Here is a 72,089-nt window from a genome sequence, read left to right as displayed (position 1 = left end):
AAACAAACAAAGAATGGGTGGTGCCTGTGTAAAAGCAGAGAAAATTATCCACCATTATTGATGTGTAGGAATAAATTGAGCGGGGCCTTTGATTTTTGACTTGTGATACAAGCAAGGAGCAAATGCCACAGTTGCTTCCTTGTGCAAGGCTTTGGTGCCGATGGATTGGTTCGTTGCCATTATCGTATAGCGCATGTACATATAGCATACTGGTTGAGAAGGAAACAGATTTGTCACCACCTCTTATGTGCAATAGCTGATTGGTAAGGCCCTTAGAGGGAAAGCACCAAAGGTGTGAAGATCATGACCTAGTGTTTAGCAGCCTCATTCTGAACTATAGTAGATTGTTGGAGTTAGGTCTAGTGATTCGCTCAGTCGATAGGAGAGAGACAAGGAATGGTGGAGGTTGTTCCCGTGATACATCTGTACAACCTACCACAAAACTTACATTTTGGATCTAACGGTAAGTCCATTTAATGATCTATATTAATATCTAATTTTATCTAAATGTATCTAATTTTCAACGAAATCGAGCTTTGATTAAGGATACTGTTGACATGCTGTGAATTAATGCAAAATTTGTTTATATTTTATGGTCCGTAATGTTTTATGCCATCAATTTGTCCCAGGGCACAAATTAACTTTGACATCGGCTGAAACTCGTTTATATGACTGTCTAGGTTCGCGGATCTTCCGAATACAGCCTCGCCAGCAACGCTGATTAAAAATGTCACACAGCACAAATGACATGGACAACAAATTGCATTCTTCAGTGATGTAGACGGCAATCTCACTGTGAGGAGTAAAAAGGACTCCGAAATTTGGGGTCGAAGAAAACAGAGACGTCACCAGGAATGCCAGCTAATCATATAATCAAAATGTTTAGTGGGGTGGGAGCAGAGCATTTTTGGGATGGGACGAAAGCTACTCTCAGAACTACTCTCACAACCAAATAAGGGCGACGGTCCAGGGACGCAAAGTCCAGAATCTTAGTTTAGCTATTTTAGATACCAAGTTACGCGTTTGAGGTGATTTTTGGTAACTAAAATTGTGACAGGAAGCCGGGGTAAACTACATGTTTTATTCGTTCTTTCTTTATTTGTCTTAATCAGTCATATTCATAGCGATTGTTGGTTGTAGTAGTTGAGTTACTATGCCAGTCAATAGGCGAGATTTCAAGGGTTCCGTGAGCTTACGGCCTTTCATATAAGATGAAAGGCGTATTTTGGCGACTTCTGGTGTAACAGCACTCTCTTTTCCTTTTTTTCTCTTCTTTGTCTTTTATTTATGTATTTTTTGGTATCTTCCACCCTAAAAATAGGGAGGAGGACGTTAGCACCTGATTACACCCCTACCACTGGCGCCTAACCTTGTATTACCTATATACTGTGAGGAGTATGCAACTGTAGTTTGTCTGAAAATTGCAATTGTTGAAACCTGGAAAGAAGAAAAAAGGCAAGCCAAGAATGTCAGGTACAAAGTTGGCGGGAAAAGTCGTTCACATGTAAACGAATCATTTTTGATTCGTGAGTACATGTACACGTCTGACTCAAACACCTGGGGCGTATTCCTCAGAACGAAAAAAATGAAAGGTGTCATATACGAAAATCGCAGCTGCAGCCAGTGACATATTTCTAGTGGTGCTGATTTACCCGATCACGACACTGCTTGACAGCTCATCACCTCATTTACGATCTCTCTGTACAGCTGGTCAGAACGAGATATTGCACAGGTTGTGTTGTTTTGATGGCCATGTTAGAGCGATTTCCCGCGCGCTTTTTGGCCATGGGAACTTTCAAGTCATTAAATATTTAAATTTAGATGTTTTTAAACTTGTAGCCCACAAATTAATGAAAGTAATTGGTTGATCATGGTGATCAAAGAATTCTATGAAAACAGAAAAAAATATAGCGCCTCTTTCTCTTTATAATCCTTTCTGAGCGAACCTTTGAAGGACATGACTTGACGCCTCTCCGGTATTCTTTGTATGAGAATCAAACGGCCATGTAAAATATCACCGTTGCCGACCCAACGAAGGTGTAAGGATAGATTCAGTTTTAGAGTACTAATTATCAATGCCCGGCCTTCATAACAACATATAATGGTTCACAAACGTATTATACCAGGTCATAGGCAACGCCAGGTTGTGTCAGCAGTGAGAGATTCGCTGTCTTTTAAATGGTTAAAAGTCAATCGACACGTATTCTGACTGACACATGGCCATGATGGGTAAATTCCGTTGAACCTTCACTTGTATATAATCAAATACCGGTAATCTCTGGCCAGTTTTAAGTGCCATGTGCTATCTCCTCTCGATCAATTTCGCGGGATTTCCTGTGTGGATCAATAACCCACAATTGTGGGAACTGCTATTAGACTTTAGACAGCAGGTATGCTTTGAAATGTCGTCTGTGGAAAATGATCTAAAGTTTAGTCCAAAAAGAATGAATATTAAGAGGCCAACAACTGTCATAAAATATTGCTTTTATATTGCTGGAAGTTATCCTTCCAAATAAACCTCAAAACACCCATGTAAGACCAATAGATCTTCGAGAATCAGGGAAATCGTGCAACTTAACCAAGGGCGAACTTTTGTTTCATTTACCGTGGATAGGTCCTACTGTGTACGTTTCCATGTGCCAAGCCAGTCATAGGGCATTTGCATTCACAATTGCTTTATACCACAACGCAATGCCACACACAGAAAGGCATGTTCCCCAACACACAACAGGCATGTCACCCAGACACACAACAGGCATGTCGTCCAAACACAGAGCTGGCATGTCACCCCAACACACAAGAGACATGTCAGGCCAACACACAACAGGCATGTCCTCCCAACACACAACTGGCATGTCATCCCAACACACAACAGGCATGTCGTCCAAACACAGAGCTGGCATGTCACCCCAACACACAAGAGACATGTCGTCCCAACACACAACAGGAATGTCCCCCAACACGCAAAAGACATGTCCCCCCCAACACACAACAGACATGTCACCCCAACACACAACCGGCATGTCACCCAACACACAACAGGCAAGTCACCCCAACACACAACCGGCATGTCACCCAACACACAACAGGCATGTCGTCCCAACATACAACTTCTATGTCACCCCAACACACAACAGGCATGTCACCCCTACACACAACAGGCATGTCACCCCAACACACAACAGGCATGCCCCCCGATCACACAACAGACATGTCACTCCAACACACAACAAAAATGTCCCCCCAACACACAACAAAAATGTCACCCTAACACACAACAGGCATGTCGCCCCAACACACAAGAGGCATGTCGTCCCAACACAAAACTGGCATTGCGCCCTAACACACAACACACAACAAGCATGTCACTCCAACACACAACAGACATGTCACCCCAACACACAACAGGGATGTTACCCCAAACGTCGGTGTGACAACACACAACAGGCATGTCAGGCCAAACGTCGATGTGAGGTTTATGTAGGACGATGCCTTCATGTTGTATGATATACTCACACGTCTGTCCAATTCTGCAATGAATATGGTCTTGTCTTTTGAGGCTCTGAAGCTATCGCCTCATCAGCTGAGAAGCGGTTTACTTACACTATATTTATTGATTTCATTGGGGTTTTATGTCGTACTCGACAATATTCCACTTATCCCAATCTGGCTCTGACACTATAAGCCAAGAGCATTTTCGAGGGTGTTGCAGCTCTTTCTTAAATGTATTGTCAAGGAAGTTATGCCAAGCGCAATTTGCGACATCTACAGGCCTACGCATCCCGACCGTCGCAATTTAACTCAGGCAAACCTTTGATGTGGACAGCTTTTATTCTGTGTTCAGAATTCAACAACGGCACAAGTTTTAAGGATTGTAATTTTCGGCCGTATTTCCGCACATTTTACACTGGGGCTGCCGTCGATATAGCTAACCATTGTAACTTATTTTTCCTATCCATCTATCAGCCACTGCAATTATTTTCAGTCACACTTAATCCCATGCATCCCACAGAGCTCATATAGCAGAAAAATTGCCGACATGACCTCAAATCGTAATCCTTCATAACTGTGTTCAATAATACACAGGCAAATAGTATATCCACGCAGTTTTATTGTAATCAAAGAAAACGTTACTTGGAGGTGCTTTAAGTTCTCATCACACATATGGCTAACCACAAGTGCAAATTTCGGACATTGGCTTTTGAAGGTGGATTAATTGTATAATAGAAACCAATCAGTGGGGATGCCATCTACATTTCTGGTGAACGCCACTTGTTAAAATCACAGCACAGTAAAAGCCACCATTTAATCAACGGATCATCGCAATGCTCGACATGGTAAAATTAGCGTCCTACAAACTGAATTTATCACGAAATTGCGAAACTATAGGATTATTTGACATATAAGTTAAATGCATCCAGATCTATTGTGACGTGTAGCTGGACTAAAACTGTATCCTTCATATCCGGCATGAATAGTGTTTCCTTCAATGCACAGCCTACAAGACTGACGCCAGGAAACATTTCCATGCAGGATGCAATTTCTTTAAGCATCTTTTTATCCAACGTTACATATACATGGACACCGATTTTTTGCTAATTTTTTTGTCCATTTTTGTGTTCGTTGTATGTAGACATCATCATGTCATGACCAACAAACTGGATTATTCTCTGTGTGAGTTCTATAAAGCTCTTGACACCAAAATGGTGCATAAGGATATAATATCACGAAATACAAGAGGGAAAAGGCGAGAAGAATAAAAGTATATAATAAAAGACACACCATAGAGAGCAAAACCAGAGCAGCGAGGAGAGTGGGGTAATTGGCAAATGATCACACTTAACCTGTGTCAATTTACCTGTTAGGTTTATCTTTTAAAACTGTTCATTTAAATACTTAAATAGTAGTAATTTACACATTCTCCACGATAGCTTAAACAAAACTAGGTAAAAAAAGCGTGATGTTTATTGCAAATTACTTGACGTTACTTGTCTAGTATTACTCAAAATGAGGTACATCTGATGCCACGACGTCTGATATGCAAACACATTGAAGCCATACAAAGGGACCAGGCCAAAATCTGATAACAACAGAAAAGCCAACAAACAAACAGAGAATGGGTGGTGCCTATGCAAAAGCAGAGAAAATTATCCACCATTATTTATGTGTAGGAATAAATTGAGCGAGGCCTTTGATTTTTGACTTGTGACACAAGCAAGGAGCAAATGCCACAGTTGCTTCCTTGTGCAAGGCTTTAGCGCACATGGATTGGTTCGTTGCCATTATCGTGCGGTATATGCGCATATAGCATGCTGGTTGAGTTTTCGCTCTATATATAGATAAGTGTGAACATCCATTGTAGGACATTGGTGAGCACTGACTGAGAAAGAAACAGATTTGTCACCACCGCTCATGGGTAATAGCTGATTGGTAAGGCCCAAGAGGGAAAGCACCAAAGGTGAAGATCAATACTTTGTATTTAGCAGCCTCATTCTGAACTATAGTAGATTGTTGGAGTTAGGTCCAGTGATTCGCTCAGTCGATAGGAGAGGAATGGTGGAGGTTGTTCCGTGATACATCTGTACAACCTACCACAAAACTTATATTTTGGAACTAACGGTAAGTCCATTTAATGATCTATATTAATATCTAATTTTATCTAAATGTATCTAATTTTCAGCGAAATCGAGCTTTGATTAAGGATACTGTTGACATGTGAATTCATGCTGAATTTGTGTTTATACGTCACTCCGCGCGCTGCATGAGTGGGCTAAACATCATCGACGCCTAGTCTCTGCACTGTTTTCGTGTTCAGCAAGGGCACTATTATCTATTACCGAAATAAGTTTTCATATAATGTCTGTTACATTTGATCACAAAACAGCATTTTGAGATATCCTGGACGTCTTCACTAAATCGCATTTAATATCACTGCGGTAGCTTTACATAATTCTACCTACGCTATCATGCTCGGGTTAGGGAAGAGTGTAAGTACCATTTAAGGTTTTACAATCAGTATAAAAATCCTAACTGAGGTAAACTGACATTTCTCAGGAGCCATCCCTATTCACTGTTGTTATTCTTCACTGCGAATTATCCTGTCGTTATGTAATTTTGCCACTTACAACTGGATTAGTATTTGATGGTATTTTTGGTTACATGATCAAAGTATGGCATTGGACAAAGTGATTTAAAATACTATGCAGAAACTATTTACATAATTTTGACTTAAATTTACCACTTTTAGCGCTGTTAATTAGCATAAATATCATATAAATATCATATCCGTCACGAAATTGATAAGCATATAACTGTCATCTGCATGTTCTTTATTTATGCTTCGGATTTGTTTGAAATTCGGTCATTTTTGTTTTCCCATGAAAGTGTGGAGATCCATTTTGACGTGCAAAATTTAAATGCCTGTCAAAAAATTGAGTGATAACCACACTAACAAAATAATAACAAACTATGAAATAATCCACTTTGCTACCGGTTATCACCCCAGAAATGTGCAATACTTTTTGGGCCAATATTATTTATTTTTAACAAAATATAGCAATTAAAAACTCTTACAGGGTCCAGTTGTGTGTTAACGGTAGTATAAAACTTTGTGATTTAGAAATAATAATAAAAATAAAGAGCAAATTAAGGTGTAAAGAAATGGAAATAAGCGTTTGATATTTTTGATGTAACAGATAATAGTTCATTTGCTTTCAACTTTGTGACGTGGTAATCTAATGGCCCTCCGCTTATACCGGACGCCGGCCAGTAAAAAACAGCATGTTGGAAACCTGTGCATGTAACAAGGGCGACAATTAGGCCTATATGCGACGAGTAAGGATGTCAGGCTTCATTCACTATGTTTATGGAGTCTTCAGGCTATTGGCTTTCTATCCCGCCGTCCCGTTTCCTAATTTGAGCCTATTAAGATTGGAATGGAAGGAAACTACAGACTCTCCAAATGGTCATGCCGACAGGAAATTGTCCTGACTCGGGTAGCAATATAGTGTGCACATATCTCTCAGATCATGTGTGCATGCGACGATTGCAACGAATATCATCAAATATCAGGTTACTGTTACAAAACCTCTTGTGTCAAGGTTATTCCATTTATTCCAAGTTTTACAATGAATAAATAAATGTGTCCTCCCGTAGAACACGCAAATCCGCACCCAGATGGTGTATTTTACATAGATTTCTTTAAATTATAAAACGGTTTTCTTCGCAAGTCATTTATGTTATAGTAAGAGTAGTTTTAATTTGGACATTTTTAATTATCCTTAAATACTTGGATATTAATTTACCGAAGGGTTTTGCTTATGCATGAACATATCTCGCTTTTTAACATTTTCCAGATTCTGTTTCTTGTAGGCGTATGACGATTTCAATCAAATATTAATGAGTATAGCATGGTGAGTAAAACCACAGAAAACGACAGTTTGACATTTGGAAAATTGTCACGCATAACCAGTGAAACCCGGCATCTTGTCAGTTAACCTCAGGTTTGGTTTGTTGAGCTTCCAAGCCAAAAGCTGGAAGGCTATTGTTCTTGCTTCTTTTTGGAATTTGCTTTTCGTCATTTTTCTAGAAAACTGCAAATTCACAGTTGTTATTCCCTTACTCAGTTCATTAACAAATTCCCTGGGCTACGAACCAGTACGTAAAGCTATAACACATTGCTGCACGGTTCATATCAGTGAACTCATCCAAATGTCGTTATTTAATCTGACAGCAGTTACACGGTTGTGTTTCTTAAAATACCAGCACCACTTCACTTATTCACGACTGTTACAATCATGGTTATATCCCTATACTGATCTGTACTGCATAAGGCAGAAGCCGAAAGCCATGCGTGAAGGCTGTATAGAAGCTGTGAACTGCAGATAGTTCTAGTTTTAATATTCATGTAAATGCTTGAACAATAGCAGCTTATCTACCCCCTGGTATTATGCATGGGTCAGAATTTGCTAAACGAAAAAAGTAATGTTAATCAGACGTCAATTATTCAACATGCTGTATTTTCGCCTCATTTTATAAGCAATCTCATGAAAACGGTATTAAAGTGCATAAATCTGTGGTCAATATAAACAAGGATGGTGTATCCAGGAACTAGTTCCGATTCTCTTTTCTAATTCCAACTAATGAGGGAATTTTTGTATTCATGGATGTGCTGCGTTAAATCATGTCGCGAAGGATATATGAACAAAAGCAATCAAAGCCCAAATGATACATTGCATTTTGATTAACACCCGTCCTGTCATTGCTCCACGATTGGAATGTGGATTACGTTTACAAGCTTAGAACATCCCTCGCGTCTTTCCGTCATCATTGGGAATTGATGATTCCTTATCTTTGGGCCTACATGACTCCGTCCTATATATAGTTTCTAATGTACTTTATTAGTTCTTCAATTTGTCTTGACTGTTGTTTTGGACATTGTCTGTGTAGTCTATTGACGATAGCTTGACGATTGTCTTTTACAAAGCCTAGATTTGTAGATGATTCTTCGTGTTTTTCTAAGCATTATAAATTTATAAAATAGTAAAGTAAGAGACGTTATAGCGCAGGAAAATTAACTTAGTATATTCTGTTTTCTTTCCAGACATGGCTGATATTTTGGAATCGACTGTCCAGGACAACAGTTTGCGCCTGCGTGATTCCGCTGATTATTGGTGTTTACATCTGCAATCTCCGACATCTGTTACAAATGATTTTCAAGAATCGATACAATAACCTCCACCATTCAGTGGCATCCGAGAGCAAACCTGAATAGATTTGCCATTCATTTATGCCAGAGAACAACATTACTCTGCCTGGCGTCCACTGACATCAGAGAGCAACATGAATGTGTTTTACGTGCACTAATATCTTGAACCTGTGGTAGAGTATCCTTGACAAACATGAACAATTCGGTAATGGTTCTTAACTCTCCCTCTGCGGAATTCACAACAACAACGGCAACAACAACAAGTAAAAACACGACCACTGCAACCCCGGAAAGACTCGCTGAAGCCGCCTTTCTCTGCTTGATTCTCATCGTTGCTATCATCGGTAATTTCGCTCTGTGGATAGTGGTCTGTTTATCACCCGCGCTGAGGACGTTGTCAAACGCTTTGCTGTTGTGCCTATCAACGGCCGATATCTTGGTGTCTCTCGTCAGTATGCCCGTGACGATCTTTACCATTGTTGTAGGGGGTTGGCGATTTTCGGACACGGCCTGCATTGTCTTAGGATTCACTAACATGGTCTCGTTTATCGCCAGCGTCATGTCTCTAGCTGCTATAAGCTGGAATCGGTATGCCGCCGTTTGTAAACCAACAACATTTAAGATGTACTTTTCACGACAAAATACCGCCATTGTTATTACAGGTGAGTTATCACCCCCCCCCCCCCTCCTCCTCCCTGCCTCATTTCCAAAAAATCACGCCATTCCGTAAGACGACCTGGAAGGTAGAGACCACGTGATCTCCTAAATAACAGATGGCGTGGGCGAATAAAATTGTCAGGCAAATGTTATAGCACAGGAAAATATAGGTACTTTTGAATCGCTGTTAGCAATAGTGTATTCGTTCCATTTCTATGACCTTAAGCTTTCTATATAGTTTGAGTATTTCTGTAGGCTTTCTTTATGTTTTTCTTTAACAAGCAGGTCTGCTTGTCAGTGATGGAGTGGCACACATGGACTTTTCCCTCTATGCTGTAACATGGGGTGGCCATCTTATTTCCGGCGATCACGTGATCTCTAACTTCCCGGTCGTCTTACAGAAGAGCCAATCGCTTCGATCTTGACCAGATGATGTAGTAGGCTTAAACTCAGTTCTCAATAGTTCAAATGAGGTCTTACGTCAGGTTTGCCAGGGACCTGTTGAAAGAGCGGTGGTTTACTCCGGCACACTTATTTCCTGGAATCTTCAACCTATCCGATGACGAGTAAGTGAAATGATCTTGAATACCCCGTTTAAAGGAAAGGGCAACACTAGACTAAATGAATATAGGCCCTATGCACCGATAAAGTAGCCCACGTGTAGTTTACAAAGCATATCTTTTCATCTTTCGTCTTGCATAACCGAGTGCAAAGTAATCAGAATCGTACACATTAAGAAAATCGGATGCGCCGCAAGATAGTGCGGCTAAAAAAGACTGAAGAAGAATCACATTCATTGTCTAAAAAATCAAGATCCTCTAGTCTGGACACAGCCGTTAGTGTCACACATAACTGATACGACAATATATTTGTTTTCTATCACGTGAACTCCAGCACGGCACAATGACCAGTGCAGTTGCAAAGAGTTCAAGTCCAGCTCTTGCTGGCTTCCTCTCCGGCCGTACGTGGAAAAGCGTTTCAGCAACTTTCGGATGTTCGCCGGTTTCCTCCCACCATGGTGCTGGCCGTCGTCGCATAAGAAAAACATTCTTCAGTACGGCGTAGAACACCAATCAAATCAACAAATAAACAAATATGACCTCAACTATCCATAACTTGAAATTATCGTCCTATGGGGTTGACATCTGAACATATCGCTGTGCCTTTAGATAGATACATATATACAACTTACCCTATTTTGTCCCCAACATTCCGGACTCCGTACAACAAGATAATGCTTGTTACCACAATATCGTCCAATTTCTGTCTCGTCAACAGTATTTATTTCTTTATTTGATCGGTGTTTTACGTCGTATTCCCATGTCTCATGACACGAGAGGGTTGTTCCATCGCTGACATCGATGTGTATCAAAATCACAGTTTCAAGTACATGTACTTCATGTATATTTAACTGAAGTTTTGCATTTATTGGTCTCCTATAAGCGAGGCCTTTGATAGCCCTGCTACCAGATTTAACTACACTCAAAAATTAATGTTAACTTTAACAGAAAGTGACACAATCTTGTGTCACAAACAACAACTTCCTGTTCATCTAATAGAATTCATATGTTGAATTAATAGAATATGTGTGTTATAGTTAACAGAATAATCTGCTGCATTAGCGGAAAAGCCTGCGTTCCAGCATCACTCAGATACCAAACTTTGTGTCAAATTTAACAGATTATACGGAGATTCTGACTTTCTCACTTCATTCCATGGTTGAAAATCAAATCTTGCTAAGTTATTTATCCAACTTTTATCTAAAGCAGACTTAACAAACTTAACACGAAATAAACGGAAATATATTTATGTTTTGTCCAATCTCTGGGGTCAGATGGCCTGTACACATGTTGCATAATTCATAAAGCCAACTACATAATTCAAGCCTATATCCTATATTCGTCATTTCAATGCTTTACATCAGCTTTAATCCATTCTACTTGATCTGTTTTATATCACATCAATCTTATCTGTAATTACCCAATCAAAATGGTTTGACAAATCAAAAATGTATGTGAAAAAGCAAGTATTCTTATTTCTAAAGCAGTCAGTTTCGAGATAATCACAGCAAATTAAATCTTTAGGTATTTGTTACCAATGCACTGCGCTGCGAAGCAGGCTTTCCAGATTAGATCGTTATGTAGGGAACTACAGCAGCATGGAGCAGAAAGTTCACATTTGATGTTTTTGACTCAGGGCCATTGGCCACATGTAGCTAATACCCTGCGCAAGCCTACTTAGGTATGCATGCTATCAGAAAATAAGCGACTCCATACTCAACCAAAGGCAGATTTCAGATACGTTTGCTCTTTGATATTCACATATCTACAACTCTATCTGTATTCCGCTCTCCACATGCTATTAGATAGGCACCTTGTCATCACAACCCTCAAAGGCTATGAAAGACTAAAGCCATACATCCCCTTAGATCAAAGCTAGATGTTTTAAAGTCTTTATTAATGACCCCGGAGATCGGTTTCCGATTTTCCCATGAATCAACAACGCCTTTGACTCGCTTTAGTGACGTAGTATAATGCTCGTTAAGTTCATTGGTACATTCATTTCAGTGATGTTTTGATTATGGTGGTTTGCCACAAAACTGCGTCCATACACGATTCGTATGCATGTAGGCTACAGATATACGGTGTAAACGTTTTAGCAGTAAATCTCAAGATATACACAATTATATAAGTTTAGTCGATCGATATAATGTTGGTAACCTATAGACTATATTTATATAGTTTACAATAATGAACAGAAAACAGAACCCCTCCGCTCCACACTAAACGAAGTGTTTTGTTTATAGACACATTTGCGTTACACTTTATGAACGCGTAATGATGTTTGTTCGTAAAGAGTATGTTTAGTAATGTGTGTGTTGCGATTATATGTTAAATATGTTTTGCGTAATTCTAGACAAGTGACGTCCAATATATTGCAATTAACATCACTGAATATTTTTGTTTACGTACTTCTGCTTTAGATATGGTGCTAGGGGGCATGTAATTTGCTGCCATCTAAGCATTTACATGAACAGCTAGAATAAAACCGTAGCCGAGGTAAATTGGCAAGAGACCGTATTTCACCGATTACGTATGACCATTTGCCAATTATCACACTGTCGTGGCAGCTCTGGTTTTAATCTCTATATTGTAAGTCTTTTATTATATCATAGTACCATAAACATCTGAAATGTCTACATGGTAATGAGGTGGGTATATTCAGTAAGCACAAATAGTCCGATAAGGATGACTGTTTGTGTTATTGAGTGTAAAAATTAGATGAACATGTAAACATAGTAAACATGTGTCAGGTTTACATTGTAATTGTACCCAAATGTGCCTGAATACAAAACAGAAGCTCGTAACTTCAGCTGGAATTCAACGATGTATATAAAGTGCGGTGGTTTTTTTTTTCTACAACCAGTATATTTATATATGTGTATACACAAACCAGTCTTTTGTCGTTTGCCAGCTATATTCTGATTAAGAACACAGTTGTACTAAGTGTCAAGACTCTTCTACTTTCAGTTGTATGGTCTGTGTCCTTAGCCTTGGCCAGTCCTCCATTGCTCGGTTGGGGTGTGTATGGATATCTTCCCAGGCAATCTTTTTGCTTCTGCAAATGGACGTCTTCCGTTTCGTACACTTTCTTCATGGTCTTCACCTGCTTCGGAATTCCATTTGCGTCCATGACCGTCTGTTACATCCTCATTCTAAAGGAAGTACGGGATAGTAGACGACGCATCGGTCATTTTGACGATAGTCCAATATCGATCAGCGGGCGAGCGAAAGAGATAGCTCCAGCCAATGATGTAGGGAACTCTGGAAAAGTTCTGAATTCCCCAACTTCCACGTTAGTGCATCCGGAAACTATGCATATAAAGATATCTATATCGTCTGCTGGAAAATCACCCCTTGGTGATCCCAAGAACAGACTCAGGGTGACTGCTCAGGCAGATTTATCTGGCACTACGCGCGTATCAACTTACAAGCAAAAGCAGGCACAAAAGCGCATGCGTGAACAAATCCGCCTGACGGCTTCGTTGCTCGTCGTTGTTCTTATCTTCATTGTTGCCTGGCTACCATTTTGTGTGACTATGTTTTGGAGCGTCTTTGGTGGATCCAACCCACCACCACGCACATTGGACATGTTTACTTTGTTACTGGGCTACGCCAATAGCTGCTGCAACCCCATTGTGTACGGGCTAATAAACAAACGCTTCAACGATGCCTTCAGGAAACTGTTCAAATGTCAGTACACGAGAATGTCGCAAATTGTACCCACTGACTTCGCCACCCATTTTCAGTAAACAAAAATGGGCAAGAGCAACTTGATTTCTTCCTTGCTTCTTCACGACAAATCGACTGACGATTTTAAAATGCTACTGCTGACTATTGCCCCCATATTTTGTTTCAAAAGCAAATCTGCAAAGCTCTGGGGCAGGTCGCATGAAGCACACTTAGTGCTAATAGCCCTTAGCTAAGGGCATGCTATTTAAGGACAAACTTAGCTAAGTGAGCTTCATGAAACCGGCCCCAAGAGTGTATGACAGCCATATTATTGATACAATGTATATAATATTTATTTTTACTGATATTCATACAGTCTTATAAATTTCTCGCGTTCTGGGCCGCTTCGGTGGCCTAATAGTTAAAGCGTGCGCCTCGGGGCACACCGAAGATTTTAAAAATGGCACTTGTTGCTGATCCTTTGGCGCTCAGGGCTGAGAGGTTAGAGCAAGGAAAAGGGATTTGTTGATCCGGTGCCAGTATAATATGACAGGTTGAGGTGTCATGTCTTGTGTCTTTGGCATGATACTTCAGTGGTGCCAGCATTTTGGTTGCATGGACTCGCCCTTCCACAAGACGACACGATATATGTACACACACCTAATGACTCGCCGTCATATGACTGAAAAGTTTCAAGTACGACGTTAAACTCCAATCATTCATTCATTCCTTCATTCCCACGATTGGGTCTGATCATACATATCTATTCTCTTAAATAAATCAGAATCACCGAAGAGCCTCTCGCCAGTGTGGTCGCTGTGAGTTCAAGTCCAGCTCATGCTAGGTTCCTCTCCGGCCCTACGTGGGAAGGTCTTCTAGCAACCTGTCGGTGGTCGTGGGTTTCCCCCGGGATCTGCACTGTTTTTTCCTACCCTAATGCCGGCCGCCTTCGAATAAGTGAAATATTGCGTAAATTGCGTAATTGCACTGCGTAAATCGCAAAGAAAGAAATAGAGCAAAATAGATTATTATAGATATATTGTACACATTGTACTCTTTTGCTTCATCGGTTGAAAAATAAAATAATATTCGGTAAACATGAATGAGCTTTTCTTAAAATTTACCTGGCTTGTGATCATCGCTAACTACGCATGTCATTAAGTGCAAGAGATTTAAGCAACAACAACATTATTCTCAATACCGTTTATGTCACGTCGTTTTGCTGAAAAGCAAATGCGTCCATTTGTCCTGTGGACAAAGAAATATATGAAGACAAAATGTCATATTGACAATGACATATTCTAACATACCTCCAAAAACTTTAACATTAAACGCAAAGCAAAGTGTGCTCAAATTGACAATCTATACACAGTTGCCGTCCTCGTCATGGACGCTGGGGCGGTTCCATTTCGCTAATAAAATAGGTGATGGAGGAGGGGGCTGTGTTGTGCTGTCAGAACGTCTGTTTTCCCCAAAATTTGATAGCTCACATTGCCGTCTCAATCGTCGATCCTTTTAGTCCCAAATCTGCAGGACAAGGGTCCAGATGAAAAGTTGTTTGCTTCCATAAATGTTCTTATCACCCGAGCCGTATGGGACGCGATTGTCCTGCTGAAATGTGATCCCGGGGCCGTGTCGCTGCAGGAATGGGACGACAACGGGCGAGAAGGGTTTGGTTTCGGTGACTGACACTCCATGGGGTGGCTGACCTGGCCAACAGGTGTCGACTGTGTCTATAGCTGCTGGAATCCGCGCTGTTGTCATGAGTCGTTACATAAAAAAAAAATAAAAGGTCTACATTGTTAAATTGTCTGTAAATTTTTATTCTGTAATATTTGCACTTCACAATTACCCTTCCCACCGTCAGTTTGCCACCACAGCTCCAGGAATAATACAATGAGAGAACGTCGCTTTTTCATCGCCACCTCCATTTCAGTGAAACAACAACAACATCCAAAGTTTACGACAATGAATATTAAGGCTACACGTATGTAGAGCATATGATTAAATGGATTTGCTAAATTATTTTTAGAGGCTGGAACATAGTGATTTTATACATCGAATATATAAGCAAGCAGGGCACACGTAAATAACTTAGCGGCAGCCGTTTAACGAAGTGTTTATCATTCAAGGGAAGTAACTCGTATATTTCAATGTCACATTAAATATGCGTCTATTTTCTTTCAATTTTGCCTAACAGAATCCAAAACAATTATGCCTTGAACTTTTGCATACCATTAGAGAAATATTTAAACATTATGAAATGATCAGTTGATAAGGAGAATAATTAAGCAGATAATAGCTCTGGAAATTTTCTAGCCACTTTTAAAAATAGGACTAAATTTTCTGTCGATACATCAAACAAGGTAGGCCTACTCACAGAAGTTCTCTTTCCAGTGGACAAATTTCTGGCAGGCTGATTTGCACCATCTTGTGTACATTTGTTAAAATACAAAGCCCAAGAAAATTAAAAAATTTTTGGTTATCATGGTAACTGCCAATGTGAACAATGTGTGTCAGTCAGGTTTGTCTCATATTATACTACAAAGTTACGAGGCAAGCTTTATACAAGTAAGAGGCGATTTTGTAATATGACCACAACGCTGTGCTTGAGCTGCTGAAAACAGCATTTGTTACCATCAATAACTATAAAAGGAGCATGGTGGCGAAATGTGAAGGTTTACCACACCATAACTGACCCGCCGCCACAACGGTTACTCTCGGCCACACAGGCATTAAAGCTGGGATTAAAGACAGATGTCTCTTAATCCCAGTTGAAATTAACGCTCATCACGACGATGATACACCTGCGCAAGATCGGTGGATTCGTTTAACAAATTTTAGAAACAGACGTCAAACAGCCGTAGAAACCGCACGAATCATTCCAGTCCACCGTCGCTTAAACCCACAAACCGTGTGAGTTCGTCTGCGGGTGGTTGGGTTGCGCGAACGCCATACTGCGATACGTCCGTCGTTGACGCCACAATATCGTCAAGCAAGGTTGCAATGATGTAGACAGCACTGCAGACGAACTGCACACTAGTGGCGAAATGTACGCGTTACGGATGAGTCACGTTTCCACCTTCCCATTCAGATAGGCGTCAAAGCGACGTCCAGAGAGTGGACGATCGATTGTGTCCTGAAAAGTTCTCTGGCGTCGGCCGAGCGCTTCTATGGTGTTTGTGTGCCAATGCATCCGCCTCGCAACCTCCTCTTGTGTTAGTCCGGCAGAAAGCATACCGACGGCCTGATTATGCTCGTTTAACGTCAGTCTTGGCACGACGTCGTTATGCCTTCTAGACTGAATGGGTGACTATCCAATGGCACACAAAATTAACAAATCAGAGCACCCAGAGTCGTTAAATACTCACCACGTGACAACGGTGTCACGCGGCCCGTGTGTTTGATATAACGTCTAATTTATTCTGTGAATGCGTTTTCTGTGATCCCCTATAGCGGAAATTAATGTAACTTTTTTGACCGAGTATATATTACAAATTACTTATCCATTAGACTCAGACAGAGGTGCCCCTAACGTTACGTGACAACAGGAATCATTACAACATCTCACTAAACACTCGCCATGCCCACGTGATTGTGTTCTGATACACCTAGCAGAGAGGGCATGTCAAGTTACTCTACCGTTCGCTCATTAAAAACTACTGTTGGTGGAAATAACCCAAGAAAGTCGATCAGCCATTTCCTCTGTCCAAAATAGGTCCGATCTGAAGCTTTGATACAGAGATGACGTAGCATGTATTGGCACTGGGATACAGGAGGGCAGATAGCATGACAATGGCGTGGGCGACGGTTAAGCTTTCTGGGAGGACGTGGGGGGTAGCCTCCACGAAGAATTGAACTCTCTTATTGATTTATTGACTGGTAGCAGACTAATGAGGGTGACGGTGGGTTTGGTGGGGGTTGTGTGGATAGAGAAGCTTATCTCACAGAGAAATCTTATATAGGTTCAGCAGAATCTCTGGTGGGTTGTAATGCTGACTTATTAGGCCAGTTATTGTCTTAGGGCAATCGATAATGCCTTAGCCTACAGTTATGTCGACGTTTGTAATTATAAGAGACATAATACATGAAGTGAGTACACAGACTTACACTGCGGATTCTCATTACGTAAACCTGTCATTAAAGGGCCGACCGTAGTGAGCCAACAATAGATTAGTCCCACGTGACGGAGGTCCTTAGCAGTTATGTAACTAGGGGTTATAACACAATATTATATATCGGATCGTGGCCAAATGAGTACGATGTCAGCCGCTCAGTGAGACTCCAGTCTTACAATGGTTAGGCATTTTTCAAAACCTCTCCTTGTTCTCAGCTCGAGAGGCTTTAAAAGATACTTGAAATGGTGCTATGAACGAAGATTATATGGTTTAAGGAACATGACTAAAAATACTTTTTTTTTTTCTCATTTTTATGGTATATTTTATATTTCCTAATCACTCCCCTATTTTATGCATGTTTTTCGTCAGTGGTCGAAAATATTGGGAAATGACGTCACCGATGAACAAACAAGAAGAGCGAGATCAGCTTAGCTACCTCAATTTGTCCCCCCCTTATCACCACCACCAAAACCACCACCTCACACACAAACACAAACTTAGCTGGTGTCGCCGTTGACGTCACCAAAACAGGCTACTTAATTTCCGAAATAACCATTCCGGCCTTACGAAAACTATAGTTTAAAGCCATTTTTATACCCCCAGGAGAAAGCTAATAAGCCTTTTGTAGTCATAGGCAACATAGGCTGGAGAAAGGTAGAAATTTGACTCTTCAGAAACTTTGTGAGATAGCCAGATCCATGGAAATGTCAGAAATTCAGGCTAAAGACATTGAAGGGACAACAGCATAAAATGCTAAAGTATATGTCAAAAAGGAGAACCCTCCAAAATAATGAGACACTAACTCCAAGTCACATTCAAATTCCCACAGGAAAAAGCCTAACCAAACCATAAACAAAAATATCAGGTGCTTTGCTTGTGGATATTTAGGTCATACATACAGAGACCAGAAATGTCCTCGTGGCAAATGATGCGATCGGTGTCATTTCAAGGGTCATTTCAAAAGTTGTACAACTAAACTGAAGGAAAGCACTGGAAAAGTTCATCATGTAGACACTTCACAAAGCAAATCTCACAGTGGTGACGAGTTCGTATTTACCTTAAATGAGACATCTAGCAGTTCAGAGAAAGCCAACCTGACGTTTCCGGGGGGGGGGAGGGCGGGGGGGTAAAACTTCAGCTGATAATCGATTCTGGTAATGTCATTGACAAACAACTATGGCAGAAACTGAAACTACAGAAAATTAAATGTCAGCCCAAGAAATGTGAGAAAATCCTGTATGGATATGGGAACAAAACCACTGAAAACAGTAGGAGCTTTTGTAGCGGACATCTGTGTAGAGGACCGTCAAATAGCAGCAGAGTTTGTTGTGACTGAAGGTCAAGGTCAGCCATTGCTGGGTAAAGATTCAGCAGAACAACTTGGTGTTTTAAGGTTAGGACATGAAGTAAACACTGTGCAAACACAATCAGACAGCAACATAGTGGAGGAATTTAGAGACTGTTTCACAGGATTTGGGAAGCTAAGAGATTTTCAGCTGAGAATTCACATTGATCAAACCGTCCGACCTGTAGCACAGGAAGTAAGACGTGTACCCTTCCATCTAAGAGACAATCTCGAAAACAAACTAAATGTGCTAGAAAAACTGGACATCATTGAGCGAGTAGAGGGGCCAACACCCTGGGTATCCCCAGTTGTAGTAATACCAAAGAAAAATGGAGATATCCGACTTTGTGTCGACATGAGACAGGCTAACACTGCAGTATTACGTGAGAGACACCCTATACCTACTGTAGACGAACAACTAGAGGACCGTAAGGTCAGTAAAGTATTTAGCAAACTGGACATTAGATGGGCATATCACCAAATTGAATTAAGTCCTGAATCCAGAGAGATCACGACATTTGTAACACATAAAGGACTGTATCGTTACAAAAGGGGTATATTTGGTATGAGTTTTTCTCCTGAAATGTACCAGAGAGTAATCAACAAGTTCTTCAAGGCTGTGAAGGCATTAGAAATTTACAGGACATAGCAACATTGCCGACTCATTGTCACGACTTCTCTGTGAAAATACAAACTACTGGAGCCCAGTTATGCGGAGGAACACATTTATTTTGTTGCTGAGAATGGGTCACCAGTCAATATTCCGACTGGCACAATTCAGACAGAGTCAGCAGTGGATCAAGAACTTACTAATATGAGACATTGTATACACACAGGCAATTAGGATATTTCACCAACAGGATATAAAGCGATTCGGACTGAACTTTCAATATTAGGACAGTTAGTACTTCGTGGACACAGAATAGTAATTCCCAAAGCTTTAAGGACGCAAGTTGTGAACCTTGCTCATGAGGGCCATCAGAGAATCGTGAAAAAAAAAAAACAGATATTGCGCACTAAAGTATGGTGGCCAGATGCAGATAAAGACATGGAAAATAAGTGTAAATCATGTCATGTATGCCAATACCGTACCAGAACCAATTCAATCAACTCCATTACTGTCCGGCCCATGGAAAATAGTAGCAGGAGACATAATGGGACCACTTCCTGATGGTAACCATATTCTTGTAGTAGTAGATTACTACAGCCGTTTCTTTGAGGTTGACATGATAAAGACAACAGATTCAGGAATACTGATTAAGAGCATGGAGAAAATGTTCTGTACGCTTGGTTACCCAGAGTCTTTATAGGCAGACAACGAAGCAAATTTCGTTTCATCGGAGTTAAAGTCGTATTTGAAAAGTTATGGCACTGACCACAGGCTCACTACACCATTGTGGCCAAAAGCTAATGGCGAAGTGGAAAGGCAGAACAGGACACTACTGAAATGTATGAAGATCGCCCAGGCTGAAGGGAAGAATTGGAAGAAGGAACTGCATCATTTCTAATTGGCCTACAGATCAACTCAACACAGTACAACAGGTGACGCTCCTTCTGAATCGATGTACGGACGAAACATTCGAACCAAGATCCCTCAACCGATAGCTAAATCAGAAAACTGTATATGACACGCCTGTTCGTGATACCGATCGTGAACGGAAACAGAAAAGTGAGGACAGCGTAGACCAAAACGACATGCCCAGCCAAGTGACGTTTTACCTGGAGATACTATCGTGTTACAAAAGAGACGGTGGAACAAATTATCAACCAGATATGCTGACGTGTCTTATGAAGTTGTAAACAAATTTGGAAACCAGTTAACGCTGAAGTCAACAGGTGTCCACTACATGCGAAACTCATCACATATACACAAATATCAGGACGACCCAGCAGAACCTCTAAATAGTCGCTTCCGTGCAAGTGAGTCAGCAGTTAAGCAGAGCGGGGTTATGGATGACAACAGTTCTTGTGACGAGACTGAAAATGTGTGTGAACCATCAAGTGTGAGATCTCGTCCTGACAGACGATCTCCCAAATATCTTCAGGACTATGTGGCGTAGACTAGTTACATTCTGTTAGTGACTTATGGGGCAGAATAATCCCCGTCACCACAGAGAGGCTCTGAAGCAGTCTACTTCATCCTCCTAATTTTCCTTAAGTTTATCACAGGTGATTTTAGTTAATTTAAAGGTTAAGACATTTTTCAAAGTGATTACATTTAGTGGAAACATTATTGAAATGAATCATCCGTAACATTGTGAAAGAAGTTGACCCTGTTTTTCTTTAGTATGTCTTCCAGAAGATTTACGAAAAAAAAAAGAGAAAAAGAAAAGGATAAATGCAAATTGTTTTTAAAAAGGGAGAGATGTAATGTACTGTAACACACATGCAAAGTCCGTATCTGAGGACAAGTATAGTTTTTGAAGCTCCCGAGGGGGTTGTACGTCCGTGCAATGGCGGAATACAGTTTGAGTGTGTTAGATCATCTTGTTATTTAATGATGGTTAAATCCGGGTATCTATTTCCCCAAACATAACAGCTTACTTACATACGCACTGAGCTCGTTCTGAAGGGTGAAAATCTGAATGTGAATTGTGAGACAGTTCATCGGTAACTTGTCAAAGGTGGTCGCCCCGTTTCCTCCACCTATAAAAACTGACAGCCGTCATTAAGTGGGTTTTCTTGGCTGAGGTGGTTAGCGTTCCAACACGACGCAATGACTCAAGAGCCTCTCAGCAATGCGGTGGTGTGAGTTCAAGTCTAGCTTATGCTGGCTTCCCCTCCGGCCTTACCTGGGGAAGGTCTTGCAGCAACTTGCGGATGGTCGTGTGTCTCCAATGGGCTCTGTCCGTTTTCCTCCCACCTTAATGCTGGCCGTCGTCGTATGAATGAAATAGTCTCGAGTGCGGCGTAAAACATCAATCAAATAAATAAGTAATTAAGTCAGTAATTGTTAAAATGATACGACAGGATTACTGCGGAAGACAACACCTACACTTGTTAATTTAACATAAGAAGGTGTTAGATTATATTATTTTCTATATCATTTGGTAAAGTGTTAAAGTTGTCTTTAAATCGGTCAATAAAAGACTTCGCTGAGCGATACAAATCTGAAATTATGAACTTTCTGCGTGGCGTCACCCCTCATGAGGATTACGATTTTAGGAAACAATGGTTGCAAACTTAATACTTTGCTTGCTGTTGTATGGAGACTGACCTCGCAGGTGAAACACAAAGGTTTTCGGATTACTGACCTTGAATTTTAAGATAGTGAAATAAATTAGAGATGACTATTGAACTCTTTCATTACTTTGTATGTGCTGTTTTAAATTCATAGCTGATATAAGACTTATTATGACGACCGACCCAGTTGACTCATTTGGTAGAGCATCCGCTTCGGGGACGCTACCACCTCAGTTACTATGGGTGGAGGAAACTATTCTCGGGGGTGGTAGATCCAGGATCAATCCTCGGTGGGGTCACACCTAAGAACTTAAGGAGGACGTAGCTTCCTCGCTTAGCGTGCAGCATTAAGAGGATAGTGCAACGACTGGTTGACCCATATCAGTATAATGGCTTGAGTGGGGCAGCTAACTTGGCTTCGGTAAGTCGTCTTAATGAAGTAACATTAAATAAAAGAGCCGTGGAAATCCGTCCTGCAACAAGAAGGCACATTTCAGGTATATGCACTTCAAGCACTCTGTCGTCGTCATATGACTGAAAAATTTGCTAAGTAGGCCTACCGCGTTAAACCCTCAGCAATCACTCACTCACTCAATCATTAAGAAAACTGACTAACTTCTTTGCATTTCATCTTTAAACTGGGTTAAAAAGTTTCATCTTTAAAAACGTTTTAGGAGTGATTTGATTTGGTTTGATCAGATTGGAGTTTTACAGCGTACCCAAGAGTATTTGACCAATACGAGGACAGCCAACATTTAGGTTGATAGAAACTGGGCAGCGCTCGGAGGAAACCCACGACCATCTGCAGGTGGCTGGAAGATGTTCCCAGGAAAGAAAGCCAGTATGAGTTGGGCGTGAACTCACAGCGGCCCGATTGGTGAGAGGCCTCTGAGGCATTGTGTTGCGTTAACGCTTATCACTTCGCCACGGAAGCGCCTTGTTTGATTGAGAAACAAACGAAGCATTCAAAATAACTGCACTGAATGTCATTTGTCCGGATCTAGATACAACTTTAAGCTAGCAGCAGTTACGGCCGTTCCATTAGAAGATTCTATAGCATCATTTCAGTTATTGTCACGTGACAAATCAATGTCAATTAATGGCTTTATTGATTAACAATAACCTCGATATTAACATGCCAATGAATAACTGGATACATTGAATGTTATTGGAGAAAATACGGCATGTAAATGTATAAAGCAATGAATTTGTCATGTCAACAATGCAGAGAAAAGGAACATTGTCCAGATCTTCGCCAACATTGACTCCCTGAGAGTCGGTAAAGGTAACATTGTCATCCCAAGGGGAAGTACAATGTCAATCAGGTCCCCTTTGTTGAAGAAGTTGGGCCTGATGACTTGCAGACGCTAATTATAGTCCATGAGTAGGGTCCTTTGAGTAGAATACGTTGGGTTAGCATGATCATAGCTCAAGATATCACCTCTCAAGTTTATGGTTAGTTAATTCAACTTTCCAGATGACTCGTCTAAGATTTATATTGTTAAAAGCTAAATTAAATGTATAATAGAATTAATTTTTATGGAATCCGAAGGTAATTGATAATCCATTAAAGGCAAAGACCACTCTAAAATGACGAATATATCAGACGAAGGACCAGTAAAAACTGCCAGGAAAATAGTTGGTTGTATTTCTTTTGGAATTTTTATAACCGATCAGATTCTACGGTGGTCTGTGGTGACACAGCAGGTATCAGTTACGTCAAATCTATGCTTTTTGACTGAAATAATTGGTTTCAAGGTAAAAATCCGCGAATGCAATCATAGATCTATATGTAAATGCATTTTGAAAGGTGAAGTGTAGCGGTCTAATGTGTGTTAAGTTAGAAAAACATTGTGTGACGTCATTGGTAGCACTGTCATCAGAAAAGTCCACCATAGAATAAAATATTCAAATGCATTTTACTAGGTTAAACAAATGGTAAAAAAATATTTTATCTATTTTTCTGGATAGTTTTTAGTGGCCTTTCATCTGATACATACTCCATTCTAGTACTTTCTTTGTTTTTAACAGATCTAGACCAAGGATGGTTAACAGCAGCCTTTTACTGATGCTAGAGGGAGACTCAGACGCGTCGTATTAACATGAAGATCATATGAACTGTTTCAAGTCTGTGCCTCGGAACTGACATGCACATACCAACCGTCAACTGTAATGGTTTCTCAAAAACACGTATACGGACATAGCATTATTGGACGAGATTCCCCTTTAGCACAGTTATGTTCCAAACCACTCTCTTTGTGTCAGTTAAGATGGCCGTCAGTAGTATCGCTTTATGGGATTCGAACGCATTCAGAATTCCAAATCAGCGGATTCATCACTAGTTGTCGGCGTGCGAAAGGCAGATAAAGCATTGTGACTTGGCATCGATTACAGACGAGTGAACCTGAAAGTACTACATGATCGTTGACCGATCTCGTAAAATTCAGATATCTGTTGTATAAGAGAGTAAACATAGAGCAGCGACAATAGCGTGATATATGGCAAATGATCACACGTAATCATGGAATCCAATCTCTTAACTCAGTTCAACTCAGAGTATCATTCTAAAGATTCACATATATAAATAGTTAAACAGTAGCAACTTACGCGTGCCTGACATTATGGCTAGAGCTGAATTAGGTAATAAAATGTTATTTTCAATTTATTTGAATATAATAAAACACATACATCGTAGAGAGCAAATTCAGAAGAGTGGTGGCGACAAAGTGGCATTTGGCAAATAGTCACATGTGACCGGTAATTTGCCTCAAATAAACTTTATTCTAACTATTCAGGTGCATGCTTAAAACGTAGCAACGTACACTCCCTTGGTTAAGTAGAATTAAACAAAACAAATTGGATTGAGGATAGCTACCTAGTATGAGATTTATTTATTTACTTAATTGATAGGCGTTTATGCGGTATTCAAGATTATTTCACTTATACGACGGCGACCAGCCTTATGGTTGGAGGAAACCACGCAGAGCTGAAGAATTCCTATGTACGACGTTAAACCTCAAGCACTCACTCACTCAATTACTCAAAGTGCTGTGTTGTCCTCACACTTAACATGCAATCACATTCAATAAACAACGCAAATGGACCAGGCCTTGGGGATGTTTATTCCACTGCAGAATCCTGGTCACGACAGTAATAGTTGGCAAATCCCCACACGTATAACCAGTGAAATTCGGCTATTTATCAACTTATCTCAGTTAGAATTTTATCTCAGCTGTTCAGGTACTTGCATTCTTGTGATCATAGTTGTCAGTTACTAGATGTCAGTGCTGTAGAAGTTAGAGAATCTTACCAATGACGTTGAAATAAAAATTAAGCTAATGTCATCTCTTAGGGCATCTGGCAAGAATACGTTAGATGTGGTGGTCAAGAAAGGGTTATTTTGCGATGTCAATTTTAATAGCCGCTGTAAATTCACGTTAGGCTGAAGTTTAGTTTCTGGTTGAATTTAAGTTCCAAAGTGGTTGTGTGAAAATCGGTTTCGTCCTACGGGCATAGTCCTATATTAAACCTACATGGAATTCAGATTGAATAGCGATTTTGCCTGGATACTGTGTGTTTCTCTCTGGTGAAATGGTCAGTGGCTGATTATTAAAGTTGAGTGTCTGGAACATTGTGATACCGGGAATAGGAGGATAACCGACATCTCTGGTCCTCAGCTCGGACATCATCCGGCCATAGCGCAGATCTATGCTCCTCCTCTGCAGTCACCGGGATCTACATTCCAGCGTTGATGATGCACCAGATGGTGGCTTGAATGGTTTCTGTAGCAGTGGTTTCTGGAGTAGTCAATTTCTGAAGTAGTATAATTTCTGAAGTAGTTAATTTCTTTAACAGAGGTTTTATGTAGCAGAAGAATTTTTGTGGTTAATAGTTAATTTGTGTCACTAGTAGTTTTTGACATATTATAAATGTACCTTAGGAAAATGGGAATATAGGCCTAAATGAACTAGTATAGCTACTCCCTCAATTCCGAACGTTTGTGTTGTTTCTAGGGATAAGCAATTACATATATCTGTTACCTCGGGCTGTGCTAGTTACAATACTTAGATACAATGGTTTCATATCCGGTAGTGTGCGATTGGGTAGAAATGACTTCTGACCGAGGTTCATTGAATTTTCGCGTCGTGCTACACTTGGTGCGTTAGACCATCGTCAAATCATTTGAGCCATACACATGTCTAATGTTCCTTGTGACATCTTATGAGATTACATATCTAAACAGCGAAAGGGTTAGTGAAGAATATTTGGCTGCTGTTCTATAAATACAGTCATTACCAGCGCCAGGGGTATTGGCTTTGTCTGTAGTACTTTAAAGGTAAACTGCCAAAGTTTTTAGTTAGAATCTTAATAAAGTTAATGAATCTGTACAGTCAATAATTTGCTCAAAACCCCCTTGTCCATGCGTTTCCCCTGGTCCATTCATCTGAACGTTAACAACATAACCTAGAGTGTCAGGGGCTCTCAGCAGATATCATACATCAATACATGATTTGTCCTCCTAGTCAATTACGTTGTGTTGGTGATTTTCATTTACTGCTCCAGCTACTGCTAAAAGTAGGTAAGTCAATCATTTGCCTTAAATAGTGGCATTGGGCTCTGTTTATGGCTGTATCACTTTGTTCATTCATTTTCGACTCCGCTGCCAACATCATGCGCAGATCCAGATATTACTACTGCCTGACGAGATGAATTACGCGCCTCTACATTCTGTTGTATCAGCGAGAAAAGCAGTTCAAGCGTATGGCATCCAAAAAGCAACAGGTATAAATTTACAAGTATCGGCTCGGTGTCTTTAAGTCAGCTATGAAAATTTTTTGCAGGGAGTTGAATTTTAATATATAATGGAATATATTAATACTGAATCTGAATAGCTCCTGTGTAAACAGAATATGTCCATACGAAAACTGAGCATTGCATAAGCAAAACGCATTGTGCCCTCAACACATTGTAACAGCTGTGTTGTGGGCCTACATGCGACCATGGAGATAGAATAGAAGGAGGCACTACTGGGCCTGGTCACGGTCCACGTACATCGTAACAAACTGGTCACCAAGAACGCTTCTAAAGTTCATTCAGAGTGATCTATGAGCACATGTTTTATGGACAGCTCTATAAGACTTGGTTAGGTTGTTACAGTGATCTGAAAAATGTAGATAACATCTCAAATTATTGACTGCTGAAGTCAGTTGGAACTCGGACGCATTTTTTTCATGGAAATTCAGTGTTAAAAAATCCAAAAAAGGCCTATTTGATTAACATTAGAAAAACTGAGAAAATCAGATTTTTAACTATCTTTGACAGTGTACTGATATACTTTCCGATCAACTTTCACCAAAAAAGGTTACGCAAACTAAAAGAGCAAAATGAAAAGTATATACATAGCATGTTATTTGGGAGTTGGAAGCGCCAATTCCGAGTTCTTGGGAGTAGTGCATTAACTGCTTCTGCAATATTTTCCTCTCATCGCATGCACACAAGAGCTTGGGTCTGCCTGACGCATTGTGTAATGTCGTTCATATATAGTAAGGACGAGGTCTAACACAATATTGCTTTTAGGAAACTCTTCCTGGCGCGCAGTCCTGTTTCTAAACCTCTACACTTGTTATTTTTGAGGTTTAAACATACCAGTTGATAACAGAGGAAATGCAATTGTAGCATGCTTGGGTGGAGTGCTGTATACAAGTAGACTTTCAGGCAAGTTCCTCAGCCGCTGCATGGGTAGGGCAGGTGATTTTGATTAGTTATCTCATTGATCACTATATGGTAGATGCCAAAATGGAGTTAAGAAAATATAGTTGAATCCCAGACCTTCTAATGAAAACATATGTCAGGGATGACAGAATTTCTTGAGCCAAAAATCAATATTCTTTCATAGAATTAAATTGTAAATATTTACCAAAAATTGCTTAAATAATTGCCGTTCAAAAATTGAATGGTTTCTGTAAATGCACCGGCAAGACTCGGGTTGTTCTGAAGTAAGAGCAAAATATGATTAAATTATCGCTGCATGGCTGACTTTTTTTTATTCAACAATCTCTGGTATAGCCTTTTGGAGTAAAAATTAACATAACTCTTCTTGTCCAACAGAGCTTGCGTTGCAAAAGGATTTGTTGCAAAGTTTGCAAAATCCATTTCTCTCAGTGTTGAATTCAAAGATCTTCATAATGGATCAAACTAAATGAAATAATGACCTCGAGTTTGTTCCAAACTGAACTAGATAAACCAGTAGGAATGCATCAAACACAACACAAACATGTAAATGATCAGATTTTACCCGAATCTTATACAGTAAGCTGATAAATCCATGAAATTCAGTAACTGTAGATCAACATTTGTAACAATATAGACCCTATAATCCCTGGAAATTTCATTTGTTTAGGGCAGAGAGGATGCTAATTAAAGAACCATCAACAACTCACTTGATTTTCATAGAAACTTCAATATTACACATGTACATGTATGTATATTTTCTGCTTTGTTTGTGGGATTCCAAGATCAAGACGCCAGCGAGTCATTTCTTTGTCTTCTTATTCACTAATATACAACTGACTTCAATGTTCAAAACATTTTTTTATGTTAATAACACGTGTCTTGGCTGTTTGCCTGTGACAGCCTCGAGAGTGTTTGCGCCCAGGCCTGACCAAGCCAGACATCTCTACTCTCCTGTCACAACAGAGGAAAGCCCCCCCACAGTGTCGGTGACATAAATTGAACACTGTGAAGCCTGTTAGTTGTGCCTGCATCTATTCTTCCTCCATGGTGTGACATAACACATATCATAACGTACATGAGTTATGTCACATGGTTAAATTGGGGATGATCATGTGGCCTGATTGATACAACAGTTCTTTGGCTCAAAGATTTCTTGGCGGCTGTTGAAAGGACTAGGTTGCTGTTTGCTGGTAGGGGACTTGTCAAACACCCGGCATTTTATTGATGTCTGGAGACCATTTAATTCCACTTGCTCCTCGGCGGCCTCTGGAGACCGTAGTGGCCACATACATGTTGTTCCATTGGCCACTGGAGGAGACCATTGGAGCCACTGACACTACCGCGACTTAGGTTGGTCGAGCCGGTGGCATGTATTGTAGTGTCTTAACTCACACGATTTGGTGCGACTTCGGGAGCATTGGGACACTATGTCACAGTGTGTGGCCACTGAATCTGCCACCACTGGCAGTCAGATCTACAAATAGAACGCACCCTAAACTTTCGTTTCCCAGCGGATCATTATGACGTCACAGTATGGACAGAACGACATTACAGTAGAAACTAATGATTTGTAACATTGTAGACGTTACACGACAGTCGTTTCTTGATGTAATGAATAGATTGAGGTCCTACTTCACACAGATGCCACCTCACAGAATTAAAAGATATGCCACCTTCTCATTCAGTTTCAAATGAACATCAGAGACGTGGGCCGTCGATCATTAAAGGCAACAAACTTTTCTTAACAACTGCCAGTATTCATTATGAAAAACAGTTTCTTCAATAAATTGACACCACTCTACCAGGTAACACTATCTGATTCTTTACCATTCTCGTAAAAAGAGCTTAATATGTGTCATGGTCTGGGTTATTAAGAGGAAATTTGAAGGGCTTTGTTGGGTTGTTGTTGACTATCAGTCTCTTGACCAATCAGGTCAGGCTTACATCACTTTATTTTCATCCTCAGAAGCCCTGCTCCAGTGCTGATTCCCACAGAAGAGATGAAGACAAAAAATCAGAAGCTAACATGAGCGACACCAAGTCCCCTCAGGTTTGTAAAAAATTTAATTCCATAGTGAAACACGTAGTACCAGAAAAATTGTTTGAAAATTCAGAATTTTTACGAAGTCTTTATTACATCAACCCAATGTACCTAATTCCTCAACCTTCTCGCGTATGAAAGAGCAACTTTCAGTGCAATTTATTTTTAATTTTATTTTGGAGGCAAAACTTCACCCGATTGGATTTGCAAGCATTAGGGCTTCAGAAAAAGTAAGATTTCATCAGTCAACACAGGATAATGCCTTCTGAATATGCTTGAATAAACAACTTCCAAACATGCGAAAAAGTTGAAGAATTACAGTGATTCATTAAATCTTGTATACTTGTTTAGTCTTTAAGTTCAGGTTTATAAATTATTTATTTATTTGTTTGGGTATTGGGTATGTGAGCTTATGTAGACATTTGGATTAGGAAAAATGTTATGCAGATAGAAAATGGCATCTCAGAAAGCATCGATTAACTGATTAACTTAGTCATAATTGTCTTCTGTATCTTTTTCTTTTTAAAACGAATGGGCCATGGCCATTAAAGTTGTGAGTTCAAATCCAGCCCCAACTGGCTCAGCTTCACTTCTAACTGTTTATGCATTCACTACCTGGCAAAGAGTAGTGGCTTACTGCGAGCACTCTAGTTTTGTCCATCCATAGATCTGACTGCCATTCATTGTGAAACTCTTTAGAGTACTGTATTAAACACCAGTCAGATAAGTGAAGATTAATTACCTGTATTGTTGTTTCTCGTTAATCAGCTCCTACATACCGTACAAGTACAGTGCATCTAATAACAGTTATGGTGCTTAACAGGTGTAAAAGTATGGTGCATAAAATGGAATAGATTCAGGGGCATACACATCATCCAATGTAATTATGTTTGTTCGGCCTCTATGACTTTTTGGTTGTCATGCTAGCACAAGACAATGACCCAGCAGCCTCTCACCAATGCTGTGGCTGTGAGTTCTTGTCCAGCTGATGCAGGCATTATCTCTGGGTGTACATGGAAGGTCTTGCAGTAACCTGTACATGGGTTTCTGCTAGACACAGTCCGGTTTCCTCCCATCCTAAAGTTGGCAACTGCTGCATAAGTGAAATACGCTCGAGTACCACCTCAAACATCAATCAAAAATATAATCATTTAGCTCTACCGTTTGAATTTGTGAAGCAGCACCATCACCTCCAATATCCACTCTCAGTTGTTATATTATACAAAGCCTGGCATTCAAAAATGTAGTGAGTTTTGCCAGACACAAATTCTTCACTTGATTTAGGAGGGATGAGTTGTTTGATGCATAATATGGCATATAAAGAGGCTACTTGTGTATGGAAGATTTTTGGAATAAAATCTGTATTTGCTAATCCAATCAAAGTTCACAGCATTATAAGTTTTATGAAGCTTTACTACCAGTTTTGAATGGTAACAGATGAGGCTGTTATATTGTGAAAGGTTATTATTTGGGCTATTCTAAAATAACAGCCAATATTTGATTGGATTTGCACTAGTAAATGTTTTGACCAGAATCTCTGGTATAGACTCTTGAAGAAACAGTAATATAAAATGATAAGCTGCAGATCATTAAAAGCTAACTTAATCATTTTATTGAATATTCTACCCTTTTTTGCGCCTTTAGCCAACACGTAAGTGTATCCTACAGTACTGTAAGACCAGCAAACGATTATAGAATGTACAGTATTGATTACATGAACATGTGGGTGTTGGTTTTCAGGAGCTGGCAGAACAGTTTGAGAGAGAGTTGTGTTGGTGTATAGAACAGTTAGAGTTAGGACTGTCAACAAAAGCACCTGATTCCAGACAGGGTGAGCATTCTCCTCTTGAACCAGTACAGATGTAATCCACCTTGTACTCACATCCTTATTCTAAAATATTATCAAATGTAGCTGAACATATTTTAATTTTGTGGAGAGGTACATGTATGTCCTTGTTCTAATTCACTTTTGTCCTAAGTGCACCATAGCACATTGGCTACCCTAGTTTACTCTATTCTTACCAAAATACATACACTGTAATGTATTAAGGGAGGGTGGATGTAAGTGTGGGGCAAACGGTGGGAGCCACGGCTGTGTGTGTTTTTACTACCAGTATATTCTAGCCTTATTTCACCAATCTCTTCAAAATGTTCTTTTCCTCTCCAGTCGTACAAGCTGGCTGCAGCTGTATAAGTCAGGTATTCTTGAGGACGGCGTAAAACACCAGTTAATCAAATAAATCAAGTTGTTCTTTATCTTTACTCCCCTGAACATTTGTATGTAACTTCCACTCCCCTGGCTTCACTCAACATTTAGTCCCCTCTCCCCTTGGTCCACTCAACATTCAGTCATCTCTCCCCTTGATCCATTCAACATTCAGTCATCTCTCCTCTGGCTCCACAACATTTAGCCCCCTCTCCTCTTGGTCCACACATCATTTAGTCCCCTCTCCTCTGGCTCCATTCAACATTTAGTTCCCTCTCCTCTGGCTCCACACAACATTTAGTCCCCTGTCCTCTGGCTCCACTCAACATTTAGTCCCCTCTTCTCTGGCTCCACTCAACATTCCCCTATCCTCTTGATCCATTCAACATTCAGTCATCTCTCCTATGGCTCCACAACATTTAGCCCCCTCTCCTCTGGCTCCATTCAACATTTAGCCCCCTCTCCTCTGGCTCCATTCAACATTTAGCCCCCTCTCCTCTGGCTCCACACATCATTTAGTTCTTTCTCCTCTGGCTCCACACAACGTTTAGTCCCCTCTCCTCTTGATCCATTCAACATTCAGTCATCTCTCCTCTGGCTCCACAACATTTAGTCCCCTCTGCCATTGGTTCACATAAGATTTAATCCACTCTCTCCTAGTTCCACTCAACATTTAGTCCCCTCTCCCCCTGGCTGCACACAACACATTAGTTCCCTCTCCCCTTGATCCATTTAACTTTTAATCCTCTCTCCCCTGGCACATCTCATCTTTTAGTCTCCTGTCTCCATCCTTCATTACTTTAGTTGCCTCTCTCCTGGTCCACACAATTTTCATCACCCCCTCCACTGTCCAAACCATTCATTGGGCTAGGGGACCATTTTGTGAAGCGTTCTAAACCTGAGGGGTTTTGCAGAATCTAGCATGCATATGTATATTTATTTTTGTGTTTAGCTCGTGAAGCTGTAAAGGTTTTGAGGGTTTTGAGAAATCCGAAGACATTGTTGGTGAAGAAACGGCAGGTGATGAGAGTAACCTTTGGAGATTACAGGAAAAAGATCGAGGCGGAGGAGAAGAAGCTAGCAGCAAGTAAGCCAGTTATGTTAAGCCAAATGATTACTGACTGGCTAACAGTGGAGATAGAATGAGTGAGTGAGTGAGTGAATGAATGCTTAGGGTTTAACATTGTACTTAACAATTTTTCAGTCATATGACGACAAAGGTGTCCTTCGAGTGCATGTGCGCGAAATTTACCTCCTTGTTGCAGGACGGATCTCCACTGCTCTTTTATTTAGTGCTGCTCCACTGAGATGAGTTACTGAAGACAAGTAAGCCACCCCACCCAAGCCATTAGACTTATACGGGTCAGTCAGTTGTTGCACTATCCCCTTAATGCTGAACGCCAAGGGAGGAAGTTGCAGCTTCCTCTTAAGGTTTTCGGTCCACATGCAGGCTTAACCATGTGTCTACCGCCCCAGAAACAAACACTCTACCAACTGAGCTATAGGGACCGGTGCAGTGGCGATAGAAAACCCAAGCTTAAACCTTAGGTTCACACTTAATCTTACTTGTCTTAGAAATGTGTGCCGAGGTTTGTTTGGAAGGTACACGTGAGTGTGATATCCTACTGGAAAAATGCAAGTTTCAGCACCAAAAGTAATATTTTATGACATTTATTTCCTGAAACTTTTGATCATTTTACCCATCAGTGATACATTCTTGTTAAACCCCAAATAAATATATCAAATGAAATTATTTCAAATTACCTGATATTTTGCTCACCAAAAAGTGCTATTTAAGAGGGAAACAAATGTCACTGGCATTAAAATGTTACTAGTAGTTTGGGTAGAAAGATTTTATCCCCCAAACAAACCTCAAAACAAATTCTAGCCAAATGTTACACTTGCGTTGGCCAGGTAGTTGTCTCAGTGTATTTGAGACACCCTATTCCTATAAAATTAAGATTGGAGAGAGAGGGAAATTAGGAGCAAAATTTGAAATGAGACGCCCTGATTTCAAATTCTAGCTAAATATATACGTACAAGTATGTGTTCTTTATCCGTGTACACATAGCAAGGTGCCGTTTATATTTATTTATTTGATTGGTGTTTTACGCTGTACTCAAGAATATTTCACTTATACGACGGCGGCCAGCATTATGGTGGGTGGAAACCGGGCAGAGCCAGGGGGAAACCCACGACCATCCGCAGGTTGCTGACCGACCTTCCCACGTATGGTCAGAGAGGAAGCCAGCATGAGCTGGACTTGAACTCACAGCGACCACATTGGTGCTGAGCTTTATATTCCATACGTCCAATTTGTCTGAAAACAAACCCTGGGAAACATTTGTCAGTGCAACATTAAATAATGTGCAGATTGTATGAAATGTCACTTTCATTCTTTCTCTTGTTATCATCTTACATATTTTCTTTGCTGCACATGTATATTATCAATGTGGCTGAGTCTTTTTGGGGGCATTTTTACATGTGAAACATTTTAGAACATGGCTTTTCTGTTTCACCAAAACTTTCTCACTCGGCATGATTTTTGTGAACTTGTTTTAATCGCTCTAAGTGTAAGTGAAATGCTCTTAAGTATGGCATAAAACACCATTGAGGTAAGTAAATAAGTAAATAAATCACAGCTTATCATGTGTATCCCATAATGCATTGTACAGTTTATAGTGATTTATTTATTGATTTATTTATTTCATTGTGTTGAACACAATACTTAAGAATTTTTCACTTATATGGCGATGGTCAGTTGTATGGATGGAAAATACTCGGGTGCCAGGGGCATAACCACCCACCTGTGAGAACCTACTGACAGACAATACAGCTACATGTACAAGTATCCATACCATATCGATGAGAGGACAGCTTCACTGGCCTGATGGTTAGACAGTCCGCCTCGAAGTCGAGAGACCAGGGATCAAACCCAGGTCGGGTTATATCAGACTATAAAAATAGTAGTTGTTCCTGCCTGCTTGGCACTCAGCACTGAGAGGTTAGAGCAAAGAACATGACTGGTTGGCCCTGTGTCAGTATAATGTGACTAGGTGAGTGTCATGTATGGTGTCCTCGGCATCGTACTTCAGTGACGGCAGCACTTAGGCAGCATGGACCCAGCTTGCCACAAGGATGAATAAATGATTATGGCTTAATGCCACATCGGCAATATCTCTGCCATATCGTGGTGACCTTGCCACAAGAAGACGCAGTGCATGTTCCCACACCTAATGACTCCTTTGCGTCATGTAACTGAAAAATTCTTAAGTATGACGTTCAACCGCAAGTTGTCTTCAATATTAGACTGTTCAATCAGCTTAACTGAGCATCATTGATTGCCTTTTGCCACCAGTGTTGCACAAATTATTATTTATGTGTTGTGCATTGTTTTGTAAATTTGTTATTTCAGAAGCCAGTAAGATATCCTTAACAACTGAGAAATCCAGCAACCAATCAAAAGTGTATAGGCTCTGTCAAAACAAGCAACCGTCTAAGGTGGATACAAATCAGAAGGTAGATGTGACAACAGAAGACAGACATGCACAGGTGACGAATAGAGCTCCTGGGCTTCACGCGAACGGAGAACTAATTAAAGGTGAACAGCAGTGCTTTCATTCTACACGTCTGTTTCATGTATTGTATAGGATTATGAAAATCATTTTTTTGTGTGTGAAAATGATTCAGCTTTAATATAAATCTTCACAGTTGTCTGTTGTAACAAAAAATTTATGGTGCTTATTTCTCTTCGCTTTTAGAACATTGTGATGTCACTGTTAGAACCCTTCATTCATGTTTCCAAAAAAAACAAAAAAAAAAAAACAAACAAATTAACCTTTTTTGTAACATCGTTGCCCAGGGTCACTTTGACATTTCAAAATCCAAGGGGAACAAATTATGGCGTCTTTGAACAAATGGTGGACTGTGCAGTATTGTGAAGATTATTTCTGACAAGTTATAAGTTACAAATTGCCGACAAAATAACAGAAAACTGAAACACCGTCATCGCCATAATTTACCTTGATAACTTTGAATTTCAGATCAGAAACCTTTGCATTTTCCATGTAAGAATGAGAGTGGATTGGCTAAAAATCAGCAAGTAGACGATTTCAATACAGCAGGGACACCTGTGCAGCCTACAGACCCCTGGGTCACTGGTACATTGGGAGGAGGTAACATGTCAACTCACTGTGAGAGGCCAGAGCTAATCAACACCCAGGACCAGGTGTTCGGTTCTCAAGAGAGTGCGTCCTCGGTTGAAGGTGATAATGACCCCCACCCAATAACACACCAACCAAAAGACACGGCGAGTGACAAGACATTTAAATATGTAAAAAGTGATAATAGTTTCAGATTTTCGTTTGTCAGCAGCTGATGTCAGCATTTGCGCGTCTTCCAAAAAAAAAAAAATTAATAAACAAAACACTTTTATGTACATGTATGTATTACTTTTCAATTTCCTTTTGTGACTTATTCATTCTTTTGTGACTTATTCATTCTTTTGTTACTTATTCATTCATTCTTTTGTTACTTATTCATTCTTTTGTTACTTATCACTCTGTTATCTATCATCACTGTGATACATTTATCATATTGGTTCAGAATTATTCTTACTAATCTTACCTTAAAGGAGTAGGAAACAAAAATATGAAGCAAGGGTTATGGGGAGTACCGTGGAAAACTGCAACTAAAAATTGCACTGATTTTTTTCGATGTATTCTTTACCAGGAACAGTGTACATTCATTGTGAAGATAAATGTTCGCATAATATAAAGGATTATTCTGTTGGGTTTTATTTGGTTTTATGTTCTTGTGCAGGGATTTTTCCAACTCTGCTTTATTGATGTAATCTTGCTGGCTTCCTCTCCGACCATACGTGGGAAGGTCTGCTAGCACTCTGAGCATGGTCGTGGGTTTTCCCCGGGCTGTGTCCGGTTTCCTCCCACCATAATGCTGGCCACCGTTGTATAAGTGAAATATTCTTGAGTACAGAGTAAAACACCAATCAAATGAATAAATTAAATAAATTATTGATTTAATAATAATGCCAACAAAATAACAGACAATGGAGTAGTATTTTTTTTTAACTAATCATTTGAAAGAGCTAATGAATAATATATCCTGAAATATCTGTAGTTTGGGCCTGGAAACTTGAAATTTTTGATGGTGTACGGACCCTGCCTTTTAAGGCAATAAATCAACGAATGCCTGGTAAATATCATAGGGTTATAGAAAGCCTTACTGATGCACGAAACCTTTGTTGTATCAACTCGGCGGTGACTACACCCTAATGTGATAGGGTTAGAGAAAACCCTGTACCAGAAAGACACAACTGCCCATTGCACTGTGGGAATTGAAGTGGGTAGGAGAGACACACTGTACTCAGATGCGTTATACAACTGATAATTGACAACCTTCGTGGGAACAGTTGTAGCCATGTATGTTGTTGTGGGAATAGTGCAGGACATTCTGTGGCAGTGAGTCGAGAAATACAGGATTTCATTGATGGAATGGGATTTAATCCTGACGATAGTTTTGACTTAAATGTACACGTACACTACAAGGTCAAAGTGAAACGATGGGGTGGCATCCCTCATCACATGTACACGTACACTACAAGGTCAAAGTGAAACGATGGGGTGGCATCCCTCATCACATGTACACGTACACTACAAGGTCAAAGTGAAACGATGGGGTGGCATCCCTCATCACATGTACAAGTACACTACAAGGTCAAAGTGAAACGATGGGGTGGCATCCCTCATCACATGTACACGTACACTACAAGGTCAAAGTGAAACGATGGGGTGGCATCCCTCATCACATGTACACGTACACTACAAGGTCAAAGTGAAACGATGGGGTGGCATCCCTCATCACATGTACACGTACACTACAAGGTCAAAGTGAAACGATGGGGTGGCATCCCTCATCACATGTACACGTACACTACAAGGTCAAAGTGAAACGATGGGGTGGCATCCCTCATCACATGTACACGTACACTACAAGGTCAAAGTGAAACGATGGGGTGGCATCCCTCATCACATGTACACGTACACTACAAGGTCAAAGTGAAACGATGGGGTGGCATCCCTCATCACATGTACACGTACACTACAAGGTCAAAGTGAAATGATGGGGTGGCATCCCTCATCACATGTACACGTACACTACAAGGTCAAAGTGAAATGATGGGGTGGCATCCCTCATCACATGTACACGTACACTACAAGGTCAAAGTGAAACGATGGGGTGGCATCCCTTGTCATATGTACATGTACAATACAAGGTCAAACGATGGGGTGGCATGTCTTCTCATATGTACATGTACACTTCAAGGTCAAAGGGTAATTCACGTCATTTCCACAATCAAATTTACTGAATCGGTGCTTTACTAATGGTGACACCAATTTTATGTTTTAAGGGCGAGCCGACACTGAAGATCCATAGATAGAATAAAAATATAACTGAACATCCACCTTCATATTTTCTTCAGTCTTCATATTTGCATGATTTTCCTATGATGGTGTCAAAGCTTTCAAAGGAAAAATTACTGGGACAATCTATATTTTTCTCATGAACTGGAAGATTTTTATATTTTATTTTTATACGGTAAATATTTATATTAACCGGTCTGACCTAAACCACCAATCGTTGCCGAGTTTAGCAAACAAACTTTCGGAATATTTTGCTTGTATTGATAAGACTGAGTCACAAGTCTATCTGATATCCTACAAATCTCACTCTCAGGCAAGATTTGTCTTACATGACTTTTCCCCACATATAACGTCCACATATGCTCACCGTATCAGTGGAAGACAAGTGGTCTTCAAAGAATGTACCACTGTGCAGAGCACAGATTGTTGCCAAAATCCAATGTACGTTTGAGAGCAGGAATCTACAAATTTGTTGTTCAAGCATGTGATTTAACCCACACTTTTTGGGCTCAAGCCATTTAAACACCGGGACGTATTTATCAAATGTTTTAAGAATTAAGTCAAAAATTTGAATGTAGCTACAAATAAAATGTTTTGCTCTAGAAAATTTTAATTTATATGCTGAATCTGTACTGCGGTACAATGTACTAACTACAATTTGAGTTCTTTCCTGTTCTGGGTTTGGCCTTTTAAGCCCATGTAATTTATGACTCAAGTCTTAAATCGCTTGATAAATACAGACTCAGAGTCTTAATAGGCACTCGAGCCGTCACCCGCTCTATGGACAGGATTGGTATGCATGATAATGTGGTGAAAAAGCATTGTATATAACACCAAGAATATACATAGACTATTAACATATTTATTTACATCTTTAATACACAAGATATAAAAGTAGTGACGATAGAATGAAAATGTAAAAAAGCTTATCACAGACTGGTCAGGGACACAAAACTAAATACAAATGTGAATCAGAGCCTGCTGAATCACTCATCAAAGGGCGCTTGCGAGCTTTGGTTTTCTCCTCCAAACTTCGTGGGTTAAGTCCCCTTGGCTGCCAGCTCGGGACATCATCCCCGTAACTTGGAGCCACGTAGTAATGCCGACTGATGCTGTTATTCAGCTCACATAAGTATGTCACTCCATCCACAACATAGGGCTTTACGTCAGTGTTTTGGGGCTCCAACCTCCCAGAATCAATCAAGTTTGCGAACGCCTGGAAACAAAATACAAAGATCAAAAAACACTTTAATAGCAACTGCCTTGAGTCTTCAACTTCTTTAACAATGTCAAGAAGTTTCGAAAACAAAATAGGGTCCCCTTTATACAGTGATTTTATCCGCACTGCAGTGTACCACGAACTGCAATGCTAACAAAAACAATAGAACACATCTTAAAACAAAGACAGGCACAATGCAATATATAAAAAAAACATACTCGGGTAACCCACCAGGGTAAAGCGTCTCATTCTCTATGGTGCATACGCTTTTCTGAACACTCAATTGCTCTACATCACTGCCACCACCAGCAAAGTTCATTTAGAAATCTTGAGCAACAATAAAGTCAAGCTTATATCACATGCTAAATAGTTCAAACTTATGCTTGGATAAAGCCAATTTTCAAACTCATCACAAAATGAATATGCACCCAAAATTTTTATCAAATCTGACAATACTGCAATCAGCTATTGGATGCAAAGCTATAACCAATGAGAATCAAGGATACATGTATGTTTAAATATGCAAAAATATGCATGGATATGGCTGGTTTTCAATCTTGATATAGGGTCCTAAAAAGTGAACCTGGACATACAACTGTATCAAAATCCAATGATATAGGAATAGTTATTGCACAAAAACAAAACGCTGAAAGTCAAAATTAACATCTGTTGCTTTCACAGAAGCATGGGATGAAAAAGACAAGTTGATCCAAGGAAAACCTGGAGATACAACTCAATACTCTACTTTCTACAACCTGTCAAATACTGATTACATGTACGTGCTGTTACTTACAATACAAGCAGACTCCTCCAGTACATTCCCCCATATAAACAGGCTGACCAACGAGCTGTTCACTTTCATGATGTCAGCCAGAGCACATAATCCTTTCCCTCTGATGTTATTGGAGACGACGACAAGTCTGCAAAACAGAAGGGTGATAAGGCTACAAGTCGCAGATATCCAGTCGAGAAGAGGTTTTAGGTACAATTTTCAGTGGTTTTACCAATCCTTTCCTTTTTTTTTTCCCCACAATATCTTTTAGCAGAGTATCAGTCACGGCCATTTTCTGTGTTATACATTGTTTTAGCAAGCATATTCCCACCTTTTGTAAAAAAATAGCACCCATTTAAAATATCAGCTTTGAGTGGTACACATTTTCGCGTAATAATACTGCTTCCAATCAATATAAAATATTAAAAAGTAGGCTACAGTTTAGAGAAATGTATTTTCTGTTAGCCAACTACAACATTTAAAAACTGGTGTCTATTTAGAATCAGACGATAACTTCATCATGGATCAAATTTTAGGCCAAATACTGAAATCAACAGAAGCACATTTTGTTAAAATACAAGCTCATATTCAAGTGGTGTGGATCTCATCATTTGATGTCACCACTACGTGCCACTTGCATGTACGCATTTCTTTTTTGGGTAAAAAAAATTTCAGGCGAATCTCCTCAATATTTCTTGTGAACACTTCACAATTAATTTGGAAATGATTATACTGTAATTCTTCAACCTTTTTGCATGTGTGCAAGATGTTTAATCAAACATATTCTGAACGCATTATTCTGTGCTGACATATAAAATTATACTTCGTGTGAAGCCCTGAAATTGACCAACACAACCGATATAGTTTTGTCTTCAAAATCAAATTAAAATTAAAGCTGTTACCTTCCTTACAGTGATACTGGTGACCAAGCATCAAGGCCCAATTGAATGTCAAATAAGAAAACACTATGACAGTAATGCACTGAACTAATTTGTCGATTGGAAAAATTTATCTTTGGCAAACTTCTGTTCATGAACAGATGCTAACACACATAACGACGAATAGCTCGATTTAACTGCCCAAGTACATAGACAAAGGCCATTCAACAAATTCAACATGCATGTACAAACTGTAACAGTATTTACAATCAGACAACATGGAGAAAAAGCATTGAAAAATGAAAAATATCAAATACAATGCGTCCAGTGCTGAAGACCACCACAGTGTCCTTGTCCGTATTAGGCCTTGGTGATCAACGCACCTGGTTAAGTATGTACATATCAGGTTGCTCAACACATGGTGTGCAATCACCCCACTCTAGTGTCTGGTTTCCCTGGGCCCCTGTCAGTTTTGACAGCGTGCGAGGACAAAGTGCAATGTATGTAGCAGACAGGAAATCTTAGGAGACTATAATGACATGAAATTTTAGTCTAAATAGTAAGAAGGAATATGCGGTGTTGTTTTGTTTAAAAAAGATTCGGCCCAAAGCCATGGTGGACGGTTACTTTTCTGTGCGGCATCACAAATCCCGTCTCTTCCTTACTTCCTCATAAGGTCTAGACCTATAAAGAAACTGGAAATCGTGATATTTCCTGAACAGTTGAATTTGACCAAATAAGAGTTACATTTTCTGGGCTCGTCATGACTCAAGGTACATGTGTGGATAGAAATTGTTGGTATATTTGGCTAGGGCTTAGGACTTTCATTGGTGATAACACAGGGGTATGGGGAAATGCCGTCGGGATTGTTGAGAATTACCTATGATGCATTGTGGACAGGACTGAAAAATGTGCATTGAAAATTGTCTGTTGATAGCTGTGAGAGGAGGGAGAGTTGTTCATTTCTCAGTTTGAGTGACAGGCGGCCAACCTATGTGGCAAGTGACGTGCAGCACATATATAGTAATACACAGTTACCTCTTAAGTCTATGTTAAATGCACAGGCTTACATTTCTATTTTTGAAGTAGGATGGTGGGATGTAAACATTTCTATCAAGAAGACTATTGATCGTAGCTCAAATCCATTGACACTCAGCAGAAACTACATGTCTTGGGCTACGATTTGGTGCAAGTTTCACATTTCTAGCTGCCATATTACTTGTGTTAAAGGTCATTAAAATTACGTGACTGAAAAAAAGTTTTTTGACCTTATCTCAAAAAGTTACAAAGATGTGCAAAATCCGAAAGCAGAGTGCTGGGCCACCTAATTATGCATACATTTCAGTGAAAGTTCCTCTTTGATATGCCAAAGGGATGAGGAATTAGGGTAAATGGAAATACTCCAGCGTCAAATTAAGCCTCTCACGTGTGTAGAGTGGTATTGTAGGTGGTGAGGGCTTCAGCCAGATGAAAGGCGCCGTCATCCTCCAGTCTGTTGTTACCCAAGTCTAACACCTTTAGTGCTGTGTTGTTCTTCAGCACCTTTGCCAGCTGCTTCATACCATCCCTGGTGATTCGGTTACTGAAAAGCAACAGGTGAACTAAAACGTGATTGTTGTTTCATGCATAATGAGACACAAATTAATTTAAAATTTTTATTTTGCAGGCCGAAGAATCTTCTTTTTTTTTTTCAATTTCAAAGGAGCGAATAAAAAAAAACTTGAAAAAATCAACCAATTCTTGGGAAATGTGGATGAGCCAGCTATCCCAGCAATTTGTCCTCTGTTATTTACGTGACCAAAAAGCCTTGAAAAACAAGAAAATTATGACAAAAATGAAGACAGGACAAAATAAAATTCACAACTGTTTTTTTGTGCATTTTTTGTTTTTTTAGTGGTCACTCGCAAACACAAAACAAAACTGATGTCGTTTTACTCAGAAATATTAGCTCAGAAACTAGGCATTTCATGAAAGGCAAGGAAACTATAAACATAAAGTAAACATAAGCAGAAATACTACTGAAAACTATATGAAAATACCACTGCTTACTTTTTAAAGATTTCTTTCAATGAATTAAATAGTCAACTATGTGGATTGTATGGTGGGTAATATGGACCATATTTATGATATGTGTCACAAACAGTGTCACAGCGACTTGGCTCTAGAACTGCTATTTAATATCAGATTTACTTTTTCATTTATAGGCACTCTTGACGACTTTCAACACCGTATGTATTATACCTAAACACAGGCATGTAAAAATGCACTTTCAGAAGCACATTAAGGCCTTAAATTGATACTTTTGATGCCAACACTTATGTTTCTGTGATAAAAAATTAAGCAAACTTTATAAAAAATGTTCAACTAGTCCTTGAAGGTGGATGAATCAATCAAAATCAAGCAAAATGTGTAAGTTAAAAAATAGCCTAATCTTCAGGTGAAATTCAATATACTCAGAATTTGGACATATAAATTTACAAAAACATTAATCAAACTTAATCAAAAACATTTAATCAAGAAAAAATAACTTTGTTTTGGAACTTATAAGGTGGATGAACCCATCAGAATAAAGCAGAATAAGTCACTTGAAGAGAGCTAAAACTTTAGGTGAAATTATTCAGAATTAGACATAAAAGGTTTAAAAAAACCCATTAGTGATGTCCCTGGTGATGTTCACTAACAGTGAATCTTACCAGCTGAGATCAAGATACGTCAGGGTAAAGTTCTCCATGAGATTCTCAGCCAGCCGTGTTGCTCCGAAATCCCTCATGTCATACTTCTGCAAATGGAGTTCTTCCAATGATCGATTCACCTAGTGCAAAAGAAGATCACGGGTACAAATTCCAGTAAAAACCATGAGAAATGTCTTCTCAGGCGTGGTTACAGAGTGATATTTGTTTATCACTCATAAACTGAAGTTTGAAAGATCAAGTTCATCCCAGTCTGCACATCAATATTATAATAATGTACATTTCCTTACTTATTACTTTGATGGGGCTTATTTTATTTATTTATTTATTTATTTGATCAGTGATTACACCGCATCCAAGAATATTTCACTTATATGATGACGGCCAGCATTAGGCTGGGAGGAAAGCGGGCACAACCCGGGAGAAACCCATGACCATCTGCAGGTTGCTGGAAGACCTTCATGTTTATTTTAACATCGATCTCCATTGAACTTCAAGTATGATGACATAAACTGCAAATAAATGCAAGCAATGCTCACAGAAAACCACCACCGAAGCAAAAGAGCAGTGCAGAGAACCTTCAGAATAGAGGGAGATGCGCATTCGAACTCTTTTTATCCTTGAAAATAAAAACAATCCTCCTGTATCATGTGACTTGTGAAAAATGTTAGGCAACACATGTAGACATTACATTCATGATCATTTGTCTCGCTGTGTTCCAGAGGCACAAATGACACCTCTTTCCTGTAGAAACGTCTTAAGTTCATAACGTTTAACTCCGTAATTCTCTCCCTTGTTTGTCCACTCTGAGTAAATTTTTGTGAAACTTTTTTCAGACACCCATGTTAAAGAAAATACCTCCCATCAATAATTGCCTAACATTTTTGACAAGTTGCAAGATACAGGAGGACATTTTTTACCTTAAGCAATTGAAGAGTTCAGACTCGAAACTGGCCTATTTTAGAGGCTTGGACTGAACCCACACCACATGTGTAATATCCATTGAAGGACATAGCCACAATCTGCCCCCATAATATCAAATATCAAACATTATTCACATCACTGATACAGGTGAATTTTACATGAACCTGCCAAGCTTTCTAACTAGCATATATATGAACATACTTTCTAAGAAATGAGTTGATGGAAATCTAATGTTTCTGTAGTTAAAAGGAGACAGATAAACATAATACAACTTTATTTCAGACTTTCCTTGGACAATTAAAGAACTGTATGTAAAACGTTGTGACATTTACCAAGCAGAATAGAATAAATTTGAGAATCACAGTGATAACTGAGTGATAACATTTTGGTGGAAAGAAACCGAGATGGGGAGACCCATGTTCATCCACAGGTTGCTGGCAGACCCAGCATGAGCTGGACTTGAACTCACAGAGACTGCATTGGTGGGAGGCTGGGTCATTGCGCCGAGCTGGCGTGCTAACCTTTTCAGCTCTGGTTACCGGCGAAAAAACTGATGGCTTTATTACTTTACCAAATGGGGATAAACCATTTATAGCAAACACTGAACTTGTGCTGTACTTGTAACTGTAATGCTGTAGACAGCCACATCAGTCATCATACATTACTTTTAAAGCATTGAAAATGTTATGACAGTACTCACACCACAGTACACAGCAATAAATGTTACATCAGTAGGATTGGAATACAGATTTTTTAGAATAAGCCTGAAAAGAAATAATAATACAGAATTCAAATCTTACTTTCAGAAGGTTGGCAAAATGGATGGTGGTTTCCTCTTGATGTGTGAACAGGATAGGTCTGTTCACATTCAGACATTTCAGTGTCTTGTTGTTGTGCAGAACAGTGGACAGGGCTATTATACTCTCAATGGTCTGCGTGTGAGACAGAAAAAGGAATTATTTCCACCAGGCCGGATGAATCTCACCCAAGGGAGTTAAGCCACAATCACACTAATGGGAGATAATCACGTGCCACTCTGGTGTAAAGAGAAGATCTTTTCACATTTAATATATTCTGTCTTTATGTGAATTTGTTAGACTGTATGCCTCATTTATAAAACTTTGTATTTTTTAACCTTGAATAACAAGGATCAAGATATTCTGGGTGGCTTTTTCAAATCAAGATTAATTTGTTTTGATACAGGTTTTGAGTGGCTATTTTGATTGTTTTTTTTATGGAAACAAAATATTTCTCTCATTTCCACTTCTGCCTGACGTGGACAGATTGTATGTCCCACAACAACACATCATCTCCCCCAGCCCTGGAGCATAATCAAAAATAACAAAGTACCAATCATTATTTTAAGATTATTTCAATTGTATCATTGTATTCATTTCATAAATTAGCAAAACACTGCCATCTGGACAGAAACTCAGCACTGCTTTCTGCCGTACAAAGACAAAAAAAATGTATTTTCAACATACTGTGTTGAGGCTTATAAAGCACATAGATGGCTGAACCAGATTAGGCTTACTTTATAACAACTGAGGTTAATTTAAATCATTGTCAAATAACACGAATGAATGTACACGTATGTAACTGAAAATACCCAGGTTGTACAAGAACACAGAGGTGAGCTAAAACATCAAAGCCCTTACCAAGTCAGTTTCGGCTAGGTCCAAGCTCTCTAATGTCGTGTTAACCTGGAGAGCCTGAGCAAAGTACATCCCTCCTTTGTTACCGATCTTGTTTCCATTTAATCGGATGGACAGCAACACTTTATTCTCCTGAAAACCAAAACAAAATCACTGGCTGTTATGACAACTGATAACAGAAAGAAAACATGGATTATGTTGGGGTCTCCATAACTGAGTGGTCAGCATGCTAGCAAAGTAGAATGACCCAGGGGCCTCTCACCAATGGGAATCATGGGAAGGTCAGCTGACAACCTGTGGATGATCTTGAGTTTCTCGAGCCCGGTTTCCTCCCAACATGATCGTGGCTGCTTTTGTATAAGTGAAATTTTCTTCATCATAGCATAAAATACCAATCAAATAAATAAATGGATATATTTATTAGGCTTGGTTATTCACTCTAGGAGTTTTCACTACAAACACTTGAGCCTCTTTAAAGCCTCAGCCAGGCGAACTGTCCCCACCTCCGTCAAATCATTACACATCATGACTATATTACCACAAACATACTTGTGACAACTCTCACCTGTGGAGCCTCAGCCAGGTAAGCTGTCCCCACCTCCGTCAAATCATTACACATCATGACTATATTACCACAAACATACTTGTGACAACTCTCACCTGTAAAGCCTCAGCCAGGCGAACTGTCCCCACCTCCGTCAAATCATTACACATCATGACTATATTACCACAAACATACTTGTGACAACTCTCACCTGTGGAGCCTCAGCCAGGTAAGCTGTCCCCACCTCCGTCAAATCATTACACATCATGACTATATTACCACAAACATACTTGTGACAACTCTCACCTGTAAAGCCTCAGCCAGGCGAACTGTCCCCACCTCCGTCAAATCATTACACATCATGACTATATTACCACAAACATACTTGTGACAACTCTCACCTGTAAAGCCTCAGCCAGGCGAACTGTCCCCACCTCCGTCAAATCATTACACATCATGACTATATTACCACAAACATACTTGTGACAACTCTCACCTGTAAAGCCTCAGCCAGGTAAGCTGTCCCCACCTCCGTCAAATCATTACACATCATGACTATATTACCACAAACATACTTGTGACAACTCTCACCTGTAAAGCCTCAGCCAGGCGAACTGTCCCCACCTCCGTCAAATCATTACACATCATGACTATATTACCACAAACATACTTGTGACAACTCTCACCTGTAGAGCCTCGGCCAGGTAAGCTGTCCCAACCTCTGTCAGATCATCGCACATCATGACTATATTACCACAAACATACTTGTGACAACTCTCACCTGTGGAGCCTCAGCCAGGTAAGCTGTCCCCACCTCTGTCAGATCATTACACATCATGACTATATTACCAGAAACATACTTGTGACAACTCTCACCTGTAAAGCCTCAGCCAGGTAAGCTGTCCCCACCTCTGTCAGATCATCACACATCATGACTATATTACCACAAACATACTTGTGACAACTCTCACCTGTAAAGCCTCAGCCAGGTAAGCTGTCCCCACCTCTGTCAGATCATCACACATCATGACTATATTACCAGAAACATACCTGTGACAACTCTCACCTGTAAAGTCTCAGCCAGGTAAGCTGTCCCCACCTCTGTCAGATCATTACACATCATGACTATATTACCACAAACATACTTGTGACAACTCTCACCCTTAAAGCCTCAGCCAGGTAAGCTGTCCCCACCTCCGTCAAATCATTACACATCATGACTATATTACCAGAAACATACTTGTGACAACTCTCACCTGTAAAGCCTCAGCCAGGTAAGCTGTCCCCACCTCTGTCAGATCATTGCACATCATGACTATATTACCATAGGCACGCTCATTATAACCCTCACCTGTGGAGCCTCAGCCAGGTAAGATGCCCCCACCTCTGTCAGACACTTACACATCATGACCATATTACCAGAGGCACACTCATTATAACCCTCACCTGTAGAGCCTCGGCCAGGTAAGATGCCCCCACCTCTGTCAGACACTTACACATCATGATCATATTACCAGAGGCACACTCATTATAACCCTCACCTGTAGAGCCTCAGCCAGGTAAGATGCCCCCATCTCTGTCAGACACTTACACATCATGATCATATTACCAGAGGCACACTCATTATAACCCTCACCTGTAGAGCCTCAGCCAGGTAAGATGCCCCCATCTCTGTCAGACACTTACACATCATGACTATATTACCAGAGGCACACTCATTATAACCCTCACCTGTAGAGCCTCAGCCAGGTAAGATGCCCCCATCTCTGTCAGACACTTACACATCATGATCATATTACCAGAGGCACACTCATTAAAACCCTCACCTGTAGAGCCTCAGCCAGGTAAGATGCCCCCACCTCTGTCAGATCATTACACATCATGACTATATTACCAGAGGCACACTCATTATAACCCTCACCTGTAGAGCCTCAGCCAGGTAAGATGCCCCCACCTCTGTCAGACACTTACACATCATGACTATATTACCAGAGGCACACTCATTATAACCCTCACCTGTAGAGCCTCAGCCAGGTAAGATGCCCCCATCTCTGTCAGACACTTACACATCATGATCATATTACCAGAGGCACACTCATTAAAACCCTCACCTGTAGAGCCTCAGCCAGGTAAGATGCCCCCACCTCTGTCAGACACTTACACATCATGACTATATTACCAGAGGCACACTCATTATAACCCTCACCTGTAGAGCCTCAGCCAGGTAAGATGCCCCCATCTCTGTCAGACACTTACACATCATGATCATATTACCAGAGGCACACTCATTAAAACCCTCACCTGTAGAGCCTCAGCTAGGTAAGATGCCCCCATCTCTGTCAGACACTTACACATCATGATCATATTACCAGAGGCACACTCATTATAACCCTCACCTGTAGAGCCTCAGCTAGGTAAGATGCCCCCATCTCTGTCAGACACTTACACATCATGATCATATTACCAGAGGCACACTCATTATAACCCTCACTTGTAGAGCCTCAGCCAGGTAAGATGCCCCCATCTCTGTCAGACACTTACACATCATGACCATATTACCAGAGGCACACTCATTATAACCCTCAAGTGTAGAGCCTCAGCCAGGTAAGATGCCCCCACCTCTGTCAGACACTTACACATCATGATCATATTACCAGAGGCACACTCATTAAAACCCTCACCTGTAGAGCCTCAGCTAGGTAAGATGCCCCTACCTCTGTCAGATCATTACACATCAGATTCAGCTCTGTTATTGCCACGTTCTCCTGCAAGTACAGAATAATCAACAAAATGAAGCCAGCCAGGAAAAATCTGGTTTGATCAGTGCTATTTATTCAGCAATGTCGTGGGAAGGTCTGTCAGCAACCTGTGGATGGTCATGGGTTTCCCCTGGGTTCTGCCCAGTTTCCTCCCACCATAATGCTGGCCGCCGGTGTAAAAGTGATATATTCTTGAGTACAGCATATAACACCAATCTAATATAAAATCAAGACATATATAATTTTGAGCATAACATAAATAATCACTTAAATAAGTAGACAAGAAAATAAAAGAAATGATGACCTCATCAGATATTCATGTTTTCTTGAGGTGGTTTGTTTTAAAATGTCACTGGTAAACAAATTTTAAAGTAATATTCTTTTCTGTACTGCAATGCCATATAGGCCTGCATAAAATAGCCTTTCTGTGTTCAAAGAGGCTGAAAGTGAAATGGTGGATGGGTATGGGTTTCCCCTGAACTCTGCCCGCTTTCTTTCCACAATAATGCTGGTCGCTGTTGTATAAGTGAAATATTCTTGAGTACAGTGTAAAACACCGATCAAATAAATAAACAAATGAAAGTGAAAAGTCAGCTGCTTAAGCATGATATAACATTGATGGGTATGCTTTCAAGATTCAGATGTATGTATTATAATATACCTGTGCCCTCAAAGCCTACCCATTCAGAACCATGACAGGGCTGCAGCATCTATAGAAAGGCTTCTCATGCTGAAAGTACCTTGAGGAGGTTAGCGATGTGTTCAGCTCCTTTGTCTGTGATGTTGTTGTAGCGGAGGTCGAGTGTAGAAATGTACAGATTGCTCATCAGAGCCTCACACAACACCTCCACATCCTTATCTCCTAAACGTATATCTGTCAACAGCTTGTTGTTGCCAGCTAGGTACAAATACATGGTCGCTGAAGATTCACTACAAAAGGACATGGACGAAAATATCACTACTGGATACAATGTTACAAAAACAATACTTATGAAATACGTGAACGAAATATTATACATTTACATGGGTACTAATATGACAATCAAATACTGATCCAATGTTAATACACTGACATATTATATATATATTAAATACATAATAAAGCAGCAAAACTGTATTACTGCTTGCCTGCCATTTGAAAGCCTGTAGTTCCACTACAACATGATGTTCGTGGTTTTGAGAATCCAGGTTCCAAACAAGGAGCAGGAGGTGATATATAACATGGGGCTAAATGGGTGAATACTGATTTCTGTAGAATCTAAAGTTTTATATGTAAATGTACTACAGAGCACTGAAGTTATCATATCCACTTGACGGTCAGACATAGTCTGGTTAGTTTTTAAGAAGAGATGCTTACCTATTTTTTATTTGTTTATTTGATGGTGTTTTACGCTGTACTCAAGAATATTTCACTTATACAACGGTGGCCAGCATTATGGTGGGTGGAAACTGGGCAGAGCCTGGGGGAAGCCCACGACCATCCGCAGGTTGCTGCCAGACTGGAGAGGAAGCCAGCATGAGCTGGACTTGAACTCACAGCGATCGCATTGGTGAGAGATTACTGGGTCATCACGCTGCGCTAGCGCGCTAGCCAACTGAGCCACAGAGGCCATGATTCTTACCTAGAAACATCTATAAATTTCATTTATGGTAAAATCTTGCTCAAGGCAAATTTTTTCTCAGTCAACTTTTCTTTGTCTACGACTCCAGTAGTGTGCAGCAATGTCGTCAAAATTATGAACTGACACATTTGAAAATTGACAGAAGAATTCCATGCACAAGTAACTCATCTGACAAAAGCAACAAGTAACTTAAATAAACAGTGAAATTTTTCCCCCCCAAAAAAACAAAAAAAAACATTTTTGTCAACACTGAACACTTACATTCATAAACTGGTATGTGATATTGACTGACTTTTGGTATATATTCTCTTTTTTGAAAATTCACATCGTATTAAAGAAAACATATAACTAAACTGGGAACACATGTACTTTGATACATATTACTTTCTTTAAAATAAAGATAAGACTTACCCTTCTGTGTTTCCTCTGAAAAAATAAAACAAACAATCAGTACATGTGAGCAACTTTATTACCTGTACATGTAAATGATGCCATATACTGGACATAAATTATGAGCAACATTAATAAGAGGTTCAAGATTTAATATAGAGTAGACACCATATTTGAAAGCTATTCTTTATGAATACAAATAGCGGTTCTTTTCACAAAGATGGACTGCTTCTGTGGCCTAATGGTGTGAGCATTAACCTTGAAGTCAAAAGACTCAGGATCAAATACTGTCCAAAGACTTTGAAAATGGTACTTGCTTCTGCCTCGCTTGGGGCTCAGCACTGAGAGGTTAGAACAAGGAAACATGACTTGTTGGCCTGGTATCAGTATAATGTGACTGAGTGGGGTGTCATGTCTGGTGTCTTTGGCATGAATCCCATTAACGGTGCAGTACTGTAGCGGTGCATAGCCTTGTGGAGAGAGTTTTACTGTGTAAACATGTTTTACTAGAAATTTACAATCTTACCCTTTTTCATCTCGCTTTTTCCTCTCCAGCATCTTTTTCACGTAGGTATTTGGCTGTACATCCAACAGTTTGCAGGTAGACTCATAGCGCTCACAGGTGGCGTAGATGTCACTCATTTTGAAGTCAAGGCTGCAAAAAAGACTCACCATCATCAATAGGGGGTTTTGAGTTTTGACTGTTTTATCACTAAAGGTAAAAAGGTTTTATTATATCATGTGTCCTGTCAGAAATGGAAGACATTTATTTTTCATTATATTCACTATAAAATGGACATCTGAAATGAAAGTTTAACAAAAAGATATTTCGAGTGGATGAAGGATGGAGGAAACTGGAAGTTTCCTGAAGGAAATGGGTGTACATGTGGCCCTAAACATGCATGTGTAGGCTAAATGTAGCTTTTAGCCTGTTGTTTCATAAAAAAAAACAAATGTATCCACCAATGAAACCTTAAATCTAGTTAGCGTGAGGCCATTCTACGTAGTTTATGCACGTCTGTAAGCTTTATCGGTTCCAGATATTGAAACAAAACTAGAGTTTGAATCTTATAACGAAATTTGGACAGCCAACAATAGTTCAGACGTCTACCATGCCTGAAAAGCAAACGAATGTTATCAATTCTTGTTTGTATAGAAATAATAGAGTAGACGTACCGGGGATAGTTAACCTCTAAAACTATTAGTTATACTCACATATCAGCTACACAGTATAAAATTTTTTACCAGAACTGCCTTAATTTACCGCCCTCACACTGTTGCTACAACAGCTCTTTTTCTCGCCAAATCTCGCAGATCCACATTCTTACCTCCGATGCGGAAGAGTTCCAATTCCCACTTTTCACAAGCACATGGACGATTAAAGGGCTTGAGACAGTTCTAAAATTAAATGCAAAGTAACCGGACTCAACTTTCCGACAATGGGTAAAAGGTAATGTTAAAACTGTATTGTTGTTTGTAAGACGCAATGTGTACATTATTGGATCCGTCAGTCGTAATTATTTGACAAAACAATGATCCAAAGTTGAGGACTGAGAACAGCTGCTTTACCTGAATAACTTAGGTTAAAGAGGAAGAGACCTATACAACAACAACAACATTAATTGAAGTACACGACTTGGCAGGAATTGACTGTGCAAGTTGACTGTCACATTGGGTTTGGATGCTCGAGTCCAGTCCGTAAGCCTAATATGTACGATATACCAACCTCCTACATATATATAAGAAGTAGGCCTACAGGTATGAAACAACATTTGCCTGGCATTACGTAGTGTCACCTAAATTCCAGAAATAAAGCCTTAAACCTCCAACTTTTCCACTCGTTTCCCTGCTTGGAGTTGTTGTCTGCTCGAATCCGCCATTTGTATTTGAAAATCAATTGTATTTAGCTCCAGTAGGCACTTATATGTGTTGTCTGAGCCCATACGACATCAGTGGTGTCCACAAACCATCTTGATCTGCTGTGTGTTTCAAAGATGTAAAGGGAGTCGGAGATAACCGATAAAGACAAACTGAGTTTCTGGTTTAAGCAAGGCTTTTTTTTTCAGCAGAAAAACTTTTCCTTTCACACATTTTCTTGAACCATGGAACCTGAAAAAGGCCTTAATGAGGTAATAGATGCGTGCTCTTTTGTATTCTGGATATTTCATTTATGGACGTCGCCGTTCCTACTCATTTACCTTAATATATTGTCTTCACCCAGTTCACGGAATCCACAGCCGACCTTTAACCTTGCCAACACTTGACTATACGACAAAGTTACAACAATGCTCAGAACTGCATAGTCACCAGTGGCAATTATGCCTTTATTTTTGTTTGCCAAATTGCAGTTTCACTCGAAAGTGCCAAATTGGTGCCTGGTTATTTCAAGCTCTGATATGTGTTTTACTGTTGTAGAGTGACATAAACAGTCACACAGGCAGGTATTGGTACAGAATTTAGCGTAACTTAGTAGTATGGGTCTGAAACGTTCAGCAGCGTCAGTTATATTTGAAATTATAGTTACTTCATGCCATTGTTTTAATAACCCTAGAGTCGGGTCCAGTATTTCCATTAGCCAGCAGTGACACAGCTGAACTCAGCATTCGGCAATTCTGACATACACAATGGCACTAAACTAACACACCAACTTCAAAGATGATAAAGCTAGATTTACAAGAATGTCTTGACATGTTACATGTCATTAGGCCTATATGTTGCTTCCATGTTTCTTTGTCATGACAAGCCAATTATAACAAGTGTGGTCAGTTTGTCATTAGTTTTTGATATTCTAATTTTTTTGTGTTTGGTCTTAGGGGTAAAGGGAAACGGCAACAGAGCCGTGCCGTGGTACAGTATGACTCAGATGACGAGAAGCGGTATGCTAATGAGGCGACCCCTGACCCCACTGCAGAGGATTTTTTCCATGATGAAGTGGATCAATTTCATCTGGACAAGGAAAAGGTACATAGAGTAAAACCCTGGTTGAAACTGAATGGTAACATTTCACAAAAAAAAAAAGAAACAGTGAGTTGAATCTGTGCCTTGCTATCACACTTTTATGCCTAATGTGCTCCTGAGACAAAGTCTAAGTGTGCTAGTAAGACACACCCGATAAAATCAAAAGTGTGGAGAAAATGAATTTAGGTTGGCTTTTTGCCAGGTGTGTGACAATCAAACACCTGAGGAGACCTTCGTGGCCAAGGGGGTTTGCACACCAGCGAGGCACACTGACCCAGGAGCCTCTCACAAATGAGGTCGCTGTGAGATCAGCTCATGTTGGGATCCTCTCTGGCAGTACGTGGGAAAGACTCAACAACCTGCTGATGGCCATGGGTTTCCCTGGGCTCTGTCCATTTCCTCCACCATAGCACTAACCGCTAAGTGAAATATTCTTGAATGCAGGGTAAAACACCAATCAGATAAATAAAGCAATCATACACCTGCTCAAAAAGGCCTGTAAAACTAAAAACTAATTGTGAGAAAATGCTGTATATTTTTATGAAAATTATAATTTTATATTTAATATATAAATTCAATGCTTTATGGGGTTAATCAGTCATCATTGGTATTTACCAGTATTTCCAAATGTGTTAAGCTTCGTTGTGAAGTGGATGAAACATTTTACAATACTTTTCATATTCAGACTGTCATCAGTAAAGTTTTTGGATATCTTTACCAAGTGTGTAACCTGTCTTCCAGATTCTCTTGGCCAAGGGTGTGAACATGGAGCCAGCAGAACTCAGCTCTGATGATCAGGTACAGCTGTTAATCATTTTTTCCAACAACATTGGTGGGAGGATGAACACTGGATTGTCTAATTTGCCAAGCAAAATAAACGTTCATGCTAGATTTTGGAAATGAAGTGTATTAATAAAAAATGGAAGAAACATTTTACAGCAAAATTGAGGAATTTACTAATTCGTTAGAAATGTGTCATGGTTAATATAATTATTTGTGCTCTCTTGACAATTAAGCTTCAAACCTTTCTGATGTAAAGACAGATCTATTGTAAACAGGATTGGAAGGGGAGGTAACTCTTTGCTACACTTCTCAGGCAGAGGCCCGTAGCCTTCGTCTGCTAACTCAGGTGAAAAAGCTCACGAATCTGATACTAACGGCTAATTAACATAATCCAGAATGGCCGGTGAAAACAGTTGTAACACTATAAACCATAAATATAACTTGTTGCTTTTGTGAAATTACTGTGAATGAGCGAAGTTGGAGGGTGAATACGGGCTTCCTTAGTATCGAGACTATTCATGGTCTACTTTTGAACCTTCAGTGATGGCAGGTATTGCTGAAGTAGGATTTATTTTGTTGGAAATGCAAGGTTTGGTAGTAGACAACCTGCTCCTGTTTAAGTTACGTGAGTATTAATGAAGACACACCTCCACTTCAAACAATGAAAACCTGTCCTTTTTTCCAAGGTATTTTCCCGGTGTTGACCGTTCATTGGCTAACACAGGTGAAGTCACTTTTCACTCATGTCATTAAATCAGGTGTCTTTCGACAGAGCGTTTGGTAGATAGATTCAGTGGTCTGTCATGGAGAGATTAATGATTAATGTAGTATGTCACGTGTATGCGGAGCGTCTGTGAATATGAAATTCACCCCTTGAATGGTGTAGAACTGTTTATGTGTAGTTACCGCCCCTTTTTGGAATATTATGACAGGAGGAAGTTCTCGGCCTGGGACTGGGGGAGGAGTCTGGTGACGATGATGAGGAGATAGCCGGTTACAAGAAGACACTACGTAATCTCAAACATGTGACGTCCAGGAAAGACGAACTGGGCAGTGATATTGAAGAGGACAGGGAAGGTTTGTAAGACTGCAGTGTAGCAGATAGTTTAAACCTAGAGATGAAATGTGTGTAATGTGTTTGTTTGAGGTTGTTAGTAACAAGCGCAATTTTTATATTAATTGTGAATGTGACATTTGTGAGTTGTAGTTTTGTCATTGTTTTGTCTTTGCGACAACGTTGCATTATTGGAAGAAATTCTCGCTATTGTAAACTTATGAATCACTCTATTGCTCCTAAAGCTTTTTGTGTTAAAGTAAACTTTCAGGAGCACATAAAGACCTTAAAATGATACTTTTGCTGCCAACACCCAAATTTTTCTGATAAGAAATTAGTCAAACTTCTCAAAAACATCTTATGTCATCCCCTAAGGTGGATGAACCATTCTGAATCATCAAGCAAATTGAATAAAAATGCTAAACTTTGGGTGAAGTACAGTACTTCCAACCGTATTTGCATTTCACTGTATTTCTTAGTGTGGAATGCAGATTTTCTTAAACTACCTTGTGCAATCTGTGTAAGTTCGGTGACATTTTTGGATAAATATATAACAGTTGTGTGAGACTCACAGGAGATGTGTAAAGAAGATTGGCGTAATTACATTCCGTACTATTCAAATGTAACTGGACGATATGTAAGGAGTATCTATCTCAGGGCTGGAGGGAATTTTCCTTTAATAGTCTAGCGGTAGAGGTGTGGATTCCAAACCCAGAGATCGCTGGTTCAAATCCCTACCTGGTAAGCCCTGTCACACAAATTACATGCACATATAAGTTAATTCCTGATAAATGTGATCACACAAGTACTATGTTCATGATCATATTTTCGTTTTGTTTCAGGTTACGGTGAACGTGTGTGGGGCAACAGGAAATCCAAGTATTACGGAGCTGATGTGGATGATGATGACATAGGTACGAAACATCATTAACGTTCGAAGAGTCGGTTACATTTTTTATTTTTAAATTTAAAAATGGCCTAAATAAGGCTAATTAAGACTTTATCAGTCATGTTGCACACAAGGATGTGTTTATTTTATATAACTATACCTTGAGATATAGCAATCATAAAATACCAATTCTTAAGTTCCAACTATGTGTACAAATCCACTTAATACCAAGTTAAAGATCAATATATTTATAATTGGCTTGTAGAAGTAAACTGCAATCATTTATTCACCTTTAAGCATGGTCCTAGCGTGTGTTACAAACAAATGTGAAAACATAATGTCCAGTATTGTGCGAGTTACTGATCTAATCTGCCTTCGTGTTGTTATTGTAGACATCAGTGGCTCTGAAGGGGAAGAAGGCACTGCGGCTCTGGAGGAAGAGGAAGCCCTGGCTCTGCAGAGGAAAATGGCAGAGCAGCTGGATGACCAGGATTTTGGGCTGGATAGTTTTAAGGTAAATGACCTGTAAGACCTAAACAGCAATTTTTTCCTGATTCTGAGAGTTCTGAGAAAACTCCATAAGTAATACTTTATGCCATTTATTTTGTCTAAAACTGCGCTTTTTGGGCAAAATTTTAGGCCATTTACCATATATAGATTTAACATTGCTACTCACACAGGCATTTGTAAACAAATATTGTCATATTGATTAGCAATGTTTCAAGTTGTACACAGACATGTTTCAGCATTACATGTACTGATGTTGATTGCCCCGAAGAACTTTGTGTATTTGCTCTTGGGGTCCTGCATTTCTAATAAGATTAGTACTCATGTAGTTGGAGATTATTTGATTAATGTAAAAATATAACAAGACTATTGTTCAAAGGAGCTTTATGTAAAAAAAAAATTGCTCTTGGAGTCTTGCATTCCTAATGTGATTAATACCCATTAATCCAGGATTTATTGTGTCATATAAAGCTGTAAGAGGTCTCCCTACCAGTCCTAGTGTATGCAGGATTATCTGATTTGACAATGAGCTGACAATAGATTCTGGTGACTCAGGAAAGAGTTGGATATACGAGTAATTATTGAAGTCTTTGAACTTAATCTGGTACATCCATGAAGTTATTAATGAAAATGACTTGATAGGACATGTGCGGTAAGAATTTTCTTCACAAAACTTCCTTTTCAGATATGAGCTTTTCATTGAATTGAAAGAAATAGCACTCAGTTAAGCCATCAGACACGCTGTTATACATATAAATGCACATGTGCGTGTTTTAGTTCCCAATACCATTTCAGCCAAGTAGTAAGAACCTGTCCAGTAAGACTGAAGGGGAGAAGATCTCCCAGGATTTGTCCAAAGTTTCAAAGAGGGAAAAACTGGAGGTAAGCCCTGGGTATGAACCTGCTTGTCTTGTATTTCTGTGAAGTCTACATTTCACAATGCTGTGGTCATGGTAATAATGTATGAGGTTTTTTTGGTAATGTATCGCATTATTAGATTAATGGGCAAACAGTAGCAAAAGTCATAATTTAGTTTGTTAGTTTGAAACCACTTGTCCACGGTATCTACAATCATTTTACGTGCTGCACCCAGTTTGAATTTGGTGCACCAGATGGCTTGGAAAAACATGCTTGCAAGATTTTTAGGGAGAGACCATGCTTTTCTACATTTGCTTAACAGTTGAGTCCAAGAACGTGAAGAACTGAAAGGGTTAGGTTTGGCGTTTGTTAAGCTTTTCCCCCCAGAGACCTGCCTTACAGTTCGTCAAAATAATGGCGGGAAATATTAACATATTCAGTTGATAGTGAGTGAAAATAATGACAGCATCAGAATATGTTTGCAAGATTTTTTCTGACAGACTATAGTGTTTTCTCAAGTGGAAAATTCCTAAATAAAACAACAATCAAATAAATACATAAGTTATTTTACTGATTTCATTCTGGACTTCATGTATGGATTTTCTGTTTTTCTTGTCTTGCAGCTCTTGGAAAAGCAGTCACCGGAGCTCTTGGAGCTCATTGAAGACTACGTTGTCAAGGTATTTATCATAGACTTAATCATAACCCAGGACCTGTTTAATTAAAGGATTTCACTGTCTGCGATATCCCATTTTATCATATCCGTTTTGTTTTAAACCTTGTCGGGTTTCCTCCCGCCATAATGTGAGTTCAAGTCCAGCTCATGCTAGCTTCCTCTCTGGACGTACGTGGGGAGGTCTGCCAGCAGCGCGTGGTAAAAGTTAAATGTTCTTGAGTATAAAGTTGAACATCAATACAGTAAATAAATAAAACTTATGATTAATCAAATACGATTATGAAAGAAATGAAAGAAAAGATAATGAAAGAAAAACAGATCTAGAAAATAAAGAGAACTGTTGATATTGCCTTTTGTACATGATTGGAGTACATTGCCTAATGATAGCCATTATGAAATTCCTGCAGATGACCACCGTGAAGGATGTCCTGCAGCCACTGCGGCGTCTCATCCAGAGTGGCCAGCTGCCTACCGGCAAAGCAGCCGACTATGTCGACTCCAAGTTCAGTCTGTATCTCAAGTAAGTTCGTCCTGTTTCTCAAGTACATTTAGCCTGTATTTTCAGTAACTCTCAAGGAAGTTCAGCCTGATTCTCAAGTATTTTTACCCTGTTTTTTTAGTTAGTTCAATCTGTATGTCAAGGAAGTACAGCGTTTTTCTCAAGTACATTTAGCCTGTATTTCAAGTAAGTTCAGTCTGTATCTTGAGGAAGTTCAGCCTGTTTCTCAAGTACATTTAGCCTTTATTTGGAGTAAGTTCAGCCTGTATCTCAAGTAAGTTCAACCTGTTTCTCAAGTACATTTAGCCTTTATTTGGAGTAAGTTCAGCCTGTATCTCAAGTAAGTTCAACCTGTTTCTCAAGTACATTTAGCCTTTATTTGGAGTAAGTTCAGCCTGTATCTCATGTAAGTTCAGCCTGTTTCTCAAGTACAGTTAGCCTGTATTTTGAGTAAGTTCAGCTTGTATCTCAGGTAAGTTCAGCCTGTTTCTCAAGTACATTTAGCCTGTTTTTCAAGTAAGTTCAGTCTGTATCTCGAAGATCAGTCTGTATCTCAGCTGAGTTCCTAGTGAGTAATAACTCTTGTTTACTGTTGACTTTGGCTTGAGTTCTCCACTCGAGACGTTGATTTTCTGACCAATCAGAGTCCATGTTCCAGCCTGTTTTACCTTCTGCTGTATACTTTTCTGTTTCAGCTACTCTTCACTACTCTCCAAATGTCAGCTACTGTTCTGTATGTTCCTTTTTTTTCATCTGTTGTTCCATGTTGTTCCATTTCAGCTATTGTGTCAACATAAGTTTCTACATGATGCTGAAGGCCAAATGTACCCCAGTGGAAAACCATCCTGTTGTCAAGCGTCTACTTCAGTATAGAAATGTAAGTCTGTAAATTCCAGAAGGTAATCCTGTTATAGAGGTAGAAAAGTTTGAACGTAAATGGTTTCCTAAGATTTATCTCCTATAGAAACCTTGCAGTCAAAAACTGTGTGATGTTACTTTGTCAACTTCTAAAGGCCTCCTAAAAAGTATAATGTTCTGGTACCGTAGTTATTTATTTGGTCAGTGTTTAATATCTTCTGTCAATTTAATGCTTTCCTTAATTTTTTCTTGTAATTATTTGTTTATTTAATGTTCTGTTTAATGTAATACTTCCTTTTTCTTAGCTAATAAAGCAGATGGAACCGTTAGATAAGCTGCTGAAACCCGAAATGGACGCCATCTTGGAGCGGGTACACAGAGGGGAGGAGCTTATGATACAACCCTCTGCTCCTACAGCTGCCAAAAGCTCACGGTATGTTTGTTCAAGATGAAGCCAGGTCTTTATTGTCAACGCAAATCTGTAAATCCCAATTTTCGTCATGGCTATGGTCACAAAAATAATGCTATTCTGGGGGTGATAGAACTGCACTTTCCCTTAATTACGATATTCACATAAGTATACAGTAAATTAATAAATATTTTAAATAAAGTTTTAAATGAATCTTAAATAAATATGCTTGAGTAATTATTAAATAACTGTTTGATTTTTATGGGAACAGGAAGGCAGATGTGCAGCTGATGAAGGCTGCTCTGGACAGCACAAACCCCAAGAGGCTGTCTGAGCTGATTTCAGACTCGGAGGACGACGATCAATCAGGGGGTGACACTGGTAGAGGAGGGAGGTCAAAGGTGAGTGTAACCATCCAATGAGATCTCTCAATTATTAATAACTGAATTTGAATCTGCATTAAATACAATCACGCATCAATTTTGCAGTGAACAAAATTAGTGTAAAGCGAAATATTCTGTAATTCAGTACATTGTCAGATATTCCTCACGGTGAGAGCATAGAACTCCAAAATAATTAATGTCTAGATATGACATCAATGTGCAGAGTTACACTGATGTTCTTAAACTCCCATCTTGAACAACTCTGTAAAATTTGACCTGTCTTAAGGGCAAGTGCTTTGTAGGAGCTCAGCAGTTTGACAGGTGAAAGGATCATACTTGAGTGGCTAAGATGCTTGCCTTTAAATCGCCAGGTCATGTGAAACTTAATTGGATTCTATACCATTCTGATTTCTCGAGACTGGAAATTGCTTCCATTGTTCTCAGGGCCTTTCTTGGCAATTAGTGGCCAGCAGTCCATGACGTTCTCAGAACATTTCTTGGCAATAAGTGGCCAGCAGTCCATGAAGTTCTGAGAGCATTTCTTGGCTATAATTGGTCAGCAGTCCATGGAGTTCTGGGAGCCTTTCTTGGCAATAAGTGGCCAGCAGTCCATGAAGTTCTGAGAGCCTTTCTTGGCAATAAGTGGTCAGCAGTCCATGAAGTTCTGAGAGCCTTTCTTGGCAATAAGTGGTCAGCAGTCCATGAAGTTCTGAGAGCCTTTCTTGGCAATAAGTGGTCAGCAGTCCATGAAGTTCTGAGAGCCTTTCTTGGCAATAAGTGGTCAGCAGTCCATGAAGTTCTGAGAGCCTTTCTTGGCTATAAGTGGTCAGCAGTCCATGAAGTTCTGAGAGCCTTTCTTGGCAATAAGTGGTCAGCAGTCCATGAAATTCTCAGGGCCTTTCTTGGGTATAAGTGGTCAGCAGTCCATGAAGTTCTGAGAACCTTTCTTGGCTTTAAGTGGTCAGCAGTCCATGAAGTTCTGAGAGCCTTTCTTGGCTATAAGTGGTCAGCAGTCCATGATGTTCTGAGACCCTTTCTTGGCTGTAAGTGGTCAGCAGTCCATGAAGTTCTGAGAGCCTTTCTTGGGTATAAGTGGTCAGCAGTCCATGAAGTTTTGAGAGCCTTTCTTGGCAATAAGTGGTCAGCAGTCCATGAAGTTCTCAGGGCCTTTCTTGGGTATAAGTGGTCAGCAGTCCATGAAGTTCTGAGAGCCTTTCTTGGCTATAAGTGGTCAGCAGTCCATGAAGTTCTGAGAGCCTTTCTTGGCTATAAGTGGTCAGCAGTCCATGAAGTTCTGAGAGCCTTTCTTGGCTATAAGTGGTCACCAGTCCATGAAGTTCTGAGAGCCTTTCTTGGCAATAAGTGGTCAGCAGTCCATGAAGTTCTCAGGGCCTTTCTTGGGTATAAGTGGTCAGCAGTCCATGAAGTTCTGAGAGCCTTTCTTGGCTATAAGTGGTCAGCAGTCCATGAAGTTCTGAGAGCCTTTCTTGGCTATAAGTGGTCAGCAGTCCATGAAGTTCTGAGAGCCTTTCTTGGGTATAAGTGGTCAGCAGTCCATGAAGTTCTGAGAGCCTTTCTTGGCTATAAGTGGTCAGCAGTCCATGAAGTTCTGAGAGCCTTTCTTGGGTATAAGTGGTCAGCAGTCCATGAAGTTCTGAGAGCCTTTCTTGGGTATAAGTGGTCAGCAGTCCATGAAGTTCTGATAGCCTATCTTGGCTGTAAGTGGTCAGCAGTCCATGAAGTTCTGAGAGCCTTTCTTGGGTATAAGTGGTCAGCAGTCCATGAAGTTCTCAGGGCCTTTCTTGGCTATAAGTGGTCAGCAGTCCATGAAATTCTCAGGGCCTTTCTTGGCTATAAGTGGTCACCAGTCCATGAAGTTCTTGGTGCCTTTTTTGGCAAGAAGTGGTCAGCTGTCCATGAAGTTCACTGGAGACTTTTTGAATGAATAAATGGTTATGGTTTTGCAAGGTACCTGTATGCAAACAAACAAGACCAGCAGAAAGTAAAGCATGTGTGATCATATGTGTGATACCATTAGTAACCTCTCTCCACTGTTTTTTTTTTTTTTTTGATTTACAGAAAAAGAAGAAATCAGAGGATGGTCAGTACATGACAAGAGATGAGGCTGCAGCTTTGGAGTACTACGAAATGATGAAAGGTGGCAGGAAGTCTGATCTCATGCCAGAGGATTATGGGTATGAGTTTACTTCAGAATCTGATATACACCAGTAAGAGGTATTCTGACTTGTTATTGCCCTGAGTAAGAGCAGTCAAGATAAAAGGGACAAAATCGAGGTCACTTCATTGTGAGACAGATGATAGGGGAGAGCTTTAGTATGCCTGCACTTTAAGAAGCACTTCTTTGATTTTAAGAAATTTTAATTTCTAGAGCCCATTAGTTAGCTCTATGGCCGTATGGGTGAAAAAGGGGCCAAGGTGGTTGGCATGCCAATGCGGCTCAGTGACACAGGAGCTCCTCACCAATGCGGTTGCCGTGAGTTCAATTCCTCTCCTGCCTTTTGTGGGATGGTGTGGCAGCAACTTACCAATGGTCATAGGTTTCCGACACGCTCTGTCCGCTTTTCTCCCACTATATAGCTGGACGCCATTGCGTAAGTGAAATACGGCTTAAAACACCTATCAGAAAAATAAATATGTAGTAGTTTACTGCATAGAATATTCTTTTTGAGACATGGGCTGATACTTAATTCACTTGTAGGCTTGAAGTAATTCAAATGAAGGACTATGCTTTACTCCTGTCATTCTGGTTGCCGCAGGAACAAAAATAGTCTAGTTCCACGATGTGCTCACATTACCTAGCTGTTGGTTGTGGAAGTTGAAATTTAGAGACATTTGTTTTAAGATAAAATGAGGTGGTTAAAATTCTATTACCAACAACTAAGCGCTAAAATTGTTTCATATTTTGACTTCTCATAAAATGGCTTTGCCAATAGGCACATGACCACTTCCTTATTATTGAAAAGTTCTGAAGTGCAGTTTTGTAAAATATTATTTATCTCAGTGCATTTGAAAAAAGAGCTTTCCATGTTACTTAAGGGGCCTCCGTGGCTCAGTCGGTTAGCGCACTAGCGCAGCGTAATGACCCAGGAGCCCAACTCATGCTTGCTTCCTTTCCGGCCATAAGTGGGAAGGTCCTTCAGCAACCTGAGGATGGTCGTGGGTTTCCCCCGGGCTGTGCCCGGTTACCACCCACCATAATGCAGGTCGCCGTCGTATAAGTGAAATATTCTTGAGTACGGTGGAAAACACCAATCAAATAAATAAAATAAAAAAATTCCATGTTACAGAAGAGTTTGCGAATGGTTTGTTTGCAGTGAGGAGGAGATGGGTGATATTGAAGCAGAAGGGGGAGATAACTGGGGATATTATGGCTGAGGAGGGGGATGGAAAACGTGCTATCACTTACCAGGTATGTTGTCTGTGGCAGAAATGCTGACAAAATGCCCAAATCTATGTCTGAAATGTCTGGATTCTTTTGCCTTCACAAAACTTTGTAAATCAATTTTTGGTAACTTTTCTCATAAATAAAATATGGCACTAACACATGGACAACAACTTTTGTGAAAAAGTTATGACAAATGACTTGCTGAGTTTTGTAAAAGTGGCCTCTGCACTATTAAATATGCTTAGAGATACATATATGTATTGATTGAGACTTTAGTATTTAAGGATATTTCCCTGCAGTATATACCAGGTTTGAAATGAAGGGTGCATGGATGGGTATACAAGTGTGCCCCCATCTTTCAGCCAGGCCAGTCAGAAAAAGTGTACCTGTGCAGTCATATTTGTAAATCTGGGTAAACCAAGAAAACTTTTGTAAATTTACCCAGATTTATTTTTTAGAGAAAACCAGGACCAGAGCGGCTGTTGTTCATGGGACTTTGCTGGTTGAGGGCTTGATATTGTTGAATGAATTCTTTTGACCACCTCATGTATATGTAGTGTAATTCAGCTAAAATTTGGACTGTAACAGTGCGCTTGCAGAATCACAGAAAGGCTTGTAACAAAATAATACTTTTGATGCCAACACAACAAATTACTCCATGGCGAATACTTATTGTGTAGTTCAGAACATTGACAGGGCTTCGAGTTTTCTGTCTGCTTTCCTCCCACCATAATGCTGGCTGCCATGGTAGAAGTGAAGTTTCTTCTTCATTTCAGTGTAAAACACAGTCAAACAAATAAATCAAATAAAAACGTCCTTAAGTTAAATTACTGGAATCAAAAACAAGCAAAATATGTCACATAAGCTTCAGCGGAAAATAAAATAAATCGTAAGTAATTTTACGTAAACACTGTAATGTTTTTGAGTGGAAAATCAAAATCAAATGTATGGAACTGATGTATGTGTGTAATTATCAGTCACCTAGAATGAGCAGATATTTGAGCAGACATTGGCTTTTCACATATTCACAGATTGCCAAGAACAAAGGCTTAACTCCTCATCGCAAGAAAGAACAGAGAAACCCCAGAGTGAAGCATCGTATGAAGTACCGAAAAGCCAAGATACGCAGAAAGGGCATGGTGAGTACCACCCGGAAGATTTTAGTCTCATGCTTTTGTGGTTTTCTATGCTTTTTTTTGTGTAGAATATTATACATTGTTATTGTATATTTCTACACTGAATCCCTTGTAGTTTGTGTGTTGTAAAGGTTACTTTGACTTGCAGATGACAGGATTTGGTAATCAGGCCTGTAACTTGGGCACTAACATGGCAGAACAGTCCTGGCTGCAAAGTGTCCACCATATCGCAAAACACACATAGTACCTGTGCTTGACTTCAAAGGAAAAACAACTTGTGAAAATGAAATGGGCATAAGAAGAAAGGCCACTCAGAACTGTCTGTGAAAATATTCACTTCGACATTTCCACATGTTTGAAAGGTGTTCATTCAAGTATTTTCAGAAGGCATTATTCTGTGTAGACTGACAATAATACGCTTTCTTTGAAGGCCTGAAATGGGTCAAATCAACCAAAGTAGTTTTGTCTCCAGAATCAAATAGAGAATGTGCATAAATTGCACGGAAAGTTTCCCTTTCACATGCAAAAAGGTTGAATTACTGTATTTTCTCTGGATTTTTTCTTAACCCTCAGTCAATATTGGCCTTAAGATATTGTAATGATCAGTGTCCATCTGTCTGGCCCATTGGCAGTCTGACCATTTTCTTGGCACGATTTAACCTGAACAGTTTACCGCAAGTTCACCAGCCTTTCACTACACTCAGTCTTTGTCACAAGGAAGAAGCCTCATGATTTTCCCTGACCTAGTCCTATCTTGAGCTGTCTGTCAGAGGGTTAGCCAGAGATATGAAACAGGGTGTCCAAGCATCCCATTTTTAAGCCATTTTGTTACAGCAGATTGTCCAGATTTAGGGCATGACAAAAAGTGTACTTTTATCAGTCTGCACAGGTTAATACCCTCAGAGTATGCCTAAATAACACCTTGCAAACATGCAATCAGGTTGAGGAATTACAGTGGTAAAGTAGAAAGTGGTTGTGTTCATGTGGCATAAAGTCCAAGAATCATGAAAATATGACCATGAGCAGACTCCTGTTGTTTCTGAGATTTGATTTGAACTTAAACACAAAGTGTCAGATTTTTTCACCAGACTGGAGGACAACTCTTTACAACGCTTAACCCAGAGCAAAGGAACAAACCATGTTAATTCCAATCCTGATTGTTTTTCCAGATTCGTGAACCCCGAAAGGAGATAAACCCATATGCGGGCGAGTTGTCCGGGATACGTGCTGGAGTCAAGCGCAGTATCCGTCTGAAGTAGACCATGATATCAGAGGTCACATGACCAGAGAGGAATTGTTACGCTTTTGTCTGTGTTCAGAAAAGCTCAGTTGTTTGTGTACACGTACATTGTCTTTCTCTGACACATCTGTGATGATTTCATTCTGTAGGGCACCCTGGTTTTGTTACTGTAGGTCTAACCATGAAACTGACAAAACGACAATCAAGTAAGGATTGAAATACGTTTAGCACTATTTTTGCCAAAGTATGGCTTTAGAACTGAAGTACCCTAAATGATGTAACATTTCACCCACAAAAGTGCATTTTTAGACAAATAAATGTCACAAAAAATTATTTTTGGTGCTGAAACTTACAATTTCCAAGTAAAATATCATCCCATGTTCCTAGCAAATCTCAAAACACCTGTCTAAAACTCTCAGAATCAGGAAAACAGGGTAAGTTAGTCAGAAATTTATGGTCTTTTAGGGTACCCTAAATCTTCTAATTTTTGTGGGACAGATAGTAGTTGTGTTGAAAGTAATATATTACATGTGTTGAAAGTAATATATTACATTCCTTTTCAGCCTTTTGGAAAAATAAAGATTTGAGTATGTTGTTCATTAGATGGTCTAACCGTGTTAGAAAAAAAGAAACTCAATATTCCTGCCACAATTACATATATGTTGGCTAAGTTGACCTAATCAAGTATCCCAAAAATTAGAAGAAATAGGGTACCTCTTTAACAGCTGTCCCATGAAGGGAAAAAATTGAAGCACCATCAAGCCAAGAAAAAAATTATGTCATTCAAACTGAGACAAGTGTTGTTATTTTAAGAAATACATTTAATTTGTTGGTAATGGTTCATTGTGATAGGTTAAAGTCAAACTTGACTTTATATTGACAACTTTCATTTTTGTTTTATTCTGCTGTTTTTCTCTGGTGCAGTGCTATTAGTATACTTGATAGTCAGCTGTTGATATTTCTTATGGGATGTGTTAGTGGTATTCAGAATTCCTGTGATTGTCTTTCATGTTCTTTAGACTGTCTCAAGAATTAATTATGTTCTCATGCAATATTATTAAAAAGACTGCAAAAGTAGACTTAATTGACTTGAATTGTTTTGGGTAAGGTAGTGTAACCTTGCCTGGGGGCGAGTCAACAGGTTAGCTATCACTAACATTAGGGGATGCTGGGTTGTAGGCAAATAACTGACCCAAACACAAAATCAGAGTGAGTGATATGTATTGCTGCCATCTGGGTGACCAGCCAGGCTGATGACCTTCCAAGGTGGTGACTAACTCCTCACTACTCACTTCACTTTTGGGCTGGACTTTTATAGCCCCAGTGAGGAGCTTAGAGAAAGCATTTAATTACCCAGCTGTGGGTGTCTGCTCAGTACATGACTTAACTAAGATTTGTGTTTCCAAAACACTGGAAACCCTGCATTTAAAGAGAGTCTAAAAGGCACATTTAAGAACATTTAACTGCTGCCTAATCTGCTATAGAGGTATGCAAAATATGAAAAACCTACTACCTCTACTTTTATAACCAAACATCATTCAATTGCTGTGAAACCACACTTACTCATTTCATTTTACTGTAAATCCTTAATAACTTTTTAAATATCATTCCACCTGCAAGCTAGTAACCATGATGACAAAGTACAACTGAACACGAACATAGTCATTTGCAATATCCCTACCTGATATCAATCACTAATGATAAATTTCTTCCCCAAAGTCTTTAAACCTAACACATCAGTGTTGCCAAAAAAGCGGGAAGCGAAATTCTAACTACAGCCTTACTACAGTAGTATGAAAGTAGAGAAAAATTCATAATATTCGTAAGTCATAAGACTTTTTCCTGTCAAACTTACCACATAACAGAGAAGTCAGTTGCTTGACGGGGTTTGATTGTGGCTCGTTCATCTGTTTGGTTTGATGCTTTAATCTTTCTACATCTGTTCAGCTGCTAATTATTGACGTGGTTGATGTCATGAAAGTGAAACAACTGGTATGTAAATTTTGTAAGTGAATGGGCAGTGAGTATGTAAACTGTGATTGGTTAGGAAGTTATGTCTAGTGCCCATTGCGTGATGCACCAATAAGGCAGCACTGTGAGTGATTATATAACAACACTAACTCCATCTATAAATTCATTTGGGTTATGCCAAAGACAGAGAAGTGGCACTTGTTGCTGTCTGACTTGGTTCTTAGCACTGGGAGGCTAGAGTAAGGAAACAGGACTGGTTGAGATGGCCCGGTGTTAGTACAATGTGACTGGGTGATATGTCATGTGAGGTGTCTTCAGCCAGATACTTCGGTGACGGCGGCAATTTGGCGGTATGTACCAAAACTTTTGAGAATGGCGCTAAACAACAATCAACGGGAGTAGTCAGCTTCCCGCAAATCGAAGCTTCAGTTTATGCGTCGGTTGAGTAAAAGGAATATCGGTAAACCCTGGAGAACGTTTGGCTACACCAATTTTGATTGTTGTTGTACGGGCAGAATATACCTTTTTTTTCAATGACGTGGAGGATATAAAAATAAAATCTTGAAAACCGCCTAATTTGTGGATAAGTTGGACTATCGTGGCAATGTCTCCTATTGAATAGATCTACATGTTTACGTGTTTAGCAAGCATAGGGAAATATAAACAAAAACCCAAGAAAATCATAGAAACACGAATGATCTTGAGATTGGACAAAGTAAAATGGATTTTCACTTTTATTTTTTTTTTGTTTGTTTAGTTTTCAGTGCTGTTTAGCAAAGGCACATAAAATCGGTGTGGCTCTTGAGTAAGTCGACCCAAGAGGCGTCCGATCCATACCGGTTACGTGTATTCAGTAAAAATAGAAAGTCATTTAATGTTCCGTATAACTATCTCTCAGGCCCGAGTTTAATATTGTTTGATCTCATTTTTTACACCACTCGAAAAGCAATTATCCTTTCGTACATTTTTCACTGGTTTCCACACAAGTCTAAATTAGCTACACTTATCTCCTTGAACGGCTTTCAGATTACTGTTACCCAAAAGAGCGTTAAATCCGTCTGGGCTTTGGCATTTTTTTTTTTGTCTCCGTTGCGTCTTTGTCGTCAGCCTTTCAAGTGGACCTGGCTTATCTTAAGACAGCAAGAGGTATATTCATATTAAAGTCAAGCATAAAGAGAATTCAAGTCGGACGTCAAGGCTTCGAGTTGTGTAACTGACATGCAGTATGCAAGATATGAACTCATTAATTAGCTGAAACAGTTCTGTACAATGGATCCGTATATGCGTGCTCTTCTTGAACATCATAGATTACTGCTTAGATGAATAAAGACCATAGTGTGCCTTGCCCGCACCGTGTGTTGCGTAGGCCTATACAGTTTATACAAGAGCCATCAGAAGATGACGAATCGCAAGATCGATTGCATAATGACGTCATCACCTGTACACGCTATGCGTTGTGGGCTTAGAATATGTTAAGATTGTGAACAGGATGATGGAAGATGTCGTATTATTCTGGCCACCCACTCAGTATGCAGATATGGTATATAAGACAGCACGGTGAGACGTGTAAACAAATCTAGGAGAGTTCAGCACACATGGTTTACATGCATCAACCCGACAGCAGTGGTCAAGAAGTAAAGACCAGCTGCCGCTTTCATGATTTCATGAAGCTCACTTAGTTAAGTGTGCCCTGAATTACCATGAAGACGCGTGTTTTAGAGATATAAAGTGGACTTAGCTAAGGGTTATGTAACATTAAGTCTGCTTCATGAAACCGGCCCCAGGAAATGGACATGCTACACATCAGTATTGAGAGATCATTATATATCTTTAACACGCAATCGTCGTCTACAAGTCCCCATATGTTCAAAGGGCAATAGCTCAAATGATCTCTGTAGGAGATGCGTTGACAAGGAGTCACTGTCTACAAGCCCCATTTCTAGGTTGAAAGGGCAATAACTCTGCATGGAAATGATGGATTGGACGCCACCAAAATAACATGCACACCCCCACATGGTCACAGTCATGCCTACAAAAAATCAAAATCAAAATGAGGTCTGTTGTAATGTTTCCGGACAGTCTGACAGAGAGACTTGATCGCCACATCACAGTAATGCGTAATGACCCAGAATCCTCCCACCAGTGCGAGTTCAAGTCCAACTCATGCTGGCTTCCTCTCCGGCCGTAAGTGGGAAGATCTGTCAGCAACCTGCGGATGGTCGTGGGTTTCCCCCGGGCTCTGCCCTGTTTCCTCCCACCATAATGCAGGCTGCAGTCGTATAAGTAAAAAAAATCTTGAGTACAGCGTAAAGCACCAATCAAATAAATAACTGAATACATGCTG

The 72,089-nt window shown here is 39.8% G+C and overlaps 4 protein-coding genes across 4 annotated transcripts; 3 read left to right on the top strand and 1 right to left on the bottom strand.

Annotated features, from left to right (window-relative positions):
• The first annotated feature begins 13,019 nt into the window (after positions 1-13,019).
• LOC135465451 (D(2) dopamine receptor-like) lies at positions 13,020-13,676 on the top strand. The gene has a single exon (XM_064742691.1). The coding sequence runs from the start codon at positions 13,020-13,022 to the stop codon at positions 13,674-13,676; it is 657 nt and encodes a 218-aa protein (XP_064598761.1).
• A 5,282-nt stretch (positions 13,677-18,958) lies between these two features.
• Positions 18,959-36,850, top strand: LOC135465450 (uncharacterized). Its single transcript, XM_064742690.1, has 6 exons — positions 18,959-19,492; positions 29,942-30,025; positions 31,757-31,847; positions 33,175-33,309; positions 35,638-35,823; positions 36,266-36,850. The coding sequence occupies exons 1-6, from the start codon at positions 18,959-18,961 to the stop codon at positions 36,598-36,600; spliced, it is 1,365 nt and encodes a 454-aa protein (XP_064598760.1). The 3' UTR covers positions 36,601-36,850.
• A 2,719-nt stretch (positions 36,851-39,569) lies between these two features.
• Positions 39,570-53,417, bottom strand: LOC135465778 (leucine-rich repeat-containing protein 34-like). The gene is made up of 11 exons (XM_064743116.1): positions 53,334-53,417; positions 52,645-52,773; positions 52,140-52,154; positions 50,847-51,036; positions 50,029-50,112; positions 46,807-46,935; positions 45,949-46,080; positions 44,228-44,346; positions 42,961-43,116; positions 40,678-40,804; positions 39,570-39,881 (listed from the first exon to the last, which is right to left on the bottom strand). Exons 2-11 carry the CDS (start codon positions 52,758-52,760, stop codon positions 39,606-39,608), a joined length of 1,344 nt encoding a protein of 447 aa, XP_064599186.1. The 5' UTR covers positions 52,761-52,773; positions 53,334-53,417; the 3' UTR covers positions 39,570-39,605.
• Positions 53,418-53,482: 65 nt separating this feature from the next.
• LOC135465449 (something about silencing protein 10-like) lies at positions 53,483-68,791 on the top strand. Its single transcript, XM_064742689.1, has 16 exons — positions 53,483-53,568; positions 54,932-55,079; positions 55,818-55,874; positions 56,792-56,936; positions 57,756-57,827; positions 58,195-58,316; positions 59,105-59,191; positions 59,791-59,847; positions 60,251-60,363; positions 61,123-61,219; positions 61,506-61,633; positions 61,881-62,010; positions 64,072-64,220; positions 65,332-65,422; positions 66,430-66,537; positions 67,704-68,791. Exons 1-16 carry the CDS (start codon positions 53,558-53,560, stop codon positions 67,791-67,793), a joined length of 1,605 nt encoding a protein of 534 aa, XP_064598759.1. The 5' UTR covers positions 53,483-53,557; the 3' UTR covers positions 67,794-68,791.
• The last annotated feature ends 3,298 nt before the right edge of the window (positions 68,792-72,089 follow it).

Source organism: Liolophura sinensis, chromosome 5 (genome assembly GCF_032854445.1).
Source record: "Liolophura sinensis isolate JHLJ2023 chromosome 5, CUHK_Ljap_v2, whole genome shotgun sequence".
Classification (NCBI taxonomy): Eukaryota; Metazoa; Mollusca; class Polyplacophora; order Chitonida; family Chitonidae; genus Liolophura; species Liolophura sinensis.
The sequence above is the reverse complement of the archived record's forward strand: the minus strand, read 5'-3'. Positions and strand labels throughout refer to the sequence as shown.

Excerpts from the sequence above, each read along its gene's own strand:
- LOC135465451 (XM_064742691.1), top strand. The coding sequence starts at position 13,020 with ATGGTCTTCACCTGCTTCGGAATTCCATTTGCGTCCATGACCGTCTGT.
- LOC135465778 (XM_064743116.1), bottom strand. The coding sequence starts at position 52,760 with ATGAGTGACATCTACGCCACCTGTGAGCGCTATGAGTCTACCTGCAAA. Across the intron at positions 46,081-46,806 it reads ACCTAGCCGAAACTGACTTG|ACCATTGAGAGTATAATAGC; the intron begins GTAAGGGCTTTG and ends TCTCACACGCAG. Across the intron at positions 43,117-44,227 it reads ACGTATCTTGATCTCAGCTG|TAACCGAATCACCAGGGATG; the intron begins GTAAGATTCACT and ends GTTGCTTTTCAG.
- LOC135465450 (XM_064742690.1), top strand. The coding sequence starts at position 18,959 with ATGGGAACAAAACCACTGAAAACAGTAGGAGCTTTTGTAGCGGACATC. Across the intron at positions 31,848-33,174 it reads AGCACCTGATTCCAGACAGG|CTCGTGAAGCTGTAAAGGTT; the intron begins GTGAGCATTCTC and ends TTTTGTGTTTAG. Across the intron at positions 35,824-36,265 it reads GAACGGAGAACTAATTAAAG|ATCAGAAACCTTTGCATTTT; the intron begins GTGAACAGCAGT and ends TTTGAATTTCAG.
- LOC135465449 (XM_064742689.1), top strand. Across the intron at positions 60,364-61,122 it reads AAGTTCAGTCTGTATCTCAA|CTATTGTGTCAACATAAGTT; the intron begins GTAAGTTCGTCC and ends GTTCCATTTCAG. Across the intron at positions 65,423-66,429 it reads AACGTGCTATCACTTACCAG|ATTGCCAAGAACAAAGGCTT; the intron begins GTATGTTGTCTG and ends ACATATTCACAG.